At 39.2% G+C, this 72,089-nt stretch overlaps 3 protein-coding genes across 4 annotated transcripts; all 3 read right to left on the bottom strand.

Annotated features, from left to right (window-relative positions):
• Positions 1-1,082: 1,082 nt before the first annotated feature.
• Positions 1,083-7,363, bottom strand: LOC128742301 (thioester-containing protein 1 allele R1-like). The gene is made up of 14 exons (XM_053838629.1): positions 7,042-7,363; positions 6,247-6,433; positions 5,820-6,182; positions 5,428-5,758; positions 5,084-5,370; positions 4,640-4,740; positions 4,319-4,571; positions 4,051-4,263; positions 3,892-3,934; positions 3,413-3,832; positions 3,060-3,353; positions 1,593-2,845; positions 1,373-1,526; positions 1,083-1,304 (listed from the first exon to the last, which is right to left on the bottom strand). Exons 1-14 carry the CDS (start codon positions 7,101-7,103, stop codon positions 1,177-1,179), a joined length of 4,089 nt encoding a protein of 1,362 aa, XP_053694604.1. The 5' UTR covers positions 7,104-7,363; the 3' UTR covers positions 1,083-1,176.
• Positions 7,364-14,539: 7,176 nt separating this feature from the next.
• Positions 14,540-20,573, bottom strand: LOC128741989 (thioester-containing protein 1 allele R1-like). Of its 2 annotated transcripts, none has more exons than XM_053838145.1 (14): positions 20,467-20,573; positions 19,672-19,858; positions 19,245-19,607; positions 18,853-19,183; positions 18,509-18,795; positions 18,071-18,171; positions 17,750-18,002; positions 17,482-17,694; positions 17,323-17,365; positions 16,844-17,263; positions 16,608-16,784; positions 15,009-16,276; positions 14,790-14,943; positions 14,540-14,728 (listed from the first exon to the last, which is right to left on the bottom strand). In XM_053838145.1, the coding sequence occupies exons 1-14, from the start codon at positions 20,526-20,528 to the stop codon at positions 14,640-14,642; spliced, it is 3,948 nt and encodes a 1,315-aa protein (XP_053694120.1). In that variant the 5' UTR covers positions 20,529-20,573; the 3' UTR covers positions 14,540-14,639. The 2 variants fall into 2 exon arrangements, with proteins under 2 accessions (XP_053694120.1, XP_053694122.1); XM_053838147.1 differs by having other exon boundaries at positions 18,859-19,183.
• A 12,804-nt stretch (positions 20,574-33,377) lies between these two features.
• On the bottom strand, positions 33,378-64,139 carry LOC128740638 (thioester-containing protein 1 allele R1-like). The gene is made up of 14 exons (XM_053836201.1): positions 64,034-64,139; positions 63,414-63,600; positions 62,988-63,350; positions 62,597-62,927; positions 62,254-62,540; positions 36,845-36,948; positions 36,525-36,777; positions 36,256-36,468; positions 36,084-36,126; positions 35,599-36,024; positions 35,245-35,538; positions 33,792-35,047; positions 33,572-33,725; positions 33,378-33,505 (listed from the first exon to the last, which is right to left on the bottom strand). The coding sequence occupies exons 1-14, from the start codon at positions 64,093-64,095 to the stop codon at positions 33,378-33,380; spliced, it is 4,101 nt and encodes a 1,366-aa protein (XP_053692176.1). The 5' UTR covers positions 64,096-64,139.
• Between the last annotated feature and the right edge of the window lie 7,950 nt (positions 64,140-72,089).

The raw sequence follows: 72,089 nt of genomic DNA, 5'->3' as shown, positions 1-72,089 counted from the left end.
TGGGATGTCGCTGGCAATACGGTTGGTCAATTTTTACATAGCTGCTGGTTACTTGCAAAACGATTTATTAAGCAAGAAGTGCTTCTTAAATGTGACCATAAAGAGCATGATACACAGTATTAACTGATGCTCGCCGACTGGGAACGAGTTGCAAAATATCTGCCAATTTAATAAATACGATCCGATAAAACGCAAAACAAACTTCGCAGGACAAAGGACTAACACTGTTTGTTGTTGTCAAATATAAGAAGTAAAATGCCAAATTCTGTTGTCGTAGATTATCAATACGTCATAATCTTGGTAGTATTAGTAAGTGCGCAAGTTGAAGCTGTCAAATTGAAATTTTCACTGCAGTCTAAAAATTCGTGCAAAGGTCAATAACCTGACGAATTTTCTAGACGATGTTAACTTTGGATCTGATTTTCTCGAAATTTACTTTTTGTCACTTACACCCCTTTCCTTCTGAGCTACTCATATACAAGTTCCACGAGTACATTTAGAGTTTATCTGTTTGTGGACTTTCCGATTCAGTCAAATGAAATGAGCTCTGTCAGGCAATGCTAGAACATGGTTTTTCGACGAAAATAGTTCAGCTGATTTTTGAGACGATAGATGGGTCAAAATCAAGCATTAGAAAAGCAGGTGAAACCTCAGCCGCTTTAGTATTTGCACAAAACTGGTACTCTACATAACACTAATCATTCCGGTGACCCCTTCGAAAACAAATGCTGATGAAGCCTGCTAGTAGTAGGCGAAATACGTGTCTGTCGCGAATAAATGTAGACAGTAGAATTTAATTGGAATAGTTTTCTTTTTATTTAATTTCAGACCCTTTACGGACATGAATCATGGACGGTAAAGGAAACTGATCGGCTTGTGGTTTTTAAGCGCGAAATTCTGTGATCAATACTTGGTGGCAAAACGGAAAATGAATTGTGGCAAGTGTACAAATATGCTGATGTAGTGAAGATAGTACTGTGGAATGCTGCGTTGAGCTGGGCGTGTGGCAAGAATGCCCGACGAAAGTGTAGTCAAAACTATTTTCAGCAGCGAACCATTTACCATTTACCATATGCCATATATTATACACCATATACATATATACATCCATACATACAAACATACATACATACATTCTATAACAACAAATTTTAATCATACCAACTAGAAAAAATCCTAAAAAAAATCGAATTTTTCCTGGTTCTGGTTGAGTTTCCCATAGTACAATGCAAGACAATCTTCATCTTCACAGGTATCGCACAGCTGCATTACTTCTCCTTCATATGTTTCAATGGCAAAACGATCTGCAAAAAAAGACCTAACATATAAAAAGCGTCCGACAATGTTAATGTAAGTATGTATTAAGAAATACCTCGGTCGTAATAATCATAGACAACAACATAAGCCGGTCGATGCACTGCCACTTTGTGTCTACGGTAGGATATCACTTTGAAACAATTCTCTTCCGGCCCTAGATTGTCATAGTATACAACTACCGAGGTGCCAGCGAATTGTAATTCAGTTTTCTGAAGAAGATTGATAATATTAATAAATTTGGTACTTTCTGCCGTCTTCTGTTGGTTTTCACTCACCCGAATTGCATTAGATAAATCTTCCACTCCGTCCGCTTCTACAACCATTCCGCTGGGGAAAAATACTTCAACAAACGCCATATTAGAGCGGTCGTAGGGTTCTCTTGGGATATATTCGACACAGATCTTGAGGTGCTGTACATGGCAAGTCTTTGTATTTAGCATTTGTACAGTCAATCGAAAGTTTTGCCGCGACATTTGGATATTTTGATAGTAATCATATGCCACTTCCAAGTAGCCGCTTCCGATACCAGAAATGTCTACATCCAACTGGCGGATATGGTTGGGTAAATTAAATTCCTCAATAGCCATGGATTGTTTGTCGATGTCAATGGTATAAGATACGCTGAAGGCTTTAAAACTAACTCGATAATTATTTCTATGGATTTTCGCTGTAAATTTGGTAAGTGCTTTTAATCCGACAAATATATCCTGTGTTCCAGGAAATCTCCCTACGACGAAATAATTTCTGTTCAACCATCGTAAAACAGGAAGTCCTTCACCAACATGGAGAGCAACTAATGATAGCAGTACGTATCCGGCAATTTCAACGTTAACCGAGGGCAATTGCCAGTATCGTTCACTAAGTTTTCTATCGAAAATAGCGTTTTCTAGAAGTCTGTTTAGAAAATCTTCCCGTTTCGGTCGACCGCTAAGTGATAGTACATACATGGCCAATGCTAGATCATACGGATTTGTTATGTTGTCAAAATTTCTCTCCAAAAATGTTATCGATTTGTTTACTGTTTGCCGATGTTTTGCTGCAAAATCTTCATTTTCCAAAAAAGCAATTAGTACATACGCTGTAAGTGAATATTTGGTTGAACCCACTCCTCCTCGCACGTTAGCTTCTGTAATCCGACCAACCTCATTGAATGTGCCTTCGTGGGTTTGAATACTAGCCAACCAGCGGAGTGCATCTTCAACTATCGACCAATCTATATCGATGTATGTCTTAGCAATGCTGAATGACATCACTACGAAAGCTGTTATGAATGTGCCGCCTTTGGTGTCTGAAGCACCTTGGACACCGAAGGAACCATCCGACCGCTTGTATTTCAATTGTTTTTGATAACCACTTTGTATGTAGCCAATTGCTTTTGTCCGATTTTTTTCTGAAAGCTTTTCACTTTCAGAAAGGTAGTCTAAAATAACGATATTCGAAGCAAATTTGGCTATATTTTGTTCTCCGTTCCCAGTTGGCAGATGAACCAATGACTCCAAATTACTGATTGGTGTGTCAAACAATTTTGCTGTAAAATTGAAAATAAATCTATTGTTGAAATGTACGAAAATGCACATTAGGCCGGTAATATGCTATTTGTTTATTTCGTAATCAACTCTAAAAAAACGCATGAGGAGAAAACTGTTAGCAACTGAGTAATTATCCTACCAATTTGTTTTGAAAGGTTTCATATTTAGTTTTCGATGTGCAACGTATTACCGGCTGAAAAATTATATATTTACCTTTGAGTGTATACTTAATTCTGACAGATCCTTCGTCAATGTTCCTTGGAATATCAATATGCATGCTAAACCTTTGATGACCAGGTTGTACTAAATCGAAAATCCTAGCTTCATTACCTTCGTAACGTCGGCTTTCCGGGGTTACTTGTAGCATCCGTTCGACAATATCAGAAGCGTGTAAATTGATTGCTTTAACTTTGATTGTTATTTCGCCAAGTTTCTTTGCTTTAATCCTAAACGAGATTGGTTTGCCTATGGACTTTGGCACGACTACAGCTTTGGTACGGCGGGTTCCTGAAAAACGAAAATTACGCTAATGTCATGCAATCAATTGACGCAAGTACAAAACCCACTGTCATTAGAAGACTGCTCTACGAACTCAATTTCATCATACTCGTTAAATAGTGTCACATCTGTAATAACTGTATTTTCCAGCAAGTTGAAAATCATCACGCAAATCGTAACCACTTCGTTACGCTTAATGGAGTACGGCAGATTGAGAACAACATAAAACCGCTGTTTCTTCACGCTGAACGTTTGTGGTTGTTTAATGATTCCCAACCCTAGTGTGGGACTGAGCGCAAATCCCGAAATTTCCCAAGAGCTGATGGTATCTGGCACGTTGTGTCTGAAAATAAGTTTATCCTTAATGCCATCCATGGTATAGTTTTGCCAAAGCCAAGTTTCACGAAAGTCCGCCCTGATGGGTACAGGTTTTTGAACAATTTCGGCTAACGTGAAATGCCCTCCAAACCGGTTCAGTATCGGATAAGCTGAATGAAAATAAATCTATTAACTACTGAAATACTGCATCGTATTCAGCCATACATACCGAAATTTACATCAACAGTAGTTTTTAAAAACAATCCCATTGTCTGAATATAGAAATTAATGAATTAAATAATTAATTAATTGACAAAATAAGCTATGTGGTCAAATTTTCAGAAAGTCGCCAAAACCGCCTTTCAATTTTGTTTGAGCCTGTACGTACCTCGAATGGATTAAATTCATTTGGTTCCGTGCTTCCATACAGAGCCAAATCATTGAGCACATCTTTTTCAGTTAAATCATGCCCTGTGTGGCCCATCAAAAATAAACTTTGATCGATAGCTGTGAAAGCAACATAAGAATCTTTAGCGGCTTTGACGTCCACGTGGAAATGCTGACCTGGACGATACTCTTCAGCATCCAGGGTAAACGAAAACTGCAAAGTGTTTATTATTTTTATAAGTTTTTCCTGATAAACCAAATATACCTACTTCGTTATTAAACGTGTCAAAACTCAATTCCATTGAGTCATAAATTAGGAATTTGTTTATACTGAAAACAATTAGTCGTGCCTTAGGAGCCATTTGAGGCGTGAGCTTTAGCCTAAAATCGGTTGTTTTCTTATTTTGTAGCACTTCGTATCCCGAGGTGATCACACTACCTCTCGATGTGATGATATAAGCAAAATCGTCCAAAGACTCTGTGCAGCTGATTTCGAAAACGACTACAGTGTTAGCACGAATCCTGAAAGTAAATGAACAAATTTTCAATTGTACTAACAGTTCACAACAACCATGCGTAGGTATGCTTACTTTTGTTTTGATTTCAAAGCGATTTTTAGATAGAGGTTGCTTGTTGATTGGATGCTATAAATGTAATCGACATATTCATAGTCTTTGGTATTATATTTCACCTAAAAGATACATTTTGAAATGACAATGCAAAAACAAAAAAAAATCCTGTCATAAAGTTTTAATAGAATGTGACAAAAATTATAAGCTAGAAGATAATTATCCCGACTTTTCTTTGGGGTTGTTAACCACTCTTCAAAACTTTTTATTGATAATATTTTCTGGATTGCTGAAAAAACTTCCTTGGATATTTATATATTCTACGATGCTTGAGTTACGAGTCCGTAAATTATACCCGTGATACAAACTTTCATAAAATTTTTGGACCACATTGTAAAATAATTTTGTAAAATCTCTCACACATTTATTTAACGCATGCGACATGTACTTTTCATTTACGCTCACCCGAATTTCCATTATATTAGTATTTTTTGGCGGTTTTAAGTCCAGTGAAATCAGACCCTTACGGAGACTACCCTGCATTGCAACTTCGCTCTCTAAGGATTCCGCTTCGTAAATTATTAAAATTTCTGCAACAGTCTCCTCGGGCGCTGGTTCACCATTATGATCCGTTATCGATAAATCCACTTGATACGGCAAACCGGGTCTAAACCAGGGCATAGACTTGATCAACGAAACTCTATATGGATGTTCATATATGGGTATTACTTCCACGATATTCACTGTGTGATCTACGGTATAACATATTTTCTAAATAATCGAAATACGAATTCCATGAGATCAATTACTTGTACATGTTTCCACTACTTCCACCCTGACGGAAACATCCCTGCGGTATAGATAAGGATCTTCGATGTCTAAAGCATAAGGTAAATCAAAATTCACGGTGATTATTCCGGAAATATCCTGGTTTCTTATTGTCATATCAGGTCGCTCCATTTCACCGTACAAAAACAAATCCACTCGAACAGTCCCATCGACCGCCTCACCGAATGTATATGCTGCTGATACAGTCACGCTAACCTTTTTCTCGTCAATCAGTAAAATTTTAGAGGGATATGCTTTGACAAAGAACTTTGGCAGTACGTACTCTCGCACTTCAATTTGTTTTTCCACTTTCTGAAAAATAAACAGATTTATATTCGACAAGCCTCTTGTTTTTACTATTCTTTAAATATACATAATTCCCAGCTGTCACCGTCAAGCTCCAATTGCCTAAGGCCGGTAGAGTTGGCAGATTTACGGTTGACTGAAAGATTCCATTGTTCAATTTAGCATGCTTCCAATGTCTAATGGAAGTTTCTTTCGAATCTTCAAGGTTAATAGCTACAGTATTGTAGCTCGTCACTGGACGCGTATCGGCATCTATTGCAATAACCCGAAACCTAAGAACATCTCCAGGTGTGTAGACGGGTTTATCAGTTTGTATAAAGATCGACGAGCTTTTCTTATCATACAGTAACTCAATTATTTCATAAAAATTGAAACTATCCTCTAGACTTTGTACCAATAAACTGTATTCAGCCTCGGGAATGGCCCCTACCTACAAAAATATGCTTGCTTTAGTATGCATCAATCGAATTTAAAGCCGGACGGAAAGGACTCACCTGGAAGCTCACACATTTTACTGTCTTCCTGGAAAGTTTTATCTCGTTTGTTTCATTCAAAACGGTAACCCCTTCCCTTAATCCTTCCAATTCCAGCTTCAATCGGAGGTTATTTGTAAATGAATTGCTGAAGGCTATGCTATATGCATTGTTTGCTCGAATAAATTTTGGACCAATGACTACCAATCTGAAAGTTAGTTAATGAAATGTTTAATTAGTTAGCCGCGCTTCTGAGGATGAAGGACCACGCCAGAAAGAGGACAGAGATTGTGTAGAATTCCAGGCTAATGGCACGTGCAAGTTCTATGAGATGATAAAGCAACCTCGTAATGGTCATACACCGAAACCTGACACGTGTATGGGATATTTGTTGACAAACGAGCTAGGTGGTCGAGGCGAGGTGGTAAGTTCAAAAACTGGTTGAAAACGCTACTAATAACGCAAGTGTTCGTTTAAGCACTGAACATAAAATGCCAGACTCCTACAGCAGTTTGCGTTTATTTTAGCTAAGCTACAAAAATAAAATATGGTGATTACGTTTTTGAAAATTTCCAATCTTATCATTCTTTTTTACTGGTAAAGGAAATTAAACGCACATCGTTGTTATTTAGCTAGAGCACAAATTAATTCGATTTATTATAACAAAAAAATTGTTGAATTGTCAGGGGTTATGACCATTTCCCTGTGGATCAATAATACTTCATTATTTTGTTGCTGATACGTTCACTGCACGGGGTATTTCCCAGAATTCTCGCTTAATGTTGTTATAGGAGATAAATAAACACAATCACTAACCCTTGACTTTCGCAAAGCACCGCGATCAACCCGCAACCGAGCAAAATTTGATACAACCACATGGTAAACGCTTCTTCTGGTTAGTTGACCTTTCACAACACTCTAATATTCGCACATCCGTTTCTCACGGCGGTCACTGCCGTTGTGATCCTCCGCTGGACGACCAGAAGTGAATATATGTTTCACATTCTTATCAATAGGATGGCACTTTCTGAGAGCAGGGTCATATTCTACAAATTATAATTTAGTGATACTAAAGCCTCCCAGTTGGCTTTGAGGTATGACGCAGCCCTTATAAGCCAGTCGTCGTTCGAATCTCGACTGGGAGAGGCTGTTGAAGTCAATAGGATCGTAGCAACTGGCCCTGCAATTGTCCTGCACTCTAACAGCTGGCTGCGAAGTCTGTCGTATAAAAACAGAAGGTCCAGTTTCGATAACGAAATGTAGCACCTAGTGATGTCCGAAATTTTCAATTATTCGATTACCGATTAATCGGTGAGCGTTGTCTGCACTAATCGATTAATTCAACTTTTCGTGTCAGTGGTATTTGAGTAAAAATATTCGAAAATTTCTTTGATTAATTCGATTAATCGAACGATTATGAACGATTAACGAGCATTATTCGGGCATTATTCGTACTCATTGAATTATTCGATTCAACTACTCGTGCTGGCAGTATTCGATTAAAAATTATTGGAATATTCCATGTGTTATTCGATTAGTTGAATCAATCTAACGATTAACGGGCATCACTACTAGCACCCAGGCTTTGTTTTGCTTTGCTTTGATACTAAATCCGCAAGTATTTATTTATTTATTTATTTATGTTACCATTTCCAGGTCAAATGAGTAAACTGTTCTGCTTGACCTACGATGGAAATCTCTCCAAGTAGTGCCCGCCATTCGTGGTTCTTTTTTTTGACATAGGACTACGTCTTACGGCAAGTTTTGAAAAAGGGTGTCTTTCCAAAAAATCGAAAAATGCGAGCGTCACGGAAAATGATAGGTTTTGAGCGCTAATAGCTCAGCGGTTTTCCGATCGATTTTCAATATTCTTACACCAATCGATCGTAAGTCGGTCGTAACTCTTCTAAGAATTGATCCAAATGAAGAAAAGAATGGATTCTTGATGTTGAACTATTGAAAAATTGAAAATAATGAACATATGTTTTACCAGAATTCTCGCTTCGTGATTGGCTGTTGGAAAGGACGTCATCAAAGTAGAAATGCGTTTTCACGCTTCGACTTATAATTCAGTCAATTTTCAATAGATTTCCAAGATATTTACACCAATTCATCGGAAAATCGATTGAAAATATTGAAGATACAGAAAACAATTGATTTTCAATGCCCGTCATTGAAAAATTGAATTATTTTCATATTTTTGCCTTCCCTCGTCAGTGCTCCCCTAGCCCTAGCACGGATGACAGAAATATATACGATATAAGCTATGGGTTAAGCTTCCTTATGATTGTATTTAATTTACGCCCTATAGAATACTTACTTTTTTTTTACTTATGTGTCCATGTCCGCCGGTCCGGCAGAACAAATCAGAGATCTCCACTGCTGACGGTTACCCGCTATGGCTTTTACCTGTCGCCAGGACAGGTTCTCGTCTACAGCCCGAATGTCATTGGCTAGGCTGCGTCGCCATGAGCCTCTGGGTCTGCCTCTTCTACGCTGTCCTTGTGGATTCCAGTCGAGTGCTTCTCTGCAAACCTCTTTCGCTCCTTTCCTCAAGGTGTGTCCGATCCACTTCCACCTACGTTCACGAATTTCTGTGGCTATCGGCCGTTGATGACACCGACGATGGAGCTCCTCATTGGATATCCAGTTATCAGGCCACCAGGCACGAATGATGTATCGCAGGCACCGGTTAATAAATACCTGCAGTTTTTGCGTTGTCTCCGCTGAGACGCACCACGTTTCGCAGGTATACAGCAGTACGGATTTAACGTTTGAATTAAAGATTCGGGTTTTCGTACGTAGAGTGATCTGGTTTGAGCGCCAAATATTTCGCAGACCTGCAAAGGCATCTCTGGCCTTCCTGATCCGTGTGGCTATATCAGTCTTGGTACCACCATCGGGCGTTGTTTGGCTACCAAGATATTGAAAGGCGTCTACCTGCTCAACTTATTGTCCCGCTACTGCGAAGTTGGTGGAATTGTCAGTGTTCACTACCATAGACTTAGTTTTCGCTACATTGACTGTGAGACCTGCTGCCTGGGAGCTCTCGGAGAGGCCGTCTAACTTGCTCTGCATATCGTTTCGGCGTTGTGCCAGCAAGACAATGACGTCGGCAATCCAGGTCGAGGTCATTTAGCTGCTCCATCGTTAGAGGATTCCAAGGCAATCGTCGATTTGGTCTACTGTCAATTGTTCCAACTAATATCTCATCCTATGGGCCCATACTATGGGCTCCACAAGCAATTGCGGTCGAGCAGACTAAGCCCCCGTACAAAGTGCAGCCTGTACAAGACGCTTATTAGACCGGTTGTTCTCTACGGGCATGAAACATGCACAATGCTCGAGGAGGACCTGCGAGTGCTCGAGTGGGCGTACAGGAGAACGGAGTATGGAGGCGGAGGATGAACCATGAACTCGCACAGCTCTATGGCGAACCCCCCAGTATCCAGAAGGTGGCTAAAGCTGGACGGATACGATGGGCAGGGCATGTTGCAAAAATGCCGGATAACTACCCTGCAAAGATGGTGTTCGCCTCAAATCCGGTAGGAACAAGACAAACAGGAGCGCAGCGAGCAAGATGGTTAGACCAGGTGGAGCGAGATCTGGCGGAGAGCACTCGGTATCCGAGGAATTGGAGAGCGGTAGCCCTCAACCGAGTTACATGGAGAAATTTTGTTCAACAGGCTTTGTCTTAGGACGGCAAGCCACCTAAGTAAGTAAGTAAGTAAGTAAGTAATATCTCATCCATAACGATGAGAAACAGAAGCGGTGATGAAATACAGCCCTGTCTCACACCAGCAGTAACCCTTATGGGGTCGGACAAGACGCCGTCGTGCAAAAACTTGCACGAGAACGTATCGTACTGAGGCTCGATGGGATGGACTAGCTTATCTGGAACTCCTCTACGCCTAAGTGCGTCCCAGATGTTTTCGTGATTGAGTCGGTCGAACGCCTTTTCGAAGTCAACGAACACCAGCAGAAGAGAATCCTGGAATTCGTTGATCTGCTCCAATATAATGCGGAGCGTTGTGACATGGTCTACACATGATCGGCCAGCACGGAATCCAGCTTGCTGCCGCCGGAGAGTAGCGTCGATCTTCTCCTGGATCCGGTTGAGGATTACCTTACAGAGTACTTTGAGAGTAATGCAGAGCAACGTGATGCCACGCCAGTTACCGCATTCCGTTAGGTCTCCTTTCTTAGGGACTTTGAGCAATATGCCCTGCATCCAGTCTACCGGAAATGTTGCGGTTTCCCAAATATTGCTGAAAAGCTGATGCATCATCTGGGCTGACAAAGATGGGCTAGCTTTGAGCATTTCGGCTGAAATACGATCTATACCTGGCGCTCTATTGGATTTCATACTCTTGATGGCTGCTACAATTTCATCCAGCGATGGCGCCTCCGAGTTCACGCGATTGATTCGACGAACTGTAGGCGTCATACGCTGCTGGTTTTGTTGGTCTCTGACATTTGAAACTCGGAAGAGTTGTTCAAAATGTTCAGTCCATCGCTTAAGCTGTTCTGTACTGTCAGTCAATAGCTGACCAGCTCTATCCTTTAGCGGCATCTTTGTATTCATCCTGGCACCACTAAGGCGGCGAGAAATATCGTACAACAAACGGATATCACCATTGGCGGCGGCGGTTTCTCCTTGTTGGGTTAGGGAGTTAGTCCAGGCTCTCTTGTCCCGCCTACAAGCACGTTTAACAACCCTCTCCAGCTCGGCGTATCGTTGACGGGTAGCTGTCTTAGCCGATCTGGTCCGCGCTCGCTCAATGCCGGCTTTCACCTCTCTTCGCTCATCGATCTTCCTCCAAGTTTCATCCGAAATCCACTCCCTCGTGATGAAGGCGTTCTTGATGCCGATCCATTGCTCTTCGACGGTTCCACCAGGTGGCAACTCCGAGGCTCGAGATTCAAGTTGTTCAACAAAGGCCCTTTTCACCTCAGGATTCTCCAATCGGCGAACGTCGTAGCGGCACCCAACTTTCTCCTCCCGTCGTTGGACACGTGCGACGCGCAGACGTATCTCAGCGATAACAAGATGATGGTCGGATGCAATATCAGCGCTGCGTTTGTTGCGTACATCAAGAAGGTTGCTTCTCCATTTCCGGCTGATGCAGATGTGGTCGATTTGGTTTTCTGGTCGGCCGTCGCGGGAAACCCACGTGACTTTATGTACTGGTCTATGGGGGAAGAGCGATCCACCAATGACCATGTCGTTATTACCACAGAATTCTGTAAACAGCTCCCCGTTTTCGCTCATCTCTCCTAGGCCATGGCGTCCCATGACGCGTTCAAGGTGCGCGTTGTTTGAGCCAATCTTCGCGTTGAAGTCGCCCATGTGAATTTGGATGTCCCCCTTCGGGATTTTCTCAAGCACGCTGTTCAGCTGGCTGTAAAAACTCTCTTTCTCCTGCAGGTCGGCAGCATCTGTTGGCGCATAGCACTGGATTGCCGTAAGGTTCCTAACCCGTGTTCTGAATCTGGTAACGATTATTCGCTCATTTATCGGTTCCCACTTCATCAGGGCCGCATGTGCCCCTGGGCTCAGTAGGAATCGAACTCCTCTTTCTCGAGCAGCATTTTCACCTCGTATGCCAGAGTAGAGCAAGACTTGCCCGGATGATGTCCTGTGTTCGCCAGTACCCGGCCAGCGGACCTCGCTCAGCCCCAGGATTTAAAGCTTCAGGCGGCTAGCTTCCCTGCTGGGCAAGGGTCAGTATATTCCATGTTCCGATTCGTGTCCGTGTTTTCATGCTAAAGGTCGTTGCCAATAATCCAGAGAGATTTCTTCTTTCATTTTCGGTAACTTTTTTTATGTTCTGGTACAGTAGGCTGTTAACCTAAGGTCCTTATCCCGCTGATGGGGCAGCCATCTAAATGTGGGCGGGAGTCACTGTGCCCCCTTTCCTGATACCATACGACAACCGAAGTTGCGTACCCCAGCCGGCACCTCGTGGAGGTAGGAATAGGAGTTGATGAACAGAGGTTATGGTAACAACAGTTCTAGGTCTCTTTTTCATCATGAATATTCAAATGTTTTGCAAAAGCGTGTGCGCAGAAGTGTAAATAAGTAGCATATTTCTTTTCCTTGCACAGGAGTAATAAAATAGAAAACCTACCGTTTTTATTGCTTGTTCGCGAAAGATCTTTTATAGCTCTCCTTCTAGTATAACTCCAGTATTACCTACTGTGAAATAAGAAAAGAGTTAGTAACATTCCGGCATTTCTATGTTAATGATGTTCTATGAGTTATATGTACTGGAATAAAAACAAGACGTACTGTAAAAAAGTAAGCAAGCAAAACAGAAAATTATCTATTTTACTGCTCCTGTGCCAGATAAAGAAATATATAACCGATTTACTCTTGTGTGCACACACTTTTGTACATTTAAATATTCATGATGAAAAAGAGACCGAGAACTGTTGTTAGCTCTCTTTTTCATCTACTCTCACTAGAGTTCACTAAAAAAAGAGCTATTGTAACTAGTATGTGAATATATCGAGCAGTCTTGCAATGCCATGATAAAAAATATCGATTAGAATAATGGGTGAGCGAAAAACATTTATCTTACATGTAAGTGAAAATTTTAATCACTGATTGGCATACATACAATTTATCTATCCACAAACCAACCATCTTCAGCGCTATTGTTTAACCGCATCGTTGGGGGCCCCGTTACGCTGCATCAGCTATGCTCCGTTTGGTGCGATCGATGAGTGCACACGAGGCATCACCCTCGCACCGTGGTGATGTTCCTTGAGTAGCAGGAGTTTGTCTCGTCGCAGTCCGGTCCTACACACCGCGTCGTAGCTGTCCAGTAAACGCGGGCACACGACTATTGCCTAGGCCTGTTCTTGATTGGCGCTGGTAGGATGATTTGATAAAACAAGGTGGTGTGGTTGTGGCTCGATGTAATCACAAAATGGCGTCTCAGCACTGTCCGGGTGGTCAGCACCTTTGACTCCACGATTGCCGTCGTGGATGCGAAAGGACGTTGATTCTGCAAATGAAAGCTGATAAGGGCCTTCCTTGTCTTGTAGGTGATCTGCTTTTATGAAGCGATTATGCAGCTAGACTATGCTGATCCTTTTGGTGTGCTTTGCCGTAAGATGGACTGTTCGAAATCCTGCCAATTTGAGGTGCCAATGCCAAAAGACCACTATGGCCGGGACATGCAACGTGGTCTTTCGAGGTAGCAGATTCAGGGTGCCGTCGCTATGAATTGCACGTGGCTGAGCGTGTCACGGTCGAATATTTCCTGCTCTTTTATCGTTTTCCAGAATGCAGGTTCGATCCGTCGAACCACGTTTTCGATTTGCACCTTTAGTCGCCAACGAAGAAGTGGCCATACACCATGCACCAACCTTGATTCGATTACAATGACTGTTCGATTACGATTGATTCGGGCTTTGTAGCCTGATGCCGTCGATCCAACGCGAGAGTGAGCAACGATGTATTGCTTTCGGAGCTTTCGTGAGAGCTAATGATCGTGATAATTACTTCGCATTGGCTGCGTTCTTAAGCGCATTTAAGTAAGAGTTCGACGCTCAAAGAAAATGTTGCGGCATTTTGTCGACGAAATCTCGAAGAAACGGGAAAAAACGGGAGATGGTGTGGCACCACTAAACCCGCAAATAGTTAAGCTTCCACTCCCTTCTCAAAGTAACGATTCAGAGCAACGTCCTACACGATCACTGCCTGTACCGGCGTACTACCAGACTGTTTAAGACTATCGAATGTAGGAGGGATGTCGGATCGAGCCTAACTTCGACCCTTTTGTGCAGCAAAGATTAAGTGTGTTGTGGCGAGTCACCCTGTTCAGTTCTGGTGAGTGATCGTGTTGTAGTTCGGCGATGAGGGAGACGAACGCAAACAGCTAGAGTAAGGTGTTGTAGTTCATACGATTGATAGAGAGTTAGAACTGATTGTACGCGTTATAGTTGTGATCAGCTCCGTAATACTACAGATCCATACGTAAAACGAGAGGACATTAATTCAAATCTTGGATGTAAAAAAAGTGGGCGTTAATTGGAATTTTGGTCGTGAATAGAAAAGACGTTATTTCGAATTTTCTAAAACTACCTAATGATTTTTGACGACGTCCTTAATTTAAATTTTAAACGTAAAACTATAAGACGGTAATTGAAATTTCAGACGTAAAACACAAGGGTGTTAAATCAAATTTCGGATGTAAAAAAGTGGACGTAAAACGAAAACACGTAAAATGAATGGACGTAAAAAGAGGTTCTAGTGTATATAAATAATACAACAAAATAAAGCGTTTCAGTTTTCTCACTCTGTACTAATTCCACTAAAATGCTCAACAGAGTAGTTGCAATTTATTTGATGAATATGAATATTTTATTTTCTGTATCATAACATATTTTATTTGTCGTTTTCCTCAGCAAGACAATGTGTGACAGTCTTCGTCTTCACAAATATCGCAGAGCTGCATCACTTTTCCTTCGTACGATTCAATAGCAAAACTATCTGTAAGATTTAAAAAAATACCTTGGCGTATTAAAATATTAATGTATGACTAACAAAAAACCTTGGTTGTAAAAATCATAGACAACAACGTAAGCTGGTCGATGTAATGCTACTTTGTATTTGCGATAGGATGTCACTATGAAACAATTCTCTTCCGGTCCTAGACCGTCATAGTAAACAACTACCGAGGTGGCAGCGTATCGTAATTCAGTTTTCTGCAAAAATTAATAATATTAACTTACTTAGCATAGTGTAGCGACAGCTAGTATTTTACACCAACCCTAATTTTTTTAGACAAATCTTCCACTCCTTCCGTATCTACGATCATTCCGCTGGGGAAAAATACCTCAACTAAAGCCATACTAGAGCGGATGTACGCTTCGTTTGGGATATAACTGACGCAGATCTTCAGGTGCTGCACATGAATGGTCGTTGTATCTAGCACTGTTACATTCAAATTAAAACTTTGCTTCGACACATTAATATTTTGATAGTATTCAAAAGCTACTTGGAAGAACCCGATTACAATTCCGGTAATTTCTACATTTACCTTACGAATATCGTTTGGTATAGGTAGACTCAGAACTTCCATGGAATTTACATTGTCGATGTCAAAGGTATGACGTGCATCTGGCTTGTGTGTTACAATGACTCGATAATCATTTTTTTTGGTTGATGTTGCTGCTGAAAACTTGGCAAGTGCTTTCAACCCAACGAATGTATCTTGGGTCCCACGAAATCCACCTAAGGCAGAACGATTTCTTAGCAACCATCGCATAATAGGAAGTCCATCAACATATTTGCCCATAGCAGTGTACGATAGTAATGCGTATCCGGCAATCTCAACCTCAACCGGTGGCCGTTGCCAGTATCGTTCAACACGTTCTCTATCGAATATAGAGGTTTCTAGGAGTTTATTTAGAAAATCCTCTCTTTTCGGTCGATCACCAAGCGAAAGTGCATACGTTGACAATGCTAAATCATATTGATCAGTCATGTTGTACAGATTTGTCTCCAGAAATGCTATTGTTTTGTTTACAATTTGTTGGTGTGTTGTTGCAATGTCTTTGTTTTCCAAAAAGGCAGTTAGTACATAAGCCGTAAGTGCATAGTTCGTCGAGCGTATTCCTCCTTGCAACTCAGCATTTATAACACTGCCAACCTCATTGAATCTGCCTTCCTCAGTTTGAATGGAAACCAACCATTTAAATGCATCTTCAACTATCGTTTTATGTACTTCAATGTATTCGTCAGCTATTTTAAAGGACTTTGCTACGAAAGCTGTTAAGAATGTACTGCCTATGCTGTCTTTACCTCTCCAAATACTGAAGGAACCGTCAGATCGCTTGTATTTCAATTGTCTTTGATAACCACTTTGTAAGTAGTCAATTGGTTTTGTTCGATTTTTTTCTGAAAGCTTTCCACTTTCAGAAAGGTAGTCTAAAATAACGATATTGGAAGCAAATTTGGCTATATTTTGTTCTCCGTTCCCAGTTGGCAGATGAATCAATGGCTCCAAATTACTGATTGGTGTGTCAAACCATTTCGCTGTAACAATGAAAATAAATCTATTGTTGAAATGTACGAAAATGCACATTAAGCCAATAATATGCTATTTGTTTATTTCGTAATCAACTCTAAAAAACCGCATGCAGAGAAAACTGTTAGCAACTGAGTAATTATCCTACCAATATGTTTTCAAAAGTTTCATATTTAGTTTCCGAAGTGCAGCGTATTGCCGGCTGAACAATTATATATTTACCATCGAGTGTATACTTAATTCTGACAGATCCTTCGTCAATGTTCCTTGGAATATCAATATGCATGCTAAACCTTTGATGACCAGGTTGTACTAAATCGAAAATCCTAGTTTCATTACCTTCGTAACGTCGGCTTTCCGGGGTTACTTGTAGCATCCGTTCGACGGCATCAGAAGCGAGTAAATTGATTGCTTCAACTTTGATTGTTATTTCGCCAAGTTTCTTTGCTTTAATCCTAAACGAGATTGGTTTGCCTTTGGACTTTGGCACGAGTACAGCTTTGGTACGGCGGGTTGCTGAAAAACGAAAATTACGCTAATGTCATGCAATCAATTGACGCAAGTAAAAAACCAACTGTCATTAGAAGTCTTCTCTACGAACTCAATTTCATCATACACGTTAAATAGTGTCACATCTGCAATAACTGTGTTTTCCAGCAAGTTGAAAATCATCACGCAAATCGTAACCACTTCGTTACGCTTAATGGAGTACGGCAGATTGAGAACAATATAAAATGGCTTTTTCTTCACGCTGAACGTTTGTGGTTGTTTAATGATCCCCAATCCTAGTGTGGGGCTGAGCGCAAATCCTGAAATTTCCCAAGAGCTGATGGTATCTGGCACGTTGTGTCTGAAAATAAGTTTATCCTTAATGCCATCCATGGTATAGTTTTGCCAAAGCCAAGTTTCACGAAAGTCCTCCCTGATGGGTACAGGTTTTTGAACAATTTCGGCTAACGGGAAATGCCCTCCAAACCGCTTCAGTGCCGGATAAGCTGAATGAAAATAAATCTCTTAACTACTGAAATACTGCATCGTATTCAGCCATACATACCGAAATCTACATCAACAGTAGTTTTTAAAAACAATCCCATTGTCTGAATATAGAAATTAATGAATTAAATAATTAATTAATTGACAAAATAAGCTATGTGGTCAAATTTTCAGAAAGTCGCCAAAACCGCCTTTCAATTTTGTTTGAGCCTTTACGTACCTCGAATGGATTAAATTCATTTGGTTCCGTGCTTCCATACAGAGCCAAATCATTGAGCACATCTTTTTCAGTTAAATCATGCCCTGTGTGGCCCATCAAAAATAAACTTTGATCGATAGCTGTGAAAGCAACATAAGAATCTTTAGCGGCTTTGACGTCCACGTGGAAATGCTGACCTGGACGATACTCTTCAGCATCCAGGGTAAACGAAAACTGCAAAGTGGTTATTATTTTTATAAGTTTTTCCTGATAAACCAAATATACCTACTTCGTTATTAAACGTGTCAAAACTCAATTCCATTGAGTCATAAATTAGGAATTTGTTTATACTGAAAACAATTAGTCGTGCCTTAGGAGCCATTTGAGGCGTGAGCTTTAGCCTAAAATCGGTTGTTTTCTTATTTTGTAGCACTTCGTATCCCGAGGTGATCACACTACCTCTCGATGTGATGATATAAGCAAAATCGTCCAAAGACTCTGTGCAGCTGATTTCGAAAACGACTACAGTGTTAGCACGAATCCTGAAAGTAAATGAACAAATTTTCAATTGTACTAACAGTTCACAACAACCATGCGTAGGTATGCTTACTTTTGTTTTGATTTGAAAGCGATTTTTAGATAGCGGTTGCTTTTCAATGGGATGCTATAAATGTAATCGACATATTCATAGTCTTTGGTATTATATTTCACCTAAAAGATACATTTTGAAATGAAAATGCAAAAAAAAACCCTGTCATAAAGTTTTAATAGAATGTGACAAAAATTATAAGCTAGAAGATAATTATCCCGATTTTTCTTTGGGGTTGTTAACCACTCTTCAAAACTTTTTATTGATAATATTTTTAGGATTGCTGAAAAAACTTCCTTGGATATTTATATATTCTACGATGCTTGAGTTACGAGTCCATAAATTATACCCGTGATACAAACTTTCATAAAATTTTTGGACCACATTGTAAAATAAGTTTGTAAAATCTCTCACACATTTATTTAACACATGCGACATGTACTTTTCATTTTCGCTCACCCGAATTTCCATTGTATCAGAATTTTTTGGCGGTTCTAAGCCCAGTGAAATTAGACCCTTACGGAGAGTAGCCTGCATTGCAACTTCGCTCTCCAAGGAATCCCCTTCATAATTTATTAAAATTGCTGCAACAGTCTCCTCGGGTGCTGGTTCGCCATTATGATCCGTTATCGATAAATCCACTTGATACGGCAAACCGGGTCTAAACCAGGGCATAGACTTGATCAACGAAACTCTATATGGATGTTTATATATGGGTATTACTTCCACGATATTCACTGTATGATCTACGGTATAACATATTTTCTAAATAATCGAAATACGAATTCCATGAGATCAATTACTTGTACATGTTTCCACTACTTCCACCCTGACGGAAACATCCCTGCGGTATAGATAAGGATCTTCGATGTCTAAAGCATAAGGTAAATCAAAATTCACGGTGATTATTCCGGAAATATCCTGGTTTCTTATTGTCATATCAGGTCGCTCCATTTCACCGTACAAAAACAAATCCACTCGAACAGTCCCATCGACCGCCTCACCGAATGTATATGCTGCTGATACAGTCACGCTAACCTTTTTCTCGTCAATCAGTAAAATTTTAGAGGGATATGCTTTGACAAAGAACTTTGGCAGTACGTACTCTCGCACTTCAATTTGTTTTGCCACTTTCTGAAAAATAAACAGATTTATATTCGACAAGCCTCTTGTTTTTACTATTCTTTAAATATACATAATCCCCAGCTATCACCGTCAAGCTCCAATTGCCTAAGGCCGGTAGAGTTGGCAGATTTACGGTTGACTGAAAGATTCCATTGTTCAATTTAGCATGCTTCCAATGTCTAATGGAAGTTTCTTTTGAATCTTCAAGGTTAATATCTACAGTATTGTAGCTCGTCACTGGGCGCGTATCGGCATCTATTGCAATAACCCGAAACCTAAGAACATCTCCAGGTGTGTAGACGGGTTTATCAGTTTGTATAAAGATCGACGAGCTTTTCTTATCATACAGTAACTCAATTATTTCATTAAAAACGAAACTATCCTCTAGACTTCGTACCGATAAACTGTATTCAGCCTCGGGAATGGCCCCTACCTACAAAAATGTGCTTGCTTTAGTATGCATCAATCGAATTAAAAGCGGGACGGAAAAGACTCACCTGGAAGGTCACATATTTTCCTGTGTTGCTGGAAAGTTTTATCTCGTTTGTTTCAATCGAAACGGTAACCCCTTCCCATAATCCTTCCAATTCCAGCTTCAATCGGAGATTATTTGTAAATGAATTGCTGAAGGCTATGCTATATGCATTGTTTGCTCGAATAAATTTTGGACCAATGACTACCAATCTGAAAGTTAGTCAATGAAATGTTTAATTAGTTGGCCGCGCTTCTGAGGATGGAGGACCACGCCAGAAAGAGGACAGAGATTGTGTAGAATTCCAGGCTAATGGCACGCGCAAGTTCTAGGAGATGATAAAGCAACCTCATAATGGTCATACACCGAAACCTGACACGTGTATGGGATATTTGTTGACAAACGAGCTAGGTGGTCGAGGCGAGGTGGTAAGTTCAAAAACTGGTTGAAAACGCTACTAATAACGCAAGTGTTCGTTTAAGCACTGAACATAAAATGCCAGACTCCTACAGCAGTTTGCGTTTATTTTAGCTAAGCTACAAAAATAAAATATGGTGATTACGTTTTTGAAAATTTCCAATCTTATCATTCTTTTTTACTGGTAAAGGAAATTAAACGCACATCGTTGTTATTCAGTTAGAGCGCAAGTTAATTCGATTTATTATAATAAAAAAATGCTTGAATTGTCAGGGGTTATGACCATTTCCCTGTGGATCAATAATACTTCATTATTTTGTTGCTGCTACGTTCACGGCACGGGGTATTTCCCAGAATTCTCGCTTAATGTTGTTATAGGAGATAAATAAACACAATCACTAACCCTTGACTTTCGCAAAGCACCGCGATCAAACCGCAACCGAGCAAAATTTGAAACAACCACATAGTAAACGCTTCTTCTGGTTAGTTGACCTTTCAAAACACTCTAATATTCGCACATCCGTTTCTCACGGCGGTCACTGCCGTTGTGATCTACCGCTGGACGACCAGAAGTGAATATATGTTTCACATTCTTATCAATAGGGTGGCACTTTCTGAGAGTAGGGTCATATTCTACAAATTATAATTTAGTGATACTAAAGCCTCCCAGTTGGCTTTGAGGTATGACGCAGCCCTTATAAGCCAATCGTCGTATGTTCGAATCTCGACTGGGAGAGGCTGTTGAAGTCAATAGGATCGTAGCAACTGGCCCTGCAATTGTCCTGCACTGTAACAGCTGGCTGCGAAGTCTGTCGTATAAAAACAGAAGGTCAAGTTTCGATAACGAAATGTAGCACCTAGTGATGTCCGAAATTTTCAATTATTCGATTACCGAATAATCGGTGAGCGTTGTCTGCACTAATCGATTAATTCAACTATTCGTGTCACTAGTATTTGATTAAAAATATTCGAATATTTCTTTGATTAATTCGATTAATCGAACGATTAGGAACGATTAACGAGCATTATTCGGGCATTATTCGTACTCATTGAACTATTCGATCAATTCAACTAGTCGTGCCGACAGTATTCGATTAAAAATTATTGGAATATTCCATGTGTTATTCGATTAGTTGAATTAATCGAACGATTAACGGACATCACTACTAGCACCTAGGCTTTGTTTTGCTTTGCTTTGATACTAAATCCGTAAGTATTTATTTATTTATGTTACCATTTCCAGGTTAAATGAGTAAACAGTTCTGCTTGACCTACGATGGAAATCTCTCCAAGTAGTGCCTGCCATTCGCGGTTCATTTTTTTTTTTGACGTAGAACTAGGTCTTACGGCTAGTTTTGAGATAGGGTGTCATTCCAAAAAATCGAAAAATGCGAGCGTCACGGAAAATGATAGGTTTTGAGCGCTAATAGCTCAGCGGTTTTCCGATCGAATTTCAATATTCTTACACCAATCGACCGGAAAATCTTCTAAGAATTGATCCAAATGAAGAAAAGAATGGATTATTGATGTTGACCTATTGAAAAATTGAAAATAATGAACATATGTTTTACCAGAATTCTCGCTTCGTGATTGGTTGTTGTGTTAGCCTCTAACTGCTTAGTGGGGTGGGGGGGTTTGAGAGGAATTTATGTTGCTTACACCGGTACAGTCACAACAATGCTTATTATCACCACGTAACTCGCGCGAACACAGAAACGGATATCGAAACAATATGCAAAGTTTAACCAAGAGAAAAACTTACCAGTTCAATTGCTGCTGTTAAAAGGCTAAATAAAATAGAAAAAGCAAAATTCTCAAAAGAAACCAAAAGAAGAGGACTGAATACTCCTTTCGAGTTCGGTAAGCGGAAATCAGGGAAGTTAGTGGCGGATAATATTGCTTAAACCCAACGTTATAATCACTATTACAATTTTTATTGTTCCCTATCCCGAGAATTCTCACGGCCCCAATTAAGTTTACTTGCGCGAATTCGTTTTGGTGTACTAGAGGGGCGAGCGGTTGCTCCTTCTTCTCTGCGGTCTTCCCTCACCGCCGGCAATGGTCAAGCCGGCAGGACTAGGCTGAACTAAGCAGCCGAAGCAAACGAATCCACCAGAGTCTGCACTTCCTGGCCACCGATTTATTGACGTTCCGGTGATGAATGGGTCTGCACCTTGAACGATGTTCGTAGCTTAGTGGTCGTAATTTTAGATGCGGATGCGGTGTTCTTGTGTTGCACTTTTGGTGACTGTCGAAGAAACGGTCCAAATTTCTGGAACTAAAACACAAAAGGCCCCTCAAGGACCTACGAGCGCATTAGATATCTCACCGTACTAGCCCTACACCTATTTCCCCGTACACCAGCATTTTTATTTAAAAATGTTTACCTTTTGTTTTTTGCTACTAACAATCACTTGTCTTCTCGGATATTGGATTAAATTGTACTATCACAATAGCTATACTTAACAAACATACTTTCACAATAATATTCTTTTAAGATTGCACAATTAACTTTGACTTACTTTTGAATTTGAACAAAACAACATTATCTTCCGTCAGAATTTAATTTTAAAAACTATACAACGTTAAAAAAATCACCGTCGCGCACTTGTGTTTTCTTTTGGATTGCAAGAAAGAATAAAGCTTCATTTTACGGATTGGCCTTTTTAAAGCTTTTCAAGTTTAAAAGCGGGTTTAAAAGTCAACCTATTGAATTGGCAACAATCCTCTTGGTTAGCATCCTGTGGTATTGAACACCGTGTTCGTATTTATCGACGTATCTGTGAGCGTATTAGTGTCTGAGTGGTCCGTCCATCCATGGACTTGGAGGGTTACCACCCTTACAGTTGCAAATCGGGGTGGGGATAGTAAGCAAAGCTTTCCTACTGAGTGACCCTTCCGCCTAGAAGGCTTGGAATGTTATCACCCATATAGGTGACTGTATGCCGTCTCGGTAAAGTGATCCCGCCTGAGTGACCCTTCCATCTAACAGATTTGGAGTGTTATTACCCACACAGTTGATAGCTTATCCGAGGCTGGTTGTTAGCAATGAGAGACATTCGCATCAGAGAAAACTTTCCCCTGTAAACCATCCCTCCGTCCAGAAGACTTGGAGGGCTATCGTTCACACAACCGACAGCTTACTCAGATGTAGACTTAGGGCTTTAGGATTAAAGAAGTTCGAGCAGGTTGAGATCTTAAATTGGCAAAGCTACTTATTTAAAATTTGTAACCGAAAGGTTACAGTTGGAAATGACGTCTTCGAAGTAGAAACGCGTTTTCACGCTTCGACTTATAATTCAGTCAATTTTCAATAGATTTCCAAGATATTTACACCAATTCATCGGAAAATCGATTGAAAATATTGAAAATACAGAAAACAATTGATTTTCAATGTGCGTCATTGAAAAATTGAATTATTTTCATATTTTTGCCTTCCCTCGTCAGTGCTTCCCTAGCCCTAGCACGGATGACAGAAATATATACGATATAAGCTATGGGTTAAGCTTCCTTATGATTGTATTTAATTTACGCCCTATAGAATACTTACTTTTTTTTACTTATGTGTCCATGTCCGCCGGTCTGGCAGAACAAAGGGATGAAATCAGAAATCTCCACTGCTGACGGTTACCCGCTATGGCTTTTAGGTACCTGTCGCCAGGACAGGTTCTCGTCTACAGCCCGGATGTCATTAGCTAGGCTGCGTCGCCATGAGCCTCTGGGTCTGCCTCTTCCACGCTGTCCTTGTGGATTCCAGTCGAGCGCTTCTCTGCAAACCTCGTTCGCTCCTTTCCTCAAGGTGTATCCGATCCACTTCCACCTACGTTCACGAATTTCTGTGGCTATCGGCCGTTGATGACACCGACGATGGAGTTCCTCATTGGATATCCAGTTATCAGGCCACCAGGCACGAATGATGTATCGCAGGCACCGGTTAATGAATACCTGCAGTTTTTGCGTTGTCTCCGCTGAGACGCACTACGTTTCGCAGGTATACAGCAGTACGGATTTAACGTTTGAATTAAAGATTCGGGTTTTCGTACGTAGAGTGATCTGGTTTGAGCGTCAAATGTTTCGCAGACCTGCAAAGGCAAAGGCCTGGCCTTCCTGATCCGTGTGGCTATATCAGTCTTGGTACCACCATCGGGCGTTGTTTGGCTACCAAGTTATTGAAAGGCGTCTACCTGCTCAACTTGATGTCCCGCTACTGTGAAGTTGGTGGAATTGTCAGTGTTCACTACCATAGACTTAGTTTTCGCTACATTGACTGTGAGACCTGCAGCCTGGGAGCTCTCGGAGATGTCATCTAACATGCTCTGCATATCGTTTCGGCATTGTGTGAGCGAGACAATGTCGTCGGCTAAGTCGAGGTCATTTAGCTGCTCCATCGTTAGAGGATTCCAAGGCAATCCTCGATTTGGTCTACTGTCAATTGCTCCAACTAATATCTCATCCATAACGATGAGAAACAGAAGCGGTGATAAAATGCAGCCCTGTCTCACGCCAGCAGTAACTCTTATAGGGTCAAAACCTTGCACTAGAACGCCTCGTACTGAGCCTCGATGAGATGGACTAACTTATCTGGAACTCCTCTACGCCTAAGTGCGCCCCAGATGTTTTCATGATTGAGTCGGTCGAACGCCTTTTCGAAGTCAACGAACACCAGCAGAAGAGAGTACTGGAATTCGTTGATCCGCTCCAATATAATGCGGAGCGTTGTGATATGGTCTACGCATGATCGGCCAGCACGGAATCCTGCTTGCTGCCGCCGGAGAGTAGCGTCGATCTTCTCCTGGATCCGGTTGAGGATTACCTCATAGAGTACTTTGAGAGTAATACAGAGCAACGTGATGCCCAGCCAGTTACCGCATTCCATTAGGTCTCCTTTCTTAGGGATTTTGACCAATATGCCCTGCATCCAGTCCACCGGAAATGTTGCGGTTTCCCAAATATTGCTGAAAAGCTGATGTATCATTTGGGCTGACAAAGATGGGTCAGCTTTGAGCATTTCGGCTGAAATACGATCTATCCCTGGTGCTCTATTGGATTTCATACTCTTGATGGCTGCTACAATTGCATCCATCGATGGCGCCTCCGAGTTGACGCGATTAATTCGACGAACTGTAGGCGTCATACGCTGCTGGTTTTGTTGGTCTCTGACATTTGAAACTCGGAAGAGTTGTTCAAAATGTTCAGTCCATCGCTTAAGCTGTTCTGTACGGTCAGTCAATAGCTGACCAGCTCTGTCCTTTAGCGGCATCTTTGTATCCATCCTGGCACCACTAAGGCGGCGAGAAATATCGTACAACAAACGGATATCACCATTGGCGGCGGCGGTTTCTCCTTGTTGGGTTAGGAAGTTAGTCCAGGCTCTCTTGTCCCGCCTACAAGCACGTTTAACAGCCCTCTCCAGTTCGGCGTATCGTTGACGGGCAGCTGTCTTAGCCGATCTGGTTCGCGCTCGCTCAATGCCGGCTTTCGCCTCTCTCCGCTCGTCGATCTTCCTCCAAGTTTCATCCGAAATCCACTCCCTCCGCCCACTGCGCGCTTTGCCGAGGGTTTCATCACTGGTCGTGATGAAGGCGTTCTTGATGCCGGTCCATTGCTCTTCGACGGTTCCACCAGGTGGTAACTCCGAGGCTCGAGATTCAAGTTGTTTAACAAAGGCCCTTTTCACCTCAGGATTCTCCAATCGGCGGACGTCGTAGCGGCACCCAACTTTCTTCTCTCGTCGTTGGACACGTGCGACGCGCAGACGTATCTTAGCGATAACAAGATGATGGTCGGATGCAATGTCAGCGCTGCGTTTGTTGCGTACATCAAGAAGGCTCCTTCTCCATTTCCGGCTGATGCAGATGTGGTCGATTTGGTTTTCTGTTCGGCCGTCGCGGGAAACCCACGTGACCTTATGTACTGGTCTATGGGGGAAGAGCGATCCACCAATGACCATGTCGTTATTACCACAGAATTCTGTAAACAGCTCCCCGTTTTCGCTCATCTCTCCTAGGCCATGGCGTCCCATGACGCGTTCAAGGTCCGCGTTGTTTTAGCCAATCTTCGCGTTGAAGTCGCCCATGTGAATTTAGATGTCCCCCTTCGGGATTTTCTCAACCACGCTGTTCAGCTGGCTGTAAAAACTCTCTTTCTCCTGCAGGTCGGCAGCATCTGTTGGCGCATAGCACTGGATTGCCGTAAGGTTCCTAACCCGTGTTCTGAATCTGGCAACGATTATTCGCTCATTTATCGGTTCCCACTTCATCAGGGTCGCATGTGCCCCTGGGTTCAGTAGGAATACAACTCCTCTTTCTCGAGTAGCATTTTCACCTCGTATGCCAGAGTAGAGCAAGACTTGCCCGGATGATGTCCTGTGTTCGCCAGTACCCGGCCAGCGGACCTCGCTCAGCCCCAGGATTTAAAGCTTCAGGCGGCTAGCTTCCCTTGCAAGTTGAGCCAGCTTGCCCTGCTGGGCAAGGGTCAGTATATTCCATGTTCCGATTCGTGTCCGTGTTTTCATGCTAAAGGTCGTTGCCAATAATCCGGAGAGATTTCTTCTTTCATTTTCGGTAACTTTTTGTGTGTTCTGGTACAGTAGGCTGTTAACCTAAGGTCCTTATCCCGCTGGTGGGGCTGCCATCTTAATGTGGGCGGGAGCCACTGTGCCCCCTTTCCCGTTAGCATACGACAACCGAAGTTGTGTACCCCAGCCGGCACCTCGTGGAGGTAGGAATAGGAGTTAATGAACAGAGGTTATGGAATGCACATGTTCACCCTTTGCCAGCCGGAGAAATAAGAAGACGAATAATTCTATCACGATTTATATTTTCACACTCATTTTTGCATGTAAAATATTGTTTTATATTTTTATCACTATTCTTAGCATGAGGCAATAACCTTATTTACGTGAGGGTCAATACCGGTGTAGCGGCTAGCATTCACGCCTCTCACACCGAGGACCGTGGTTCAATTCCCAACCCGGCAGAAGTCACGAATGGCCCGAGTTGTTAAAGTGACTATAATTAAACAAAAAAAATCTTATTTTTTTGTTTCTTCTGTCATTCGTCCTATCAGCAATATAGGGTTTTTTCTAATTCCCGTCGTAATAAGTAAAGCCATTCTAATTTTCATCATTTGTTGGATGGATTTAATGAATACTCCAAAAGTTCTTGTGCTGATTTGACTAAAACAAACTTACCTTCCGATCCGTGAACTTTGAAATCACTGAAAAGCGACTTTTTTTCCATGTTGGGTATTTTTATCACTGCGACCATTTGTTTGATCTATTGTGATATATTCCCCGTTTTATTGTAGCTATGTTGTCAAGATGACGCACCACTAGCAGAAGTGATTGTCATTGTTTGACTAATAGCATTTGTCCAGCCCGGTGATGCACTTCGGATGAAGTGCACTACTGCGCTGGGAGTTGTTCTCCAAATATCAGAGGGTTCTAACAGCCCTCTTTCGAAGAACCTTAATCTTTTATTGAGAATTGCTGGACATCGGCATAACAGGTGTTCCGAGTCTTCTTTTTCTATGCCGCAGAAGCGACATATATCATCATGAAGTTTTCCCATTAGCTTCAGATGATAGCGGCTCGGACAATGTCCTGTTATAAGACCAGTATAAATTCTTAGATCTTTCTTCGAAAGCTCCAGTATTTTGCGAGTAATTGAAACGTTTGGAGAGATGAAACGTTTCGACTGCCTAGCATTGAAAGTGTTATTCCAATTTGATTCCACTTTCGTACATTCCCATGCTTTTAGCTCCATTTTTAAAGCAGAAGCAGATAAGCAACAGAAGGGCTCAGGTCCTACAAATTGATAAGATGATCCGAGTCTTGCTAGTGCATCAGCTCTCTCATTTCCATCAATTCCACAGTGACCTGGGACCCAGTACAAGTTGACTTGATTACGACGAGACAATTTTTGGAGTGATTGAATACATTCCCAGACAAGTTTTGATGTGCATGTCGCCGACTTTAGAGCGTTAAGAGCTGCTTGGCTGTCGGACATGATGCATTAATTTGAATGTTTATAGTTCCTGCGCAAGCACACAAGCTTGGAATACAGTTGGCCATCTGCCCATAGAAATTGACATGTCTATTCCTGGGCCAGTGACTCCTGCTCCCACTTGATTGTCCATTTTTGAACCATCTGTATAGAAAACTGTCGAGCCTGGACGAATATCGGGACCACCATCTTCCCGGGAATCACGTCTAGGCTCAAATACACGAAATATTACAATATTACTGGTTACAAGAGGATTTATACTAATAGTTTTTAGAATACTGAGATGACCTGTTAAGTCCCCTTCAAAAAGGTTCTTTGATCTTTTGATCCTCAGAGCACTTTTTTCAGCTTCTAATTGTATAAACTGATGCAATGGAAGTATATAGAGTAAAGCATCCACTGCCTTCGAAGGTGTACTTCTCATTGCACCTGTTATTGAGAGAGTGGCTAGCCTTTGAAGTTTTTCCAGCTTTGTTTGGGTAGTTTTCTCTTTCGTTTTTGGCCACTAGACCAACGAAGCATAGGTAATCCTGGGTCTGACAATGGCCGAATAGATCCAATGGATCATCTTCGGTTTCAGTCCCCATTGCTTACCAAACGTTCTTTTACATATCCATAGAGCATTTGTTGCTTTGTTTACTGCTTGCTCTAGATGTGTGTTCCAATTGAGTTTTCTGTCAAGAAATACTCCAAGATATTTAACAGTGTCTGAAAGTTTTAAAAGTGTTCCTTTCAATCTGATGTTATTTAATGTAAATTTTTTCCTTCTCGTAAATGGTATGATAGTAGTTTTATTGGCATTTATGCTGAGACCCTGCCTATCACACCATGATGAAATCAAATTTAAAGCCATTTGCATTCGGTCAGCGATAATAGAATAAAAGCGACTATTAAAGCATATTATTGCAATTACGCAACTGACTTTATTTCTAAAATTCGTCGTGCCGTTTTAAAATCCGTCCATCAAAATTTTTCATCGTCCGAACTAAAAATCACAACAATGTTTACGAAGCTAACGCGCATGTATTTGTGTAGGATGGCATGACAAATGTTGTTTTCCTGGCTGTATAATAACGAAAATGCCTTACGTGAGCTATTTTCATTTAAGAAATAACGGAAATTAAAACGATTAGTCGACATTGTCTTCTTCGTCGCACGAAAAAACGTAGGAAATTTGCTGATAGGACTTCTTTAATGATAAAAAGCATTAAATAGATCTCAGCTCACTTTGATTGATCGCATGTGATAGACAACAAACTAAAATATTAGAGAATAACTAGTTTTGCATTGTGGGTCATAAAAATGCTGACATTTTTAATAATTTGTGTTGGATAGGACGGAAATAGGCAATTACGACGATGTAGCAACATACTCTAGTTGTCTAGATTCATTTATGACCGCGAATTCAAATTCTTTGCATTGCAGTGGACATATTATATGAGGACTATACCCTGACATGAAGGTTTTTGGAATACAAACAATAAGTATAGAATTTTTCTGAAATAATGAGTTCAAGAACTTGCTATAAGAAAATTTCTCAACCTTTTAATTAATTTCATATCTATACCCGCATACCAGGATTGGCATAAGATTTTCGAGCTGTATTTCCGTCATTACTATCGCTGTATCCTCCAGATTTCCTCCAACCTCTAAAATCTAGTCAATATGCAATATGGACCATACATTTGAAGTAGCTTATCCAACCATGTAATGGAGATATCCCATAGTTAAGATATCCTACGTTTACTTTGAGTGTTTTGTCTATATTGTTGAATTCTGATATAGTAGCCTTACAAGCGTAATATCTGTGCTCTGCGCTACTCTGCGCTGAATGAGACTATATCCATTTGAAAGCTCATATTTTACGCTAACTTTTACCGGTAGTGTCAATAGTGGCGAACCTTGGCTTCAAAACTTTTAAGCATGTTTTACGCGAAAATATGGCACTTTTTAATGAAAATTAAAATTGTGGCAAACTATAATAAAATTACTGCATACTCAATTAATGGGCTTTATTCAGCACTATTTTTTGAAGAACTTTTCCTTAGACACCGTTGAAATCCGAGCTACCATTAGACCTCTAGCATGTTTTGAAATATTGGGTTATTTTTCAAAAAAACGCTAAAACATGCTGAGATAACATACTTTCAAAATTCATAGAAAATTCAAATTTTGTCATATTGATCTAAAACTTTGGATTCGAACACTTCAATAGTAGAGAATCACAGGAAAAATACAACGGAGCGTCGAAATGAACTTTAATTTTGTGGCTGCTGGCCAGCGATTCCCCACTGTGGCAATGGTGTTGCCGGCGAAACATGTATTGACAGAATTATTACTACAGCATTATCATCACAGTCTTTTGCACGCCGGACTACAATTATTATTAGCTACGGTTAGGCAACGATTTTGGCCATTGGGCGGTCGAACGTGGCGAGGAAAATTATACATCGGTGTCAAAGGTGGTTTCGTGCAAAACCAAGGGCTATCAGGCAGCAAATGGGTGAACTGCCGGCAGCGTGAGGAACAGTTTCAAGACCATTTGCAAAATGCGGAGTGGACTATTTTGGTCCTGTTTACATTCGAGCGGGAAGACGACAAACCGCAATAAAAACTTATGTGGCGATATTTGTTTGCATGAGCACCAAGGCGGTACACATGGAACATGTGTCCGACCTATCAACAGAGCGGTTCCTACAGGCACTGCGCAGATTTTTCGCCAGACGAGGTAGGCCATTGGACATGTATTCCGACTACGGGACCAATTTTGTCGGGGCTAGGATTCAGCTACGAGAACTATTTGCGCTACCAAAGGATTCTCAACATCAACAAGCTGTGGCCAGGGAGTGCTCGTCGAAGGGCATTCAATGGCATTTCAACCCGCCATCAGCCCCGCACTTTGGAGGGCTGTGGGAGGCGGCCGGTGTTGGTGCAGGTGAAAGCATGCTTAAACTCTAGGCTAGTAACACCAATGTCTGATGATCCGTTGAACTTGCGGCCATTGACACCAGCACATTTTTTGACTGGTGAATCTCTTCAAGCCGTCCCGGAACCAGATTACAGTACTGTTCCGTTGAATCGTCTCAGCCATTGGCAATTAGTCCAGCGTCAGTTGCAAGACTTTTGAAAACGTTGGAAAACGGAATCCTTGGTACAGCTTCAGAACCGATCGAAATATTGGGAGCTGCCAGTGAAGGTGGAAATTGGTCGACTGGTGGTTATTATGTATGCTAATCAGCCGCCAATGCGATAGAAGCTGGGACTAATCCACGAACTACATCCACGAACAGATGAGGTCGTCATCAGAGTCGTCACAATCAAAACTGCTACAGGTTATCTTACGCGACCTGTTAAGAGAACTGTGTCCTGAGGTAGGAGTCAGGTTGAGAGTACAACGTTGTCGGAGTCAAGCCAGTCATCGTTCCAATTCAATATTGTCATCCAGTGCGTCGAAGAGAATACTCTCACTCCTTTTCTCTCAGAAGTCTAACTACTTCAGGGCGGGTGAAGATGTTTGGTAACTCTATGTAGAGCGGTTAGACAAAATGATCGGGACAGGTAAAATTTTGATGAAATTCAAACGGCCATTACTTCCACAAAATTGGAAATTTGTAGGTGAAACTAATTGCATTCGACGGGGAAATCTTTCTAGTTTTTCTGAAATATTTCAAGATTCGCAATAGTTAGCGAACACCGGAGATATTCCGGGTTATCTGGGGGTATGTCGAAAACTGGTTTTTTCATCGCTTGTATTTTTTTCTGTCATATAAATTTATTCATATTCATATTTTACCCCAAAACTTGATTTCATTTCCAGTCGATTGGTGAAAAAAGAACAGAAATCTGACGAGAAACAACCAAGGTATGGCCATTTTCGTAAAAACAGTACTAGTAGCATCTATTGCTCTGGCCAGTTTAGGACATGACGCAAACCATGTCAATATGAGCATCAAACGTTAAGGTATTATGAGCCATTGACACTGGAAGCATTTCCAGGTTCGCAGCGTGCCATGGCAACCCTGTAGCAGGTTCTAGGTACCGCCGCGGGAGTGGTCGTTTTAGGGAATATTCGAAATCATGTCAATATTGGTGTCAAACTTCAGGATTTTTAACCCTCGTGAATTTTTGAAGTTTGACATCCATGTTGGAATGGATTTGGTAATGTTTTAGAATGGTCATAAAGGTAATAATTACTGGCAACATTTCCAGAACTGATTTCACTAAAATTACCATATCTCGGTTGTTTCTCGTCGGATTTCCGTTCTTTTTCGACCAATCGGCTGGAAATGAAATCTAGTTTTGGGATAAAATATGAAAATTAATAAATTTTCATAACGAAAAAAGATACAGGTGATTAAAAAAATCAGTTTTAGACATATCCCCAGGCAACCCAGAATATCTCCGGTGTCCGCTGACTATTGCAAATTTTGAAATATTTTAGGAAAACTAGGAAAATTTTCCCGTCGAATGCAATTAGTTTCATCTAGAAATGTTCAATTTTGTAACAGTTATGGCCGTTTGAATTTCATCAAAATTTTACCTGTCCCGATCATTTTGTCTAACCCCTGTATATATCCGAACGCACGCAGCCAAAATCGATCAATCAATAAGCGAGAGGGAACTAGTTGGAGTGACCGGAGCACGTCCATAACTATGCAGCCCTTAACGCTATCGTCATATCTCAGGAGAGTGGATGCTGCATAATCGAATCTGATCAGAGGGAGATCAGTCACTTCCGATCAACGGTCAAAATCGGACGCTAGAGGTCGATCCTCCATCCCAAGCAATTAAACATTTGTCGTCTTAGTTTAAGCCAATTACTTAGTTATATTAATATACATTCGATAAGTAAAGACAGTGTGTTTCCGTAACTATTCGGTATTTTAAATCAATTTCGGTGGTGACAATCAAGGCACGATCCAGGGACGGATCAACGGACGGAAATCCGGTTGCACGGAATAACCGGCTAATTCTCCATACTTTCAACATCGGCTATTGAAGGTCAGACGAAGGACCAGCCACATCTACAACACATACAAACATACAAACATACATACATACATACATACATACATACATACATACATACATACATACATACATACATACATACATACATACATACATACATACACAAACACATTCATACATAATCGAACATTTTACAATCTCATCAAGCTAAAGAGTAAATGACACTCGATTGTTCAAAACTCAGGTTTTCTAGTAGATTATATGACACGAACAAATGTTCGCACATATTTTATAACAACAAATTTTAATCATACCAATTAGAAAAACATGGAAAATCCTAAAAAAAATCGATCTTTTCCTGCTTCTGCTTGAATCCCCCATAGTACAATGCAAGACACTCTTCATCTTCACAGGTATCGCACAACTGCATTACTTTGTCATCATATGTTTCAATGGCAAAACGATCTGCAAAAAAACCTAACATATAAAAAGCGTCCGACAATGTTAATGTAAGTATGTATTAAGAAATACCTCGGTCGTAATAATCATAGACAACAACATAAGCCGGTCGATGCACTGCCACTTTGTATCTACAGTAGGATATCACTTTGAAACAATTCTCTTCCGGCCCTAGATTGTCATAGTATACAACTACTGAGGTGGCAGCGAATTGTAATTCGGTTTTCTGAAGAAGATTGATAATATTAATACATTTAGTACTTTCTAACGTCTTCTGTTGGTTTTCACCTACCTGAATTGCATTAGATAAATCTTCCACGCCGTCCGCTTCTACAAATATTCCGCTGGGGAAAAATACTTCAACAAATGCCATATTAGAGTGGCTGTAGGCTTCTTTTGGGATATATTTAACACATATCTCCAGGTGCTGCTCATGACAAGTCATTGTATTTAGCATTTGTACAGCCAATTGAAAGTTTTGCCGCGCCATTTGGATATTTTGATAGTAATCATATGCCACTTCCAAGTAGCCGCTTCCGATACCAGAAATGTCTACATCCATCTGGCGGATATGGTTGGGTAAATTAAATTCCTGAATAGCCATGGATTGTTTGTCGATGTCAATGGTATGAGATACGCTGAAGGCTTTTAAACTAACTCGATAATTATTTCTATGGATTTTCGCTGTAAATTTGGTAAGTGCTTTTAATCCGACAAATATATCCTGTGTTCCAGGAAATCTCCCTACGACGAAACAACTTCTGATCAACCATCGTAAAACAAGAAGTCCATCATGGAGTCTATTACTAACAACCGATGATAGCAGTGCGTATCCGGCAATTTCAACGTTAACCGAGGGCACTTGCCAGTATCGTTCAACAAGCTTTGTATCGAAAATAGATTCTTCATAAAGTTTGCTTAGGAAATCTTCCCGTTTCGATCGACCGCTAAGTGATAGTACATACGTGGCCAATGCTAGATCATACGAATTTATTATGCTGTAAAAATTTCTCTCCAAGAATGTTATCGATTTGTCTAGTGTTTGCCGATGTTTTGCTGCAATATCTTCATTTTCCAAAAAAGCAATTAGTACATACGCTGTAAGTGAATATTTGGTTAAACCCACTCCTCCTCGCACGTTAGCTTCTGTAATCCGACCAACCTCATTAAATGTGCCTTCTTGGGTTTGAATACTAGCCAACCAGCGGAATGCATCTTCAACTACCGACCAATCTATATCGATGTATGTCCTAGCAATGTTGAATGACATCACTACGAAAGCTGTTATGAATGTACCGCCTTTGGTGTCTGAAGCACCTTGGACACCGAAGGAACCATCCGACCGCTTGTATTTCAATTGTTTTTGATAACCACTTTGTAAGTAGTTAATTGCTTTTGTGCGATTTTTTTCTGAAAGCTTTCCACTTTCAGAAAGATAGTCTAAAATAACGATATTGGAAGCAAATTTGGCTATATTTTGTTCTCCGTTCCCAGTTGGCAGATGAATCAATGACTCCAAATTACTGATTGTTGTGTCAAACAATTTCGCTGTAACATTGAAAATAAAGCTAGTTTTGAAATGTACGAAAATGCATATTGGGCCGGTAATCGTAATCAACTCTAAAAAAACGCATGCAGAGAAAACTGTTAGCAACTGAGTTATTATCCTACCAATTTATTTTCAAAGGTTTCATATTTAGTTTTCGATGTGCAGCGTATTACCGGATGAAAAATTATTTATTTACCATTGAGTGTAAACTTAATTCTGACAGATCCTTCGTCAATGTCCCTTGGAATATCAATACCCATGCTAAACGTTTGCTGATCATGTTGTTGTAAATCGAAAATTCTGCCATCATATTTTTCGTAACGTCGGCTTTCCGGGGTTACTTGTAGCATCCGTTCGACAGTATCAGAAGCGAGTAAATTGATTGCTTCAACTTTTATTGCTATTTCGCCTAGTTTTCTTGCTTTAATCATAAAGGATATTGGGTGGCCATTAGATTTCGGCACGAGTACAGTTTTGGACTGGCGTGTTGCTAAAATAATGCAAATTGTTAAAATTTCGTCCAATCGATGGATGCAAGTACAAAACCTACTGTCATTAGAAGACTGTCCAACGAACTCAATTTCATTATTCTTGTTAAAAAGTGTTACTTCTGTACTAAGCGCATTTTCCAAAATGTTATAAATCGTCACCTGAATCGTAGCTTCGCCATAACGCTTTATGGAATGCGGCAAATTGAGTACAATGTAGAACAACGGTTTCTTCACCACCAACGTCAGTGGTTGTTTAATTATTCCTAATCCTAATGTGGGACTAAGCGCAAATCCTGAAACTGTCCACGAGGTTATGTCATCAGGCACACTGTCGCTGAAGCTAAGCTTATCCTGTTTGCCATTCATGACATTGTTTTTCCAAAACCATGCTTTGGGAAGTTTAGTCTTGGTGTACATAGGCTTTTGAATATTTTCAACTAATGGACAATGTTCACCAACCCCATTCATTTCATTCCCAGGATAAGCTAAATAAAAACTTAAATAGCTAAATTTGAAATATAGTACCGTAGTCGAACATACACACCGTTGTCAAACTCAGCAGTAGTTCTCATAAATAATCCCATGACCTGGAAATAAACATTTTAGCTATTGGCTGGAAATTTGACAAATTCGTTAAAATACGTAAAATATACGAGTAACTGCAAAATTTCTGGAACGTAGCCCAAGTCATATCTATACATCATTTCTTTACGTACATTTAACGGATCATATTCACTTAGGTGGGTGCACTCATATAGAGCCAAGTCGTTGAGCACATCTTTTTCGGTTAAATCATGTCCTGTGCGGTCCAATAAAGCTAAAGTTTGATAGGAAGCCCACAATGCGATGTAAGAATCTTTGGCAGTTTTAACGTCCGCATGGAAATCCTGACCGGTATGGTATTTCATAGCATCCAAGGTAACCGAGAACTACAAGTATTCATTTTTATTTTATTTTTTATCTTTTTTACCATAAACATACTCACTTCATTATTGAACGTATCAAAATTAAACTCAATGTCATCGTAAATTAGAACTTTGTTAATATAGAAAACAATGATCTGTGCTTTGGGTGCCATTTGAGAAGTGAGCACAAGCTTAAAGTTGGTTCTTTTCTGATTTCGTACCGGTTCATATCCAGAGGCGATCACACTGCCTCTCGATGTGACTGTGTAAGAGAAGTAGCTTAACGGTTCTGTACTGCTGATTTCGAAAAAGACCGAGGTGTTAACACGGATTCTAGAAGTAAATTGATTTTTTTTCTAAAAAATTAAACATTTGGTAAGATAGTTTCATACAAACTTACCGCTGGTTAGGTTTCAATGCGATTCGTAAAAATTTTATGTTACTGTTTGGTTGAATACCATCGATGGAATCAACAAGTTCATAGTCATGTGTGTTATATTTTACCTGCAAAACCGCAATATAACTAATACAGATTTAATACAATTTGTTAAGGTAAACTATTTATATTTTCTAATTCCTGTTCTGAGTTGGTTAATTAGAAAATATTCAGTCCAAAATAATATTTACTCTTGGAATTTGATTACCTATATGTATGTATCTTTTTTATAGTATTTCTCAGGGATGGAAAATCAGTGATTTTGATCAAATCTGTGAGTTATCGCCACACGCACAGATCACGATCCGTACAGTACATGACAAACCGTGAATCTTTAGCATTGATCGCAAGATTTTGCTCTCTAAACAGTCTCACCAGTCGATCACAGTATTATATCTTACCTAGCAGAGAGAGAAAATGTTATTCATGTTGTTTGAATTGAGATTCAAATGCTGCACACAACCAATCGTCCTTATCTGTTATATTTCTCAACGCAATCATGCAATGAACATGATCGATCTGACATGAGGTTGATCATAATCTGTACAGATCGCGACAAAGTATTTATCGCTTACAAGTAAAGATGTCAATGAATCTGAATCTGATCGCTCTAATGATCTTCATCGCTAGAAGCGATTTTTTTCCATCCCTGGTATTTCTATAAATATAAATTTGATTTAAAAAAAATAAAAATAAAAAAAAACTGTTTTTTCAACACTCTGAGTGGCAAAGCTGATAAATAACCTCAGCACTAGAAGCATCGCTGAAGTGGAGGTGTCTTTTGAGAAACAAATATAAACTCCTAAAAGATAAAAACATTTTATGTGCTTCAGCCCTTTTGAAAAAAAAATAAATAAATAAAACAAAATTATTCCTCCAGCAGGAAAGAGTTTTCTTCGTTCTTCGTTCTTACACGTGGTATTCGTTATACTTTTAATTCGGTATTCAGTTTTTTAATTTGATTTTTTTGTTTTAACCGTAGTATTTTAAATCTAATTTTAAGCACTTTCCAATTTTCGTTTATACTTTTTAATTTAGTTTTAGCTTTTATCACTACTAAATATACTAAAATTTCCGACGCGCACTTCTGTACTGCTCAAGAGTCGAGGACGGAAAGAAAGTGTCCACCCAATGTCAAGCTTTGGAAGCTAGATAGATATCATTAGATGGGCCGCAAATCGACAAAATGTCGAATTTTGACATATCTGGCCACATCAGTTCGGTTACGTATCCGTTAAGTGACGTTGCCAGTTAATGTCCCCCTAGCGATCAAAAGATGTACTTTGGTGGAGTTCGGTCACACCCTCGACCCTCTCGCCAAAGGTTGTTCAGTCTAGTGAACACTCAACCAGGCCATAACAATGTCGAAAGGAAAAACCAGCCCGGTGTCACCAATACACTCTCACATATGATTTGACAGTACCCCCATACTGATGGGCTCCTCGTTGCTGGGCCCCAAACAACAATGGCTGCTCCATATATTTTCTATGAAATGGTTTCCCGCCTAGTGTTTTGACGTTTGAGATTGCAGTCATAGAAAAATGGCGTCGTGCCGGGGGGTCGGGAAAAACAGAAGCTCAGTTTTCTGTTTATTCCATCCACACCGAGCAAGAGCAACGAATGGAATACTCGACTTCGGCCGGGCGAAGTAAGAATAAACACTCGTCGAGTTCGACACGAGTGAGCGCTTCGGTTCTGTTAACGTCTTCCCTTCGTAGGCTCTTTCGCTTTGAATATAGGAAAGAATTCGACCAGACGATTAAAGCTGCTCGAAATGGAAGAATAAGGCAATTTATGACGACAGTTTATGGTTTATATTCGAGCAGTGTAGCTTGTTGTTGTTTACATTGTTATGAAGAAAAAGATGGAAACACTTCTGGTACCCGCTCATACTTACACGGAATCGCATAGCCAGTTTCCAGAGAATTTGTGATAAAAAAGCATATATATTTCTGTCTCTCTTTTACTAATACCTGTTGTCGTTACCAGTAAGTGTCAAGATCGTAAACAAACCAAAAACTTATGCCCTTAAACGTCACATAAAACACTCTATTAATCGTCGCTTCAATCCAGCTTTTTACGCGCTATAATGGTGGCCGCTATAAATTGTGTTCGTAATATGCGAACAATCTTTTTGACAACTCTGCATACATCAAATCTGGCACTCTTCGTGATATCAGTGATGAGCACAACCACGTACAACGTACAGCAGTATGTCTGTCACCCTTCCGTTGTACATGTACAACGCTGTACACGTACAACGCTGGTACAATTGTATGTCTGTCTAGGGTATAATGAAGGTGACGATTACAGGGCCTGCACAATGCCAGAATCACAGATTTTTTCACACGCATAAATTTGGGACCCACCAATAATGTCAGCTCCTGTGAGTTCTGGTTCTACCAATGTGTCTGATAATTAAAGTACTTCATAAACTATGTATGTTACAGAAAAAAATACTCTAGAAAAATTAAATATTGCGGAGGAAATGATAGGGTTCCAAATTTATGCGTGTGAAAAAATCTGTGAAAATGGCATCTAGCTGCACTCAACATGAACTTATGTCATGTGTGAGATATACACTCATCGCTCTCTCACCATTCACAGTCAGGGTCAAAAGCGTAATCAGGATATTGGATGTGGAAAAGGAAAAGTGATTCAACTTGGGATGGAGTCCCAAGTCAGTGCTAATTGGAACCAACGCACAGTGGGGCGACTCCATACAAACGCTGGCCAAGCAAAAAAAATCTCTTTAAATCAAGGATAATATGTGGTTCTTAAGTAATTTTGGGGTGCTGAGCCCGAATTTCAGGTTTATTTTGCATTAGAACGTATATTTTTTGTGTTAGGGAGAATTTTCAACTGTTTTTCAAGTATTTTTTAAGTATAATGACGTATAAGAAATGAGGGTCATTTGGAAAACTATTGCAGATGGATTTTTGTAGGATAAAACATTATATAAAACTATTCAAAGCAAGTATGAACTTTAATAATCAACACAAAATCCATATAAGTTAATATTAATCAAAAATCAAAACTTTTCCCCTTATTAGTTTTCTTAATCTTCTTTATCTCCATCTTCTTCTTGTTTTTCTTCTTCTCCTTCTGCAGAATCACTAGTTTCACGTTTCGTCTTCAATAGTAATATAGCGTTCTCAGAAAGATTTTTCTAATTACATTTTTCCGTTTCGAAGAAGCTATAAGCTTTATCCGGAGAAATAAGAAGACGAATAATTCTATCACGATTTGTTTTTTCACACTTATTTTTGCATGTAAAATATTGTCTTATAAGGCAATAACCTTATTTTCGTGAGGGTCAATACCGGTGCAGTGGCTAGCATTCACGCCTCTCACACCGACGACCGTGGTTCAATTTCCAACCCCGCAGAAGTCACGAATGGCCCGAGTTGTCAAAGTGACTGTAATTAAACAAAGAAACTTATTTTTGTGCTTCTTCTGTCATTCGTCCTATCAGCAATATAGTTGTTTAGATTCATTTATGACCGCGAATTCAAATTCTTTGCATTGCAGTGGACGTGTTATATGAGGACTATACCCTGACGTAAAGGTTTTGCCTTTCTACTATATAAATATATAGTATAAAGGTATATAAATCACTTGGAAAACCGGAAATGGAAAGAAGGTCCTGCGGGCCGAATATTATATACCATTCGACTCAGTTTCGAAAACTGAGCATTTTCTGTGTGTGTGTATGTGTGTGTGTGTGTGTGTGTGTGTGTGTGTGTGTGTGTGTGTGTGTGTGTGTGTGTGTGTGTGTGTGTGTGTGTGTGTGTGTGTGTGTGTGTGTGTGTGTGTGTGTGTGTGTGTGTGTGTGTGTGTGTGTGTGTGTGTGTGTGTGTGTGTGTGTGTGTGTGTGTGTGTGTGTGTGTGTGTGTGTGTGTGTGTGTGTGTGTGTGTGTGTGTGTGTGTGTGTGTGTGTGTGTGTGTGTGTGTGTGTGTGTGTGTGTGTGTGTGTGTGTGTGTGTGTGTGTGTGTGTGTGTGTGTGTGTGTGTGTGTGTGTGTGTGTGTGTGTGTGTGTGTGTGTGTGTGTGTGTGTGTGTGTGTGTGTGTGTGTGTGACGCTTTTAATCTCACTCACTTTTCTCGGAGATGGCTGGACCGATTTTAATGTTCTTAGTGTCAAATGAAAGGTCTAGGTGTCCCATTGGTCGCTATTGAATTTCATACTGATCGGACTTTTAGTTCAAAAGTTATGTATAAAAATACGAAAAATATGGGACTTCATTATCTCATAGGTCTCTTAACCGATTTGAACAAAATTGATTGCATATGAAAGAGGAGCCTTGCAAACCCTTAACTTTCAAATTTCATGACGATTGGACTTGTAGTTTGAAAGTTACATGAAGAAATGTGAAAAAATAGTATTTAAAACATATTTATGTAACATATAAGCATTAATTTAATGAAAAACATCACACATGTTATGATTATTTGAAAATTACTGCTGAGATCTATCAAACGAAACCAAGTTATTTAAAATCGGACGGTTCATTCAAAAGTTATTCAAACTTTAACACTTAAGCACCGTATATTAAACCGTTAAAACGTGTGAAATCAAAACCCGAATTAATCCACCTAGCGGCGTGACCTAGCCTTTCTACTGTCACAATAATCATCATTTAATTTCTCAGGAACATCTATGTATAATTAACATGACTATATTTTTAAATATCCGTTCCGTATTCCTTAAAATCCTTATTTGCCAGTAAAATTCACAACGTATTGCGTAGAATAATTAAATTTTCTTTCCTTGTGTGCGTAGATACTTGTAACACCTTATTTAGTTTTATAATCGGTCGGCCTAAACTTTCGGGCTTCAGAGCCACATAGGAAACTTGTTTTGAATTGACAATATGAAATATGTGTTCAGAACAGATTTGTTGCTAATTAATTAATACCATGTGTTCAAAAGTTAGCATCTTTGAAAAACAAGAGTTCAGAAAAATTATTATTATACTTCGCCTTTGAAGACAAAGAATATCGACAACAAAATGATTAATCTCAAAATTTTACTATTAGTTTGCTTGGCTTCAATTTTGCAATATATCTGAATTAGAAAAAATAACTGAATAGAGCATTAGATATGAAAAAGAGAAATTGAACTTTTTCTTAGCTGGCGCTCCTTCAGATAATTATTTTTGCATGAAAATCAAAACTTATGCTTTTTTTGAATGTACTTTCATGAAAAGATAGTCATTAGCTTGATCGCATCGTTTTTACAATGTTGGAGGGTTAGGAAAACAAGAGGGTTGCAAAAGCTGCGCCTTAAACATGCTTGAGAATGGGAAATATGATCGATATGATTTTCAGTGTTTGTCATTTTTGATTTATTTGTTGAAACATGATACATGACATAAGACATCTGTCCTTTAAAATGTCATTAACGAAAACAAATCTTACAAAATTACTACCGTGCAACGTTTACTTCCTATTTTTCATATAACATTTCTAAGCTCTATCTATTGATTGAAAAGAGCATCTATTGATGCGCAAAATTTGTTTGAAATTTGTATAAATTTATTTGGAAAAATCAACTCATTTTTAATCCTATACACCACTATACCTTCATGCTTAAATTAACTGCTTTTCTTCGCTGTTTGCTTTTCGTGTACAATTGTGAGTAACAGCAAGTGAACAAAATGACAATTGAAATCTGAAATCAAAGAAAAGAAAAAGCTTTTCGATTGAATCCCATTATTTAATATTTATTTGCAACAGATACGTAGTTCGCCTACGACGTGCAGGCTTCAACAGCGTCTTATTTCAAAGCGTATACGTATCTGTTGCGAATAAATATTAAATAGTGGGATTTAGTCGGTAAAAGTTTTTTCTTTTCTTTAATTTCAAATTTCGTATTCCACTAAGAGGCTTCAAAAATTTCAGACAATTGATTCAGAAAAGTTAGAAACATATTTTCTTGAATTTCAATGCAAATTTAAAAATTGTAAATTGTCATCCCAAGTAACAATTTGAGTTTTATTACACTCTTATGATGACATTCAAGACCAAAATTGGTCATGAAAACCACCAGAAGAGTGCAATCAAACTCACATTGTTGCTTGGGATCACATACACACACATACATACATACATACATACATACATATATACATACATACATACATACATACATACATACATACAAGCATACATACATACATACATACATACATACATACATACATACATACATACATACATACATACATACATACATACATACATACATACGTACATACACACATACATCACACACATTGAATACAATCAACATTTGTTTTGAATTCACACGTTTTAACGGTTTAATATACGGTGCTTAAGTGTTAAAGTTTAAATAACTTTTGAATGAACTGTCCGATTTTAAATAACTCGGTTTCGTTTGATAGATCTCAGTAGTAATTTTCAAATAATAATAAAATGTGTGATGTTTTTCATTGAATTAATGCTTATATGTTACAAAAATATGTTTTAAATACTATTTTTTCACATTTCTTTATGTAACTTTCAAACTACAAGCCCAATCGTCATGAAATTTGGAAGTTAAGGGTTTGCAAGGCTCCTCTTTCATATGCAATCAATTTTGTTCAAATCGGTTAAGGGACCTATGAGATAATGAAGTCCCATATTTTTCATATTTTTATACATAACTTTTGAACTAAAAGTCCGATCAGTATGAAATTCAATAGCGACCAATGGGACACCTAGACCTTTCATTTGACACTAAGAACATTAAAATCGGTCCAGCCATCTCCGAGAAAAGTGAGTGAGATTAAAAGCGTCACATACACACACACACACACACACATACACACACACACATACATACACACACACAGAAAATGCTCAGTTTTCGAAACTGAGTCGAATGGTATATGACATTCGGCCCGCAGGACCTTCTTTCCATTTCCGGTTTTCCAAGTGATTTCTATACCTTTATACTATATATTTATATAGTAGAAAGGCAAAACATATCAATCAAATGTTGATTGTATTCAATGTATGAGATGTGTGTGATGTATGTATGTATATATGTATGTATGTATGTATGTATGTATGTATGTATGTATGTATGTATGTATGTATGTATGTATGTATGTATGTATGCATGTATGTATGTATGTATGTGTGTATGTATGTATGTATGTATGTGATGACAATTTGCAATTTTAAAATTTGCAATGAAATTCAAGAAAAGTGAGAAACATGTCAATTGTCTGAAGTTTTTGAAGCCTCTTAGTGGAATACGAACTCTGAAATTAAAGAAAAGAAAAAACTTTTACCGACTAAATTCCTCTATTTAATATTTATTCGCGACAGATACGTATACGCTTTGAAATAAGACACTGATGCAGCCTGCACGTCGTAGGTGAACTACGTATCTGTTACAAATAAATATTAAATAGTGGGATTCAATCGAAAAGTTTTTTCTTTTCTTTGATTTCAGATTTCAATTGTGTTTTTTTTTTCACTTGCTGTTACTCACAATTGTACAAGAAAAGCAAAAAGCGAAGAAAAGCAGTTTATTTGAGCATGTAGGTATAGGGGTGTATAGAATCAAAAATACTAGTGAGTTGATTTTTCCAAATAAATTTGTACAAATTTCAAACAAATTCTGCGCATCAATAGATGCTCTTTTCAATCAATAGATACTAGAGCTTAGAAATGTTATATGAAAAATAGGAAGTAAACGTTGCACGGTAGAAATTTTGTAAGCTTTGTTTTCGTTAGTGATATTTTAAAGGACAGATGTCATGTTTTAATAAATAAATCAAAACAACACAAGCACTGGGAATCATATCGATCGTATTTCCCATTCTCAAGCATGTTTATGGCGCAGCTTTGGCACTATTTTTCGACCTCATCTTGTTTTCCTAACCCTCTAACATTGTAAAAACGATGCGATCAAGCTAATGACTATCTTTTCATGAAAGTACATTCAAAAGAAGCTTAAGTTTTGATTTTCATGCAAAAATAATTATCTGAAGGAGCGCTAGCTAAGAAATAGTTCCATTTCTCGTTTTCATATCTAATGCTCTATTCAGTAATTTTTTTTAATTCAGATATATTGCAAAATTGAAGCCAAGCAAACCAATAGTAAAATTTTGAGATCAATCATTTTGTTGTAGATATCCTTTTTCTTCAAAAGCGAAATATAATAATAATTTTTCTGAACTCTTGTTTTTCAAAGATGCTAACTTTTGAATGCATGGTATCAATATCAAAATATCAAAAATCTGCTATGAACAAATACTTCATATTGTCAATTCAAAACAAGTTTCGTATGTGGCTCTGAAGCCCGATAGTTAAGGCCGTCTGTAGACCCGTTAGAGGGTTAATTTCTAATTTTCTATACATATTCATTTAAGTCTGTAAAAATTATCTTTTGTGTTTACATTATTTTTCTATAAATATTATAAAACTAAATAAGGTGTTCATCAAGTAACATAAATGACGCTTACATGTATTTACGCACCCAAGAAAATAAAATATAATTCTACATAATACGTTGTGAATTTTACTGGCAAATAAGGATTTTGAGGAATACGGAACGGATATTTAAAAATATAGTCTAATATAACATCTATACATCTACAATTAAGTTCCTGAGAAATTAAATAATGATTATTGTGGCAGTAGAAAGGCTAGGTCACGCCGCTAGGTGGATTAATTCGGGTTTTTGGGATACAAACAATAAGTTTCGAATTTTTCTGAAATTATGTGAGTTTGTTTATTTGCATAGTAGCGTAAAGGAAACCCTTTATAATTTGCTACCAGCGATTTTATCATGGATATTTACATTATTTTTCTTATTAACTACATACACACAATTCTGAATTAGTTACGATTCCAATATTCGAGACAGCCCCTCTTGAAAACTACTTCCGACGTTGAGCGTTTGATTGTATCAGATAGTGGTGCTTATTACCAATCTCACTTCACGGTGAAATAAATTTCACTTCCAAACTCACGTCACTTTTTTTGACTTATTCCCGATTCCACGTAGAGTGAAGTGAAAAAAATTTCATTCGTGAAGTGAGATTGGCAGTGAAGTGAGTTGCATAATAACCCCATTGACAAGATTGACGGAATAGCGTTTTTTTTGACGTAGGACTACGTCTTTGTTTACTATACTGGGACTGGGTAGCACTTTGTAAAAACAAGAAATAGAAGTGTAACGTTTGAATGAATATTTCAAACGCTAATAGCTACTATACTACTGAACGAAACATAACAGTTAATATGTCGTTGGATAGATAAAATGTCCAGCAATTTTATAGTAACATACTAATAATAATTTTTTATACGCTAAATAGTGAAAATGTGTGTAAAGATTCAAGGTCGAATTTTTCCATACATTTCCCTTGTTATCGCCTAGCTTCACAGGCACGGACGACAATTAGATACACCAAAGGATTTGGATCCAAATGATAACCTTGAGACCACTTTGTAAGCCACACCCCTTTTCCAATCCAATCGGCAACATCGATGGCTATTGACGGCAACACCGGTCCCAAAGACAAGCGGAATCAGAGGGCAATGGCCAACGTGAATCCCACACGATGCACTTAACATTACATTTTGCATTATCCCCATCGCAGACATGCGAAATTGTTCGATAGCTTGCTCAATCAGTGTCGGACAATCATTTAAGCAGCAGCAGCCGATATGGTTTCCCCCACCACCTATACTAGCTTACAAGCAGCAGCGGCAGTGCCAGTGACTATAAAATGGTACTCTTGGTTCGCCGTCTGCTCATTCATCGCACAATCGCACTGACGGACGGTCAGTATTTACCATCGACGGCTATTGGTGGCGAAAGCAACGGCATTTGGCGGCAAACACCAGCGATCGGAGCCAACAACGATAGCAATCGGAAGGTAACGATAGCATTTTTGGCGGCTATTGGAGGCAAATCCAAGGACCTTTGCGGCATCTAATGTCATTTTCGATGCCAATTCGAGGCACCCAATGGCATTTTGGCGGTTATTTTCGCAAACCAACAGCAAATGGAAGCAAATCGACTGACGGGCAGCAGCAAATTCAGCAGTAGGCCGTTGTGGTCTTAAACAGTTCTTATCAGTTCTTATAAGAACTAGAGTAATTGAAGAATGAAAAGAATTTTCTTCACTTTTCTAAATGGTTAACGTTTCAACGTTCCATGGAAAATGCTTGCTCATTCAGCGTCGGATAATCATTCGAGCAGCAGCAGCAATTGATCTGGTTTCCCCCACCACCTCACTAGCTTACAAGCAGCAGCGGCAGTACCAGTGACTATAAAATGGTACTCTTGGTTCGCCGTCTGCTCATTCATCGCACAATCGCACTGACGGACGGTCAGCATTTACCATCGACAGCTATTGGTGGCGAAACCAACGGCATTTAGCGGCAAGACCGGTTATTGGTGGCAACACCGATTGTTGACTGCACTGAAGAGGTTGATGTTACTTATAACCAATGGCCCTTTTAAGGGCCGCAAACTAATTAAATGAAGCATAATCAGAATTTATCTCAAATGTGCAAAATGGTTTTGATTATTATTTGTAACCAACGGCCAGAAACTATTTGAAGGAAGTTGGTTCAAATATCAAACTACGCATAACATATTTATTACAATGATCTGTGGGCTGGCCATTCATTGCTATTTCAACCTTTGTGAAATACAGTAGTGATTTGTTAAAGAATTCGCTATGTCTAAATGGTTGCAGGCGTTATATTTACGTAACCACCGTAAACGTATTCGTGAACAAGTGGCTGGTGTAGTAACTGAGCCAAGGATATCCTTAACAGGAGCAGAGCGTACTAGATTATCACGCAAACGAAAGCGTGAGAGTGCTTCTAGTTCGGCAGGTGAAGTTGCAAGTTTGTCGCACGAAGAGGCATCACCCGCAGATATCAATCCATCGCATACCGTTATAATTCCGTCACATGAAATGACAGGTAAGCATATTTATAGAAAATTATCGCATGCTATTTGAGCTGTTTAGAAAGAAGTTCATAATAAATTTCGTAGCGAAATTACAAAAATACACTACAACTCAGTGCATTGATGGCAACAAATGTTTGTTTATTCGTGAATCTAAAATTGAATCTAAAATTTAAACTTAAATTAGTTGTGAAAATCTGGTGAATACTTAAATTACATAGTGGATCGTGAAACAATGTTCAAACTATCTCTGCTCTATTTACTCTATTTACTGCTAAATTGCTAGGGAATAGTAGGGAAGTGAACTGCTTGTATCCTCATGACTCAAGAAATGCACCGATTTTATTGTCCAGTCCCAGATATACCTGGCTGAGCTTCTATCAAGCAGTTATTAATAATTGTGTAAGACAGATTATCTAGTTTGGCATATTATTTAGTATCAATGCCAATTTCATTCTTACTATTTATTATTTGTGAAGATATCTTATATCACATTATACTAAGTTTGAAACGGTTGAGTGCTTTAAAGAAAGGGATGAAATTGATTCAAATGTAAATTGGGTAACATGATCATCTAAAAGCGGTATTTTTGTTTTCGGTTCGCTCAGTACATGCTAAATCATTGTCAGTATTATATACCTTCGGGAATCTCTCATCATCGCGTTGCCCCAATGTGAAATATCAAACGCCTAATGAAAATTGCCATAATTTGCATTCCATATCCCACGCAACCACAGAATTGGATATAAATAACCTAAAGGTTAAAGAATTTAAATAACCTTTAACATTTTAGACTCAGTACACTGATTCATCTGTAACAAACTAGTAATAGTATTATTAAATGCGCTGACTTTGACATATTCCTGTATATTCAATCGTCACAGTCTACTTCGTATCAATATTTTGATTTGACATGTATTCTAATTATTCATTTACTTGATGGCGTTTGATGAATTCGACAAGTTTCTACATCGAATTTTGAACGTGCTGACCAGGAATTTGCTAAACGTTTCATACAAAATGAGTTCGGTGTTGTATGCAGTGTCTGTGACAGATTATGGTTTGTTAACGATTTGAAACCTATAACACAAGATTTTGCAACAGTATTGCAAGAGAGTGGATCGTTTGAATCAGTTAATGGATTTCAAGTATGCCAAACTTGTCGCAGCAATCTGAAACAACAAAAAATTCCAACATTATCTAAAACTAATGGGTTTGCCTATCCGCAAGTACCGACGGGTTTACCGCCGCTCGATCCTATTGCAGAAAGGTTAGTGTCACCTCGCTTACCTTTCATGCAAATACGTCGTTTGCGCTTTGCTGCAGGTAAGCTGCAATGCTTTAATAGTTTCATTATTATTCGTCTACACAATCCTTAATCACAGGTAGTTACTCGATTGTTGGTCAAGTAATCAATTGCCCCGTAGATGTAGGTGAGATGTTGCGCTCCCTTCCTCGTCAACTTGACGACGATCAAGCGTTTAATGTATTCATCAAAAAACATGTGATACACAAGTCTTCCTACCTGTCCGGATTCGTTAAGAAATCGGTAGTTAAAGCTTGGCTTACGTATTTAGTTAAAACGCCATTGTACCGCAGATACGGTATCGTTATGGACGGTAATAGAATAGAAGATCTAGATAACAGTGCTCCGGATGATCGGATTGCATTGGAAACCATTGATTTCGATAATGAAACAGAGTTGCTACTGGGTCAACAAGAAACGCTTTTATGGAATGAAGACAAATGCCTAGAAATCGCCCCCGCTCAAAACAAGATCCCCTTGTCTATAATCTATGATGAGCATGGCGAAGAGCTGTCATATCCTGCCATTTATTTCGGCTGTCCGCGTGAATTTAGACCAGGCGTACGCGTGACGTACTTTATGATTGCTTCCAGCGAAACTCGTCGTTGTGATAGACGAGGAGCAAAGCCACAGCACGTATTATACATGGCGATGAAAGTTCTTCGTTTACGAGTTTCGGAAGGATTGCAATGCACCTTTAAGTGTATGGGCACCGCGAATGTTACTCGCGGCGATCTTCAGAATAGGGAATTTATGGAGCAATGCATTAACCGGAATCTATCGTTCCTGAAAACCATTCCGAACTCAGTCCAGTACTGGCAGCAAAGGAAAAGGGATCTTTTTGCCATGATGCGCCAACTTGGTAAGCCTACGATGTTCCTAACACTTAGTGCGAACGAAACAAAGTGGCCTCACCTGCTCAAAACTCTATACCGGTTATCCGAAAGAGAAAATAACACCGAGTTAACAAATCCAATGCAGGAATTGACTGCCTTACAGAGAGCAACATTGGTCAACAATGATCCGGTTACGTGCTGCGCATACTTCAATAAGCTTGTGGACACGATTATGATTCTGTTAACGTCGCCAAAGTACAACATATTTGGAAAATATCAAGTAGTTGATTATTTCAAGCGGATCGAATTCCAACATCGGGGTAGTCCACACGCGCATATCTTGCTATGGTTGAAAAATGACCCACGTGAAGCAGTCGGAGAGAATATGACCGATACCGTGCGGTTGATTGATGAACTCTGTTCCGTCAAGGGCGAGGATTTACCGGATACCTATGGTTATCAGGTAAATCTACTGTTCATGTGTTGTACTTCGGCATATTCAATTTGTTTATTCTGGGTTCATAAACATACATTCACTTGCTATAAGAAGAATGAAAACCGCTGTCGGTTCAACATTCCTTATTGGCCCATGGACCAAACCAGGATACTCGTTCCTATTGCTTCGGATGATAGCCGCCGCGATCAGTTGGTTAAAAGGCCAAGAAAATGCGCGAAGTACTAGATACAAATGCATTCGACACACTGGAATCGTTTCTTCTTGAATGTAATTGTACAATGGATAAATACCTCGATGTTATCCGTGCAACCATTCGCCGTCCCACTGTTTTGCTCAAACGATCCATGTCTGAACTTTGGACAAACTCGTTTAATCCGTGGATAGCTCGAAATCTGCTCTCGAATATGGACTTGCAGTTTATATTGGATGAATATTCGTGTGCTGCGTATGTTGTCGAATATGTGAACAAAACCAATCGAGGAATAAGTTGCCTTCAACGAGACCTTATCGCACTACAAGAACAATTTCCTGATCAAGACAATACTGAACTTCTGAAGAAACTGAGCATCAAAATGCTCAACTCCGTGGAGATGTCGGCCCAAGAGGCGGCATGGTATCTTTTACGTCAACCGATGTCAGAAGCAAGTCGAGCGATACAATTCATACCAACGATGTGGCCGCATGAGCGTACGAAATCAAGAAAGCGAAATGCACGAATGGATGAAGAGGGAATCGACGACAGTTCAACTGATGTCTGGACATTAAATATCGTGCAAAAGTATGAAGCGCGGCTCGGTCTAGATGATGTATGTCTAGCCGATTTTGCAGCAAATTACACAAAAGAACGAAATGGTACTAATTCATATAAGATCCGCCGTTTTTCCCGTATACTGCAGTGGTGTGGCTACGAGATGGCAAAGCTCTTTGAGTATAAGCGAGAGATGGTGGTGTTGTTTATACCATTTCGGAATGAAATGTGCGATGTTCTCGACAATAACAAGTTTCTTCAACTCTACGACCAAAACGAAGCAGCAATTCTAGCGAAGCGCAAGCAATATGATTGTGAGCTCAATCTTGAACATATCGTTGACGAGTATTTGCGGTTGTGTATTGAGGATGAATCAGGTGTACAGGAAACGGATGCTAATGTTAAGCGTGCTGAGTGCACGAGAACCATTGCAATGGAACCAAATGACGATGATATTGTACTGCTACCCACTAACGCCTTATCGGCGGTCATTAAACAACGCACCTCGGTAATGACCAGTCAAGAATATTGCAGTTTAATGCGGAAGACAAATCCGGAACAGCGCGCTCTGATTCTTCACGTTATCGACAGCCTCCATTGTTTCGATGAAACCAGAAAACCGCTGCAATTGTTTTTCACCGGGCCGGCCGGGTGCGGCAAAACTTTCACGCTTCGTATTGTGATGGAGACATATAACCGCTTCAGTCAAGCTCATAACTCTCTAAACAACGCCTATGTTGCTTGCGCATCTACCGGAAAGGCAGCGGTAGCTATTGGTGGTACGACGGTGCATTCCGCTTTCCATATAACAATGGATCGGCGGCATCATGGAAAGCTAGGTTTCGAGATGCTCCAATTGTATCGCAATTCATTTGCCAATATTAAGCTAATTATAATCGATGAGATCAGCATGATTGGTGCAAACATTTTGAACACTGTTCATACGCGACTGCAAAATATTAGTGGCAACTATGATGATGCTTTTGGCGGAAAAGACATTTTACTATGTGGAGATTTTCGTCAGTTACCGCCAGTAAATGCTAGAGCCCCGTTTAAACCTGTGAACAATTCCTTAGGAGGTGCTTCACTCTGGCAGTCTTTGAAATTCTTCCCACTGCGTCAAGTTATGCGACAGAGTGACACTGAATTCTCATCCATACTCACAAAAATCGGAAACGGCGAACAATTATCGGATGACGAGACTAAAGTCATTGAGGGGAGATTCCGTACAGCTGAATGATGCCAGGAAAATGTACCGAACGCAATTCGCTTATTCCATAGGAACACCGATGTAGAAGCATTCAATCAGAAAACATTGAGTCTTCGGCAAGGATTAGATCATACTGCTGAGGATGTAATAACTGGACATAGAGATGCTACCCAGCTGACGAGTGCCCGCACCAAACTATATCGCATGAGCGTCGCTGAAACCGGATGCCTTCCGTACATGTTACGATTGGTTGTGGGAATGTCGTATATGATAACTACGAACGTGGAAGTAGCAGAAGGCATTGTAAATGGTGCGATTGGCAAGCTTATGTTCATTGAGTTCGCAGAAACTGAAGAGCAATCCGCCTGTCGATCGTGGTTCAAGTTTCAGAATGACACAGTTGGCGCTCAACTTCGAATCAAGTCAAGGCCGATAGTGTTTTCGAAGCCCGGTGTACTCAGACAAGACTGGACACCTATCAGTAAGCGATCCGCCAATATCAAACTTAGAAGCGCTATTAAATGTAAACGAGCTCAATTCCCCGTCGTTAGTGCTTGTGCACTCACCATACATAAATCACAAGGTGGAACATTCTCAGAAGTCGTTGTCGACTACGCCAGAAGTCAGGAGCAGCAGTTAGTATATGTTGCGATGTCGAGAGTAAGTTCATTGCAAGGTTTGTACCTAACAAACTCAACGAATTCGTTCAAATTTCACCATGCGAAGGGCAGTAATACTCCCAAAATGAAAGAATTGCGTACAGAGATGAGTCGACTAGAGAACCACAGATTGGTAACAATTCGGGATGAACTGATTGAATTCGTAACCAGCGGCAACCATTCTTTCGTGCTAGTTAGTCTAAATATTCAGAGCTTCAATGCTCATTCTGAAGATGTATCAACTGATCCCGTTCTTAGACTGGCAGATGTCTTTGCGTTCAGCGAAACATGGGCAAACAATAACGCATCGTTAGCAATGGAAGGTTCGTTATATTCATTCTATTTCTTTCAATAATTGTTACGCATTATTTTATCTATTTTTGCAGGGTATACCTGTATCACGCATTTTAAACGAGAAAACCAACGTGCTGGTGGAGTTGCCATTTTCGTGAAAAGTGAATTTGCAACTATGTCATCCCAACACGAAATTATAAAAGCGAGTGAGGTACATGACGCTATGCTTCTAGACGCGGAAAATTTTGGAGATATCTGCGCTGCAGAATTGTTTATTGACGGAAGCAAAACAATCTTATTCGCCGTTTATATCTCACCGAATACGTCACTGAAACTGATACAACTGTTTTTAACTCGACATCTGTTTTACTCGAATTATGAAACCCCAACAATAGTGACAGGTGACTTCAATGTGGATATCTCTAAAGAGGAGAATAGCGATTTGGTAAATTTCATGACGGAATGGATGAAATTTGATCTCGTGACTGATCCCAGACAGGCAACAACCCTGGGAGGTTCATGCATCGATCTTACTTTTTCGAGGAATATTCCGGTATTGTCTACGAAAAGGTACGTGTCGTACTTTTCGTATCATCGTCCTCAGTTCACGTTGCTATCAAGTTAAAATTGATAAAGCCGAGACGATCGTTTTCTACCACAGCCCTAGAGTAAGTAAGGTTTAACAGTATCGACTTACATTGAATTGATTGATTGAATTGATTTGTTCTGTTAACAAATACTAAAACTTAGAAAGTTTTGTAAGTTTCACATCCTACTATTTATTTCAGTCATATATTTCAACAGTGGTCATTCGCCTTTACAGATGCCAACAATCGCTCCCGATGAACCCTTTTCGATTGGCAGCTAAATTTATTTTATCACGATTTACTGTTTCTTGACAACCGAGCCACGGTGCCTGATTTTGAACTCGCGATTTTGGGGCCATTTGTGATGGCATTGAATACTTTAAATTAATCTTTTGTAAGTATCAAATCTGTTAGCAATCATCAAATGTTAATCATAGTCACATAATGCTATGTTCCACATAGTTGACGCTTATATTGAAATCGATTTTCTATCGATTCATCCCTTTGCTGGCATTCTTTAACAGTTTACTCCTACAATCGGTCCCCGAACAACTCATAAATTGCTTATCTTAAATTTAAGCAATAAATAAGTATTGTATTTTTATATTTCTTATTTCTTATATTTTTTGATAAAACTAATTCATTTCTACTTTACAGTGATTTGGTATTTCCTATCACTCCTCTATTAGCGGGCAACCATCATCCTAGAGTCTAAAGGACCGAATAGCGACATCCATCTATTTATTGGCAACAGTAATTATAGTACTGATTTTTAAGATGTGCTATCAGCTCAAACATAGTTCTTTTCAGGGCCACCAAACAATTTCAAACGGTTTTTTTCAAAACCACCATTGATTCAATGAAGAATAAAATCAGAATATTTCGCTCTTCTTTTACAAATAAACACTCAAACAATGATACTCACAAATACTCAAATATGCATATGCCAGAAATGCAGTTTACATTAGTCTTTGATTTAATGATCAGACATAGTTATACTTCATCGATTAAAACATGTTATCAATATAATGAGTATCATATGACACAGTCCTACGTCACCCTTTCGTACAACCCTTAGGGCTGTATACCTTGTAGTTTTTATTTTTAAATGCTATAAGTATATTTTTAAATATGTTTCTATGTAAATGAAAACTAAATTTTCGAAAATAGTAATCTGATTAAAGTCTTAAGAATGCAATAGAACTCTGTTATATCCACTAGTTCGATATATTATTTATTTATTTATTTATTTATATATGACTAGCTGACCCGACAAACTTCGTATTGCCACAAATTAACCTGTGTTGTACATAAATCATGAATCTCGGATGATCTTTGTCACTATCTCGAGTTTTGCAAGCCCCCCAGTGGGCGGCGCTTCCGACGACGGGTCACCGGCAACACTCGCGACCGGCTCGTCCTGAATGATCTAGTGTTACTATAGATAGTTTTTGTGGTCTTGTTATTGATTAATGTTTTATGGAAGAGTCTCGAATTTCTCGAGTTGGATTAGTTTTTGAGTTTCGCAAAAATTTCTGTTTTATTTGTATGAGAGTCCATATCCCCCTACCACAGGGGTGAGAGGTCTCTAACTATCATAAAATAAATTCAAGACTCAAAAATCTCCTACATGCTAAATTTGGTTCCATTTGCTTGATTAGTACTCAAATTATAAGGAAATTTATATTTCATTTATATGGGAGCCCACCCTTTTAAAAGGGAAAGGGGTCGTAATACACCACAGAAAAAAAATTCTGCCATCTAAAACTCTCACATGCCAAATTTGGTTCCATTTGCTTGATTAGTTCTAAAGTTATGAGCAAATTTGTATTTCGTTTGAATGGGAGCCCCCTCCCCTCCTAAAAAGGTAAGAAGTCCTAATTCATCATGGGAAAAATGGTTGCCTCCAAAAACACCCACATGCCAAATATGGTTCCATTTGCTTGATTAGTTCTCGAATTATGAGGAAATTTGTATTTCATTTGTGTAGAAGCCCCCCGTCTTGAAGTGTGGAAGGATCCTAATTCACCGTAGAAAATATTTTTGCCTCCAAAAACCTCCACATGCCGAATTTGGTTCTATTTGCTTGATTAGTTCTCGAGTTATGGGGAAATTTGTAAATTCATTTGTATTGGAGCCCCCCCTCCTAATGTGGGAAGAGATCCTAATTCATCACAGAAAAAATTCTTGCCTCCAAAAACACCTACACGCCAAATTTGGTTCCATTTGCTGGATTAGTTCTCGAGTTATGAGGAAATTTGTATTTCGTTTGTATAGGACCCCCCTCCTAAAGTGGGGAGGGGTCCCAATTCATCATTGAAAAAAAAAATTGTCTCCAAAAACACACATATGCCAAATTTGGTTCAATTCGCTTGATTAGTTCTCGAGTTATGAGGAAATTTGTATTTCATTTGTACAGGAGCCCCTCCTCTTAAAGTGGGGAGGGGTCCTAATTCACCATAGAAAATTTTCTTGCTCTCGAAAACCTTCACATGCCAAATTTGGTTGCATTTCCTTGATTAGTTCTCGAGTTATGAGGAAATTTGTATGGAAGCACCCCCTCTTAAAGGGGAGAGGAGTTATAATTCCTCTTATAAAGAGGGGAGGGGTTTCAATTCACCATAGAATAAATTCTTTTCACCAAAAAAAACACCCACATGCCAAATGTTGTTCTATTTGCTTGATTAGTTCTCGAGTTAGGAGGAAATTTGTATTTCATTTGTACAGGAGCCCCCCCTCTTAGAGTGGGGAGGGGTCCTAATTCACCGTAGAAAATTTTCCTGCCCTCGAAAACCTTCACATGCCAAATTTGGTTCCATTTGCTTGATTAGTTCTCGAGTTATGAGGAAATTTGTATGGAAGCCCCCCCTCTTAAAGGGGAGAGGAGTTACAATTCCCCTTATAAAGAGGGATGGGTTTCAATTTACCATTGAATAAATTCTTGTCACCGAAAACACCCACATGCCAAATTTGGTTCTATTTGCTTGATTAGTTCTCGAGTTATGAGGAAATTTGTATTTCATTTGTATAGGAGCCCCCCCTCCTAAAGTGGGGAGAGGTTCTTATTCATCATAGAAAAACTTCTTGCCTCCAAAAACACCTACATGCCAAATTTGGTTCCATTTGCTGGATTAGCTCTCGAGTTATAAGGAAATTTGTATTTCGTTTGTATAGGAGCCCCCCCCCCCACTTAAAGTGGGGAGGGGTCCCAATTCATCATAGAAAAAAATTTTGTCTCCAAAAACACACACATGCCAAATTTGGTTCCATTTGCTTAATTAGTTCTCGAGTTATGAGGAAATTGGTATTTCATTTGTACAGGAGCCCCCCCTCTTAAAGTGAGGAGGGGTCCTAATTCAACATAGAAAATTTTCTTGCCCTCGAAAACTTTCACATGCCAAATTTGGTTCCATTTGCTTGATTAGTTCTCGAGTTATGAGGAAATTTGTATGGAAACCCCCCCTCTTACAGGGGAGAGGAGTTATAATTCCCCTTATAAAGAGGGGAGGGGTCTCAAATTACCCTAGAATAAATTCTTGTCACCGAAAACACCCACATGCCAAATTTGGTTCTATTTGCTTGATTAGTTCTCGAGTTATGCAGAAATTTGTGTTTCATTTGTATGGGAGCCCCCCCTCTTAGTGGGGGGAGGGGTCTCTAACCATCACGAAAACCTTTCCTGGCCCCAAAAACCTCTACATGCAAATTTTCACGCCGATTGGTTCAGTAGTTTTTGATTCTATAAGGAACACAGGACAGACAGACAGACAGACAGACAGACAGACTTCTGTCTGTCAGATTTCAGACAGACAGACAGACTTCTGTCTGTCAGATTTCAGACAGACAGACAGACTTCTGTCTGTCAGATTTCTGTCTGTCTGTCTGTCTGTCTGTCTGTCTGTCTGTCTGTCTGTCTGTCTGTCTGTCTGTCTGTCTGTCTGTCTGTCTGTCTGTCTGTCTGTCTGTCTGTCTGTCTGTCTGTCTGTCTGTCTGTCTGTCTGTCTGTCTGTCTGTCTGTCTGTCTGTCTGTCTGTCTGTCTGTCTGTCTGTCTGTCTGTCTGTCTGTCTGTCTGTCTGTCTGTCTGTCTGTCTGTCTGTCTGTCTGTCTGTCTGTCTGTCTGTCTGTCTGTCTGTCTGTCTGTCTGTCTGTCTGTCTGTCTGTCTGTCTGTCTGTCTGTCTGTCTGTCTGTCTGTCTGTCTGTCTGTCTGTCTGTCTGTCTGTCTGTCTGTCTGTCTGTCTGTCTGTCTGTCTGTCTGTCTGTCTGTCTGTCTGTCTGTCTGTCTGTCTGTCTGTCTGTCTGTCTGTCTGTCTGTCTGTCTGTCTGTCTGTCTGTCTGTCTGTCTGTCTGTCTGTCTGTCTGTCTGTCTGTCTGTCTGTCTGTCTGTCTGTCTGTCTGTCTGTCTGTCTGTCTGTCTGTCTGTCTGTCTGTCTGTCTGTCTGTCTGTCTGTCTGTCTGTCTGTCTGTCTGTCTGTCTGTCTGTCTGTCTGTCTGTCTGTCTGTCTGTCTGTCTGTCTGTCTGTCTGTCTGTCTGTCTGTCTGTCTGTCTGTCTGTCTGTCTGTCTGTCTGTCTGTCTGTCTGTCTGTCTGTCTGTCTGTCTGTCTGTCTGTCTGTCTGTCTGTCTGTCTGTCTGTCTGTCTGTCTGTCTGTCTGTCTGTCTGTCTGTCTGTCTGTCTGTCTGTCTGTCTGTCTGTCTGTCTGTCTGTCTGTCTGTCTGTCTGTCTGTCTGTCTGTCTGTCTGTCTGTCTGTCTGTCTGTCTGTCTGTCTGTCTGTCTGTCTGTCTGTCTGTCTGTCTGTCTGTCTGTCTGTCTGTCTGTCTGTCTGTCTGTCTGTCTGTCTGTCTGTCTGTCTGTCTGTCTGTCTGTCTGTCTGTCTGTCTGTCTGTCTGTCTGTCTGTCTGTCTGTCTGTCTGTCTGTCTGTCTGTCTGTCTGTCTGTCTGTCTGTCTGTCTGTCTGTCTGTCTGTCTGTCTGTCTGTCTGTCTGTCTGTCTGTCTGTCTGTCTGTCTGTCTGTCTGTCTGTCTGTCTGTCTGTCTGTCTGTCTGTCTGTCTGTCTGTCTGTCTGTCTGTCTGTCTGTCTGTCTGTCTGTCTGTCTGTCTGTCTGTCTGTCTGTCTGTCTGTCTGTCTGTCTGTCTGTCTGTCTGTCTGTCTGTCTGTCTGTCTGTCTGTCTGTCTGTCTGTCTGTCTGTCTGTCTGTCTGTCTGTCTGTCTGTCTGTCTGTCTGTCTGTCTGTCTGTCTGTCTGTCTGTCTGTCTGTCTGTCTGTCTGTCTGTCTGTCTGTCTGTCTGTCTGTCTGTCTGTCTGTCTGTCTGTCTGTCTGTCTGTCTGTCTGTCTGTCTGTCTGTCTGTCTGTCTGTCTGTCTGTCTGTCTGTCTGTCTGTCTGTCTGTCTGTCTGTCTGTCTGTCTGTCTGTCTGTCTGTCTGTCTGTCTGTCTGTCTGTCTGTCTGTCTGTCTGTCTGTCTGTCTGTCTGTCTGTCTGTCTGTCTGTCTGTCTGTCTGTCTGTCTGTCTGTCTGTCTGTCTGTCTGTCTGTCTGTCTGTCTGTCTGTCTGTCTGTCTGTCTGTCTGTCTGTCTGTCTGTCTGTCTGTCTGTCTGTCTGTCTGTCTGTCTGTCTGTCTGTCTGTCTGTCTGTCTGTCTGTCTGTCTGTCTGTCTGTCTGTCTGTCTGTCTGTCTGTCTGTCTGTCTGTCTGTCTGTCTGTCTGTCTGTCTGTCTGTCTGTCTGTCTGTCTGTCTGTCTGTCTGTCTGTCTGTCTGTCTGTCTGTCTGTCTGTCTGTCTGTCTGTCTGTCTGTCTGTCTGTCTGTCTGTCTGTCTGTCTGTCTGTCTGTCTGTCTGTCTGTCTGTCTGTCTGTCTGTCTGTCTGTCTGTCTGTCTGTCTGTCTGTCTGTCTGTCTGTCTGTCTGTCTGTCTGTCTGTCTGTCTGTCTGTCTGTCTGTCTGTCTGTCTGTCTGTCTGTCTGTCTGTCTGTCTGTCTGTCTGTCTGTCTGTCTGTCTGTCTGTCTGTCTGTCTGTCTGTCTGTCTGTCTGTCTGTCTGTCTGTCTGTCTGTCTGTCTGTCTGTCTGTCTGTCTGTCTGTCTGTCTGTCTGTCTGTCTGTCTGTCTGTCTGTCTGTCTGTCTGTCTGTCTGTCTGTCTGTCTGTCTGTCTGTCTGTCTGTCTGTCTGTCTGTCTGTCTGTCTGTCTGTCTGTCTGTCTGTCTGTCTGTCTGTCTGTCTGTCTGTCTGTCTGTCTGTCTGTCTGTCTGTCTGTCTGTCTGTCTGTCTGTCTGTCTGTCTGTCTGTCTGTCTGTCTGTCTGTCTGTCTGTCTGTCTGTCTGTCTGTCTGTCTGTCTGTCTGTCTGTCTGTCTGTCTGTCTGTCTGTCTGTCTGTCTGTCTGTCTGTCTGTCTGTCTGTCTGTCTGTCTGTCTGTCTGTCTGTCTGTCTGTCTGTCTGTCTGTCTGTCTGTCTGTCTGTCTGTCTGTCTGTCTGTCTGTCTGTCTGTCTGTCTGTCTGTCTGTCTGTCTGTCTGTCTGTCTGTCTGTCTGTCTGTCTGTCTGTCTGTCTGTCTGTCTGTCTGTCTGTCTGTCTGTCTGTCTGTCTGTCTGTCTGTCTGTCTGTCTGTCTGTCTGTCTGTCTGTCTGTCTGTCTGTCTGTCTGTCTGTCTGTCTGTCTGTCTGTCTGTCTGTCTGTCTGTCTGTCTGTCTGTCTGTCTGTCTGTCTGTCTGTCTGTCTGTCCGTATGTTCCTTATAGAATCGAAAACTAGTGAACCAATCGGCATGAAACTATGCATGTAGAGGTTTTTTGGGGCCAGGAAAGGTTTTAGTGATGGTTAGAAACCCCTCCCCCCACTAAAAGGGGGGGGGGGGGCTCCCATACAAATGAAACACAAATTTCTGCATAACTCGACAACTAATCAAGCAAATAGAACAAAATTTGGCATGTGGGTGTTTTCGGTGACAAGAATTTATTCTATGGTAAATTGAGACCCCTCCCCTCTTTATAAGGGGAATTATAACTCCTCTCTTCTTTAAAGGGGGTGTTTCCATACGAATTTCCTCACAACTCGAGAACTAATCAAGCAAATGGAACCAAATTTGACATGTAAGTGGTTTTGGACGCAAGATTTTTTTCTATGGTGAATTGAGACCCCTCTCTTCTTTAGAAAGCCAGTTATGGCCCATCTCCCCGTTAAGAGGGTTCCATACAAATGAAATGCAAATTTCCTCTTATCTCGAGAACTAATCAATCAAATGGAACCCAATTTGGCATGTGGGAGTTTTAGATGGCAGAAATTTTTTCTATGGTGAATTACGACCCCTTCCCCTTTTAAGAGGGGAGCTCCCATACAAATGAAATTCAAATTTCCTTATAACTTGAGAACTAATCAAGCAAATGGAACCAAATTTGGCATGTGGGAGATTTTGGAGTCTTGAATTTATTTTACGATAGTTAGAGACTTCTCCCTGTGGTAGGGGGATATGGACTCTCATACAAATAAAACAGAAATTTTTGCGAAACTCAAAAACTAATCGAACTCGAGGAATTCGAGACTCTTCCATAAAACATTAGTCAATACAAGACCACAAAAACTATCTATAGTAACACTAGTTCATTCAGGACGAGACGGTCGCGAGTGTTGCCGGTGACCCGCCGTCGGAAGCGCCGCCCACTGGGGAGCTTGCAAAACTCGAGATTGTGACAAAGATCATCCGAGATTCATAATTTATGTACAACACAGGTTAATTTGTGGCAATACGAAGTTTGTCGGGTCAGCTAGTATTTCTATAAATAGAAATAATTAAAATTATTCCCAGGAATCCTTAATTGTGGCTGTGATGGTATTAATAAGAATAAGAATAAGAATAAGAAATTCGTCTCCTGTAAAATTTAGTGAATGGTCCATAGACTACTATAATTCAAAACGGCTCAATCGTACACTGTTTAACTTACGATAATTCATCACACAACAGTTGGAGAAAAATAAATGAATACATTTTATTACCAATTATGTTGACATATGAACTCAATATATCTCAGCCATTTAACAAACACCTCCGCCAATTTGATGAAGCCGTCGCTGTTCGAATTGGTTAAATTTGAAAGTCTTGCTCAAGCGGCAGGTGCCGAGTTCATCCACCGGTAACCACCATTTAACCTAGTTTCAGGCGTTTATATAATGCGAGTTGCATACTTTTAACATACTTGATGTTTTGCTTAAGGGGTGCGTTTTGCACCATTTTACCCTACCTCCAACAGTTACCAATCAAATGATTTGTTTTCTACTGAGATTCTGAGCTTATATAATTACTATATTACTGTTTCAAGCATCACACTGTATGAGATTGCTTACCTTAACGTGCATTCTATCGGCACTTTCTGGTGGTCTTAAAACCAACGTAGCTAAACCCTTGCGAATAATACCTTGCATTAAATCTTCCCTCGCCAAGGATTCTCCAGTATAATATATTAAAATGTCTGCTACGGACTCCTCTGGTGCTGGCTCACCATTGTGATCCGTTATCGATAAATCCATTTGAAACGGTAAACCGGGTTTGAATCGCGACATAGATTTGGCCAACGAATATCTGTATGGATGTTTATATACGGGTATTACTTCCATGAGATTCTCCGTGCGATCTAAAATGTAAGAAATTTATCTAATCTAACTTAGGATTTCCGTAGTCATCATTTACTTGTAAATGTTTCTGTTACTTTCACCTTGACGAAGACATCTCTATGAAATACATTTTGTCCAACTTCTATTGCTAGAACATAATTAAGAACAAAATCTACAGTAGCTGTTCCGGAAATAGGCTTTGTTATTGTCATGTCGGGGTTTTCCATTTTTTCGTGGAAAAATAGGTCTACCCGAACTGTCCCGTTAACGTGCCTACCGGATATATCTGTTGATTCTACAGTTACGCTAATCGTTTTCTTCTCAATCAGCAGAATTTCAGAAGGATATGCTTTAACAAAAAAGTTTGGCAGTATGTATTCTCTTACTTCAATTTGCTTCTCTACTTTCTGCAAAAATAATCAGGCTTTACATTCGACGCAATTCTTATGTTCTTAATTGAAACACACATAATTCCCAGCTGTCACCAATATTTTCCAATTGCCAAAATTCGATGAAGATGGCAGACGCACTGTCGACTGAAAGATCCCTTTGTGCAATTTAGCATATTTCCATTGCCTAATAAACTTCCCTTCCGTGTTATAAAATCCAATATCCACAGTGTTGTAATTCGTCACCGGCCGTGTATCGGCACCCACTGCAATAACTCTAAACCTAACAACATCTCCAGGTACATAGATTGGTTTATCGGTTTGAATGAATATTGATGAAGTTTTTCCATTGTAAAACAAATCAATAATTTCATTGAAAATTAAATGAGCATCTAGGCTTCGTATTGATAGAAAGTATGTACCCTGTGGAATAGCCCCGACCTGCAAGATTGTAATTACTTTTTTTTCGTATCGACCCAATTCGAAACCAGAAACAAAAATCACCTGAAAGCTCGAAAATCCTGGTGACTTGCTGAAGAGTTTTAATTCTTTTGTTGCATTCAAAACGGTAATCCCTTCGCTGGAGCCTTCCAAATCTAGCCTCAATCGGAGATCATTCGTGAACAAATTGGTGAAGGCTATGCTATAGATATTATTTGGTCGAATACATGTGGAACCCAAGACTGACAATCTGAAAGTTAATTACATTACAATACGATTCCTATATTTAGTTTTCACTTTCAATAAGTTATTTAAAAAGTGGCATTGAATTTCCTAAATGCTCCCTAATATCCGACACCGATTCTTGACCGGATACTACCGTTATGCCATTCCGTTCAACAGTTAAACACGCCTTATCACTGATAAATCAAAACTTGATCTGATTTTACGGAAAAAAGCTTCGTCTGTTGTCGAAAATCCTTAATTTGCTTCGCATTGTTGACCACTGCTTAGCAGATCACAAATATTTCACGCTAAGTATTAAATATTATAAATCTAAATTAAATTTATTATAAATCTCGGACGAAAAGTACGATTCCACTGTTTCACTGATAAATTTCACTGGGTTTCCCAAAAGTATTTGTGGTCGTATTTTTATGAGATAAAGAAAGGCCATCACTAACTTCTGGCTTTTACAGACCGTCGCGAACAATCCGCAGCTGAGCAAAATTCTAAAATACCACATGGTAGATGCGGCTACTGATTGTAACTGGCAGTTGTACTACACTTTATTCTGGTAATTATTCACACATTCGTTTCTTACGGCGATCTCGACCCAACTGATCCACCGCTGTCGGCCAAAAGTCAATATATATTTCATATTCTTATCAGTTAGGACAAAAAAATTGCTGTGAGTAAGGAAACCCGAGAACGATCACTTTCATCGAAATATAATTTAGTGTACTAAATCCTAGTGAAATCTATTCTTAGACATCTATTACGACCGCCAATTTGACTGTCAATCACCGTTAAATAGAACTTTACTGAACAATTATTACATAACCCTCTAACGGAATAGGTCGTCTGTAGAGGGCCTTCCCCGATCAGGAGGGCATACCAAGATAACATCAAATTTATAACACACTCTGATATTTATAACACATTGTGTTACAAATCGGAAATAAACTGATCAGGAAGTGAAAACAAAAGTTTCAAGTTTGTAACAGATTCTGATAGTTATAACTCATTGAGTTATATAGGAGTAATATGGCTTTGGGCACTATTAAAAATATTACATATCGTCACAGGCGTGCCCGGGACACACACTGGGGCACGTGGCATACCTTTTCTATAAAATTTAACGCAAGCTTTATGTGTAATTTCAAATCTGATTTCAAGCCATATTTTACATGCAATACCAGCCTAACTTCAAGTAAAATTTCAAGTTAAATTTTAAGTCCTATTTCAAGTCTAATTTCATGTTTATTTTGAATTCAATTTGAATTCTAAATTTAAGTCGAATTTAATGTCCAATTTCAAGTTTAAATTTTGATCCAATATCAAATCCAATACCACGTCCATTTGACATCCAATTTCCAGTAAAATTCAAAGTTAAATTTAGTGTCTAAGTGGAATCTAAGTCCTATTTTATGTTCAGTTTCAGTGCATCAGAACGAAATAAGGATCACAGGTAGCGAATTCTTATATCTACGTCGTTCAATCAATTGTGCATTAAGAAAATTTTGTCGTCAATTCTAGACTTTTTTTGTTTGTTTGGATAACAATTTTGTAAGGATCCGTCAACAGCAAGTGTATAAAATTAAAACATAACCCGATCAGGAGGGCATAACAAGATAACATCAAATTTATAACACATTCTGATATTTATAACACATTGTGTTACAAATCGGAAATAAACTGCTCAGGAAGCGTAAACAAAAGTTTCAAGTTTGTAACAGATTCTAATAGTTATAACTCATTGAGTTATATAGGAGAATTAGGGCTTTGGCCACTACTAAAAATGTTACATATCATCACTGGCGTGCCCGGGACACACAATGGGGAACGTGCCATACCTTTTCTATAAAATTTAACGCAAATTTTATGTGTAATTTCAAATCTGATTTCAAGCCAAATTTTACATGCAATACCAGCCTAACTTCAAGTAAACTTTCAAGTACTATTTCAAGTAAAATTTCATGTTTATTTTGAATTCAATTTGAATTCTAAATTTAATTAGAATTTAATGTCCAATATCAAGTTTAAATTTTGGTCCAATATCAAATCCAATACCATGTCCATTTGACATGCAATTTCAAATGAAATTCAAAGTAAAATTTCGTGTCTAATTTCAAGTGCAATTGCAAATTGCAATCTAATTCCTATTCAGTTGTTCAGTTTTCAGTGTTCAGTTTCAGTGCATCAGAAGGAAATAACGATTACATGTAGCGAATTCTTATATCTATCAATTTTGCATTAAGAAAATTTTGTCGTCAATTCTAGACTTTTTTGTTTGTTTGGATAACAATTTTTTTAAGCATCCGACAACAGCAAGTGTATAAAATGAAAACATAAACTATTGCAGTTAGAAATATACTCGATTCAAAATGCCGCTCCTGTTAAGCCATCTTTTATGTATTTTCTGCACTTTATTAGGTTCTAACAACGAATTGAAACGAACTACGAAATAGGATTAAAAAGAAAATCTCTCAAACTTTTATTTTGTTGGTAGATGCTTGGAACCAAACGTAATCGAGCAAGCACATTATGAAAAAAAAATAACGATAAAATAAAATGTTTTAGTTTTTTTCTCGGTTTACGTCTTGTTTACAAAATTTGAAAGCAACAAGTGTTTTCTCCAATCCTTTACTAACAAAACCTCGTATAATTGAGAAATATTTTCTTCCACGCATATCAAAATAATTAGGTTCATAATAGTTTTTAATCTTTACTGTGGTTGGTTCCTACCAAAATCAGCAATAACATTTATAGAATTAAAACCTGAAATATAAAACTCATTTTAAAAAAAAGTTTGAATGGCCAGGTTCACTTCAATTTATTTTCTGGTATATTTGAAAGCACTTCGAGCAACACTGTCAGAACGGTGCAACACTGATAAAACGGATTCGATTTCTTTTTCTTGATCACGGTCTCGTACCAAAAGAGATCTATTTATAGACAGCTCGAACAGCAAAAACTGACAACTGACAGAATAAGCTCTCGGTCAAATCACATGAGCATTTAAACTACCTACATTCAAGAGTAGTTCTGGTACAGTGGTTAAGACTAAAGAAACTGACTAAAGAAAAGACACTGGAGCTCAGTCACTCACGGCCTCCTGTCATCATTAAACCTGATTTGCTCAACGATGATTGTTGTGCGTGACTCTGTTCAAAGTTGCTAGGAAAAGTTCGAACAATATTTTTTCGAGTTCAACATTTAGGCGATTTTATGAACTGTACGATACAAATTTGATTGCCTGGTGTTTTTGTTAGGCAGCACGGATCGATTTCGTGATGATACGATGATATTTGTTGCCGGTCATTAGCAGTCATTAATTTCTCCCGCGTTGATCGACTGATACTTCGCAAGTTTTCGAGCAAAAGATTCAGAAGGTTTCATCGAGATTCATGCGCACTTGGTTTCGACGAAACGAAAATGAGTTACCTGTCACTTCTTTAGTCAGTTTCTTTAAGTAGAACCTAAAGAAACTGACTAAAGAACTGACATAGGAACTCATATTCCATTCGTCGAAACCAAGTGCACATGAATCTCGATGAAACCTTCTGAATCTTTTGCTCGAAAACTTGCGGAGTATCAGTCGATGAACGCGACTGAAAATAATGATTGTAAGCAAACGGCAACAAATATCATCGTATCATCACGAAATCGATCCGTGCTGCCTAACGAAAACATCAGGCAATCAAATTTGTATCGTACAGTTCATAAAATCGCCTAAATGTTGAACTCGAAAAAATATTGTTCGAACTTTTCCTAGCAACTTTGAACAGAGTCACGCACAACAATCATCGTTGAGCAAATCAGGTTTAATGATGACAGGAGGCCGTGAGTGACTGAGCTCCAGTGTCTTTTCTTTAGTCAGTTTCTTTAGTAGAACCTTACCCAGAGTAAACGCATCTCTCAATCCACGTACGTTAATGCCATAGCATTGCTGGCTTATATGCATGTAAGCCTCGCAAAAATCACAGCGCATTGGTTCGATATCATTAATTTCATTATTGCATTCGCAGCATTGTTTTTACCTTTGTTAAACTATAACAAAGGTTTAAAAATTGGTCGAAAAACACGAAATTGATCCAAGGCCCGGAGGGCCAAGTCACATATACCAATCGATAGGGTTCGATGATTTGAGCAATGTCTGTGTGTGTGTGTGTGTGTGTGTGTGTGTGTGTGTGTGTGTGTGTGTGTGTGTGTGTGTGTGTGTGTATGTATGTAATGATTTTTTCTATCGCCTGTTTCTCAGAGATGGCTAAACCGAATCGTTCGCTATTACTTATGTTTGAAAGGTATTATTGTCTAGTAGATCACTATTGAGTTGCTTCATGATACGACTTTTCGTTTAAAAGTTATAAGAAAACCCGATTTAATCCACCTAGTGGTGAAAGGAACCTTTGTTATACGGTCTTACTTGCTCTTTGAGATAGAAATCGACAAGTCTTCGGTACATAATTCATCTATTGGTTAACGTTGCGTAGTGCGTTGGTTTTCATAAAATTTTTGGAAATTGAATAAGTTTACAAAATTTGAACAAAATAGCAGCACTTATAAATTTTGATAGTTCCTTTTTTCATGAAATTACTGAGAAAGGGTAAGTTGGTTGTTACTAATTTGAGTAAGTGCAAATAAAAGCAAGTTGTAAGAGGAAATATTATTCTTTAACATATACATTCCGTAGTAAAGGTCTAGTTTATAGGTTTTTGAACTATGCATAAATTCCTGTAATGCCATTCTTTTTGATTGACATCAATAAATTTCATCAATTTTTATTAACCTTCAATTATTCACACATTTTGTACAACACGTGTAGGTTTTTGAATGCCATATTGTTATAAAGTTACAAATCGCTGTTTAACTAACGTATATTCTTCAATTACCTTGTTATGAGCAAAATGTCATAATTATTCAATGCATTAATATTTTAAATTGTTGGGAAAATAGATCAGCATAAACTGACATCACAGAAACGAAGCAGTCAGCATGTGAGGTGTACCGCAATTGACCCCAACTGGAATTTTATCTCATTTCTACATATGGAAAAATGGTGTCTGTATGCAGCAAAACTATCAGCAAATGTAAAATGTTTAAAATGTATCCGTCTGCTGGTAGTCTAGTAATTCGGGGTCAAAATTTGGGTATTTTTTATAATCAAAGTTCTACGGTTCCTAAACAAGCAAACATAGAGGTATGCTATTTTCAGCAAAGTTGTGTATTTTTACTATTTGTACAATTTTGTAGTACATGAACAAGTCATACAATAATTACAAAAAGAGCTAAAATAGAAAAACTGATTTAACAAATTCATATACACAATAAATAAGATTTTGCTATCTTCGCTGAATAGATAGAAGGTTACTGTATTCAACAAAATTTCTTGTAATAATATGTTCTAAAACTTTGCAGAACACATCAATATGTTATATTGAAGCTGAAGAAAAATAATTTTTTTATTTCACTTTTAGGGGGATTAATCAAAATTCAAATTCCACCAGACCATAGAGCTTTCAATTTCAAGAAATTCTTACGAAGGTTCCATAAATTTAAAACCAAGTTTCCGCAGTCAAAACTCTAGAGCGCATGTCTTTTTGGTTTTGGACCATTGTGTGCGCGAGTAACCGTATTACAAAAGTTGGCACAAGTGTTGGAGGGTTAATATCTTTTGATCGGCAAAACCAAGTCTTCTGAAATTTTGCAGATATATTTGCAGCATTAAAATCTCTACTTTGATGCCAAAATAAATCAAACTAGATAAACTATCTTGGATGAAATCGTTATAAATTATTGTAAATTTAATAGTGTTATATTCAATTGCTCATAACTTCCAAATTAAACGTCCGATCAAAAAACAAATCAATAGTGATCTATCAGGCTATGTTACCTTTCAAATGAGACTAATAGCGCCTAAATCGGTTTAGCCATCTCTAAGAAACAGGCGATAATTATTACCTTGTCAAAACAGGTTTTTTAAGCATAACTTTTAAACTACTCATTTGTTTTCAATAAAATTTATTCGAAAAATTTAGCCTTAATAAGAGCTTTCATTCGATACTAAGATCGTTGAAATCGGTCATTTGGTTCCGGAGAAAATCGTGTCACGTAATTTTCACGTTTTTACTTATAACTTTCAAACGAAAAGTCGGACCACGAAACAATTCAATAGTGATATACTAGGCAATAATACCTTTCAAATGAGACTAATAGCGAACAAATCGGTTCAGCCATCTCCGAGAAACAGGCGATAGAAAAGTTGCGCCCCGCACATACATACACACATACACACACACACACAGACATTGCTCAGTTCGTCGAACCCTGTCGATTGGTATATGTGGCTCGGCCCTCCGGGCCTCGGATCAATTTCGTGTTTTTCGACCAATTCCTAAACCTTTGTTATAGTATAACAAAGGTAAAAATGTGAAAAATACGTGACACGGGTTTCTCCGGAACTACATGACCGATTTCAACGATCTTAATATCAAATGAAAGCCCTTATTAGTGCCAAATTGTTCAGGAATTTTCAATTGAAAACAAACATGTAGTTTAAAAGTTATGCTTAAAAAACCTGTTTTGACAAGGTAATAATTATCGCCTGTTTCTTAGAGATGGCCAAACCGATTTATGCGCTATCAGTCTCATTTGAAAGATAATATATCCTAATAGATCACTATTGAATGATTTTTTGATTGCACGTTTAATTTGAAAGTTATGAGCAACCGTATACACCACACCAAAATTAACAATAATTTATAATGATTTTAACCAAGATAATTTATCTAATTTCAATTACTTTAATATCAAACGAGAGGTTTCGACACTACGAATGTATATGGAAAATTTCATAAGAGTTGGTTTTACCGGTCAAAAGATATTAACCCTCGAACACTCGCGCTTACTTTTGTAACAAAGTTACTCGCGCGCAAAATAGCCCCAAGCCAAAGAAAACGTGTGCACCAGAGTTTTGACTGAGAAAACTTGGTTTTAGGTTTATCGAACCTTTGGAAAAGTTTCTTGAAATTGAAAACTCTATCGTCTGGTGGAATTTGAATTTTTATTAACCCCCTAAAAGTGAAATAAAAAAAATTATTTTTCTTCAGTGTCAATATAACACATTGATTGCAAAGTTATAAAGCATATTATTACAAGCAATTTTGCTAAAGACGGTAACCTTCTATCTCTGCAGCGAAGACAGAAAAATCTTACTTAATGTATATGAATTTGTAAAATCAGTTTTTCAATTTTTGATTTTTTTGTAATTGTTCTATGACTTTTCATGTACTAAAAATATGTACAAATAGTAAAAATACACAACTTTGCTGAAAATAGTATACCTCTATGTTTGCTTGTTTAGGAACTGTAGAACTTTGATTATAAAGAATACCCTAATTTTGACTCCGAATTATTCGACTACCAGCAGACGGATACATTTTAAACATTTTACATTTACTGATAGTTTTGCTGCAAACATTTTCCCAACAATTCAAATTAATAATGCATTGAATAATTATGACATTTTGCTCACAATAATTTTGTTGAAGAATATACGTTAGTTAAACAACGATTTGTAACTTTATAACAATATGGCGTTGAAAAACCTACACGAGTTCACAGCGTGAGTAACCGAAGGTTAATAAAAATTGTTGAAAATTATTCAAGAAAACTCTATTGATGTAAATCACATAGAATGGCATTACAGGAAACTATGCATAGTTCAAAAACCTATAAACTAGACCTTTAATAGGCAATGTATATGTTAAAGAAAAAGATTTCCTCTTATAACTTACTTTTATTTGCACTTACTCAGATTAATAACAACTTACTTATCCTTACTCAGCAATTTCATGAAAAAGTATCTATCAAAATTTAAGTGTTCCTATTTTGTTCAAATTTTGTAAACTTATTCAATTTTTTTAAAATTTTATGTAAACTAACGCACTACGCAACGATAACCAATAGATGAATTATATTCCGAAGACGTGTCGATTTCTATCTCAAATAGCTAGTAAGACCGTATAACAAAGGTTCCTTTCACCACTAGGTGGATTAAATCGGGTTTTTCTCCATTACGTTGCGTGTGCGTTGGTACGTAGCAGGTAGATAAAGCAGACTCAAGCAACTGTCAGAAGCGTTTGACGAAAAAGCTGGTGCTGCCGGTGATTAAGCCGCGCAAACAAAACAATCACTTTGCAGTAACGAAAAAATATTCCTTTTCCACCGGAGAAACGTACGGATTACTATAACTCCACGATATCACTCAACTAAGAATAGTTATTAATCGCCTTAAGCAAACTTCGATACAAAAACCTGATTTAATCCACCTAGTGGTGAAAGGAACTTTTGTTATACGGTCTTACGTGCAATTTGAGATGGAAATCGACACGTCTTCGGAAAATAATTAATGTATTGGTTAAAATTGCATTGTGCGTTGGTTCACATAATATTTTACAACATTGATCAGTTCAGGAAAGTTGGCAGTAGTGGTTTATTTCACTTATTTATGCGAAT

This window comes from Sabethes cyaneus, chromosome 3 (genome assembly GCF_943734655.1).
Source record: "Sabethes cyaneus chromosome 3, idSabCyanKW18_F2, whole genome shotgun sequence".
NCBI classification, from domain to species: Eukaryota; Metazoa; Arthropoda; class Insecta; order Diptera; family Culicidae; genus Sabethes; species Sabethes cyaneus.
The sequence above is the reverse complement of the archived record's forward strand: the minus strand, read 5'-3'. Positions and strand labels throughout refer to the sequence as shown.

Excerpts from the sequence above, each read along its gene's own strand:
- LOC128742301 (XM_053838629.1), bottom strand. The coding sequence starts at position 7,103 with ATGTGGTTGTATCAAATTTTGCTCGGTTGCGGGTTGATCGCGGTGCTT. Across the intron at positions 6,434-7,041 it reads GTGCTTTGCGAAAGTCAAGG|ATTGGTAGTCATTGGTCCAA; the intron begins GTTAGTGATTGT and ends ACTAACTTTCAG. Across the intron at positions 3,354-3,412 it reads AGAGCAGTCTTCTAATGACA|GAACCCGCCGTACCAAAGCT; the intron begins GTGGGTTTTGTA and ends TTCGTTTTTCAG.
- LOC128741989 (XM_053838145.1), bottom strand. The coding sequence starts at position 20,528 with ATGTGGTTGTTTCAAATTTTGCTCGGTTGCGGTTTGATCGCGGTGCTT. Across the intron at positions 18,172-18,508 it reads CTGATACAATGGAAATTCGG|GTGAAATATAATACCAAAGA; the intron begins GTGAGCGAAAAT and ends TGTATCTTTTAG. Across the intron at positions 17,695-17,749 it reads TTGACACGTTTAATAACGAA|TTTTCGTTTACCCTGGATGC; the intron begins GTAGGTATATTT and ends ACCACTTTGCAG.
- LOC128740638 (XM_053836201.1), bottom strand. The coding sequence starts at position 64,095 with ATGTGGTATTTTAGAATTTTGCTCAGCTGCGGATTGTTCGCGACGGTC. Across the intron at positions 35,048-35,244 it reads AATTAAGTTTACACTCAATG|CGAAATTGTTTGACACAACA; the intron begins GTAAATAAATAA and ends TCAATGTTACAG. Across the intron at positions 33,506-33,571 it reads CTATGATTATTACGACCGAG|ATCGTTTTGCCATTGAAACA; the intron begins GTATTTCTTAAT and ends GTTTTTTTGCAG.